At 35.8% G+C, this 72,089-nt stretch overlaps 1 protein-coding gene across 1 annotated transcript; it reads right to left on the reverse strand.

Moving 5' to 3' along the window:
• Window positions 1–2,391: 2,391 nt before the first annotated feature.
• Window positions 2,392–37,638, reverse strand: LOC149544489 (LDL receptor wingless signaling/trafficking chaperone). The gene is made up of 4 exons (XM_089795149.1): window positions 36,955–37,638; window positions 36,122–36,250; window positions 2,984–3,175; window positions 2,392–2,674 (listed from the first exon to the last, which is right to left on the reverse strand). Exons 1-3 carry the CDS (start codon window positions 37,249–37,251, stop codon window positions 2,999–3,001), a joined length of 603 nt encoding a protein of 200 aa, XP_089651275.1. The 5' UTR covers window positions 37,252–37,638; the 3' UTR covers window positions 2,392–2,674; window positions 2,984–2,998.
• Window positions 37,639–72,089: the final 34,451 nt, after the last annotated feature.

Genomic DNA, 72,089 nt, shown 5'->3' on the forward strand with positions numbered 1-72,089 from the left:
AATCAAGATGAGCCAAAATGTGTTTCAATAGTGCCGATCACATTAGGAAGCTGAAGACAACTACCACTCACCATGTCGTGGGCTATCACAATACACAAATCCTAGGGACACACACTACATAAGGAAATGGTTAATATTGGTGGAATTGAAAGACAAGGACTCACTTTTATCACTAGATCTAGAGTAAAAACAATAGATGGTCTTCGTATTTGACCTACTTCTAGTTTTGAAAGATACTCAAAAATGAAAAGCAATGCATATACAATTATATGCAAAAAAAGAGGACTGCCTATATTAGATAGCTCTTCAGATGAAGTGTTTGTATTTTGAGTGTGAGAAGAAATCAAAATGACACAATTGAATCAAACATATTACATCAAAAGCATACTCAAGCAAATACTCAAAATTACAAAAGACTATCGGCATAACCCCTTGCACCATCAAAGGTGCCTGTACTAGTTATATGTGTGGTCTAATCTCATGACGCAATGATCTAAAAAGTTGGCATTCTTTAAATGCTGATCTTGTTGGTATTTAGATATTTTTGCTTGAACACGGACATGTTGCCTTTACAATACATTTATATTGTAACCTATTTTTCCTTTTAATTATCATCAGTTAAAATAATAATGTATAATTGTAAAAATGATTATTTTATTGCTGTTGTTTCTTTGACCAAATATTTTGTTTGACTAGCTAGTTCCATTTATATATGACATGTTGATGGTTAATGAAATGCTACTCATTGTTCATTTGCTCTAAATCATTAAATTCAGCTTTCTGAACGATGATCACTATGTGTTTTAAGTCGTGAAAAAGTATATAAGCAATATATTGAAGTCCTACGTTCTATTGGGCATTGTGAACTTTTTGAACAAAATGTGAATAATAGATCAAAAAGTATATTTCAAGTGCAACAAAAAAGTTTAAATGGGAAGTGGAAATGTGGTGCAGAGTCATTCAAAAAGTGCACGTCAATTGGAAGTGGAAATGAACTTAAGTTTTACCCGCTCTTGAAGTGGGCTGTTTGAATCTGAAAGAGGTATGTTCATGACCTGTGTAAAGCTGTGAGTGATCTGTTAATGGCCTGTGGAATAATGTGTAAAAATAGTTTGTTTTGGTTCAATTTCTTCTAATCTGGTGGTGACATAGTTGAGATCTTGGTGGAGCATTTAGGTGGCCGGGTCACATTATCTCTAAACTCTACACTGACTCCTCACTCGATGGCCGGTGGTGCCCTCCCCTCCCTCAAGCTGTGTTTCACGAATTGGAATCTTTTTCTTGCATTTAAGGAATGGATGGATGGATGGAATCTTGTTCTTGTGAGGTGGATGGATGGACTCTTGTTCCTGCATTTCAGCACGCATGCTGTCCTTCCTTAGTGCCAGGGAAGGAGTGAATCTTGCTCTTGCATTCAAGAGAGAGAGCCCGTGTGCACAAGTAGCCTATTTTTGGCCTATGGTTGTAAAGGTTTGGCACCCTAATTTGCTGCTTTTATTAGTCAAACATAAATTAAAAAGGTGACTAACCTGAAACAAACAAAAAAATGTGAAGCTGTCCAATATAACCTTTACACAATGCCAACAAGAAATTATCATAAGTGCACTGGAGCATGCCTATAAATTGAATGTGCATTTTAAGTCATACTTCAAATACCAAGAATATCAATGTTGTGCATTCATGAACTTTTCTCCATTGGACGTATATTCTTTAACTAAAAATAAAATCAAGTAGCCTTTGCATGGGCAGACACCTCTCCAAAGGAGTGTGCAAGTTAAGAAACAACCATTAAAAATGGCAATGAACAGTGTGGCATGCATCTCTCAAAAAAATAGACAAGTTTCATGCCACAAAAAAAGCAATATGATTTTCCCAGAGTCATAAGAAACTTCTTCTTGTCTTCAAATCACAAGGGAAAGCTCTAAATATAACTTTCTTTACTCAAATAAAACTTAAAAACCATGTTACGACAGAGAACTTGTGTTTCACATTACATATCATTCTATATGGATTCAGATGAATTTGATGTTACGATACTAATAAATTTTAATATATAATGTAGCAATAATCTAAAATACTACTCCTTTGTAGATTAATAACATTTCATATTGCAGTTGGTTTCTTTTAGTTTGCAGCATTTTTACATACTGCAGCATGCCAAGAAATAGGGTCATAAGACATGGATGTTGGCTAAACAACATAAGAGTGTGATCTGTTGCTTTTTCTTGTCTTCAGTTCATTTTAGAATGCAAACATAAACATGATAAGAGTGTTGTTACGGAGATGATATCTGAGCATTGTATGTTGCAATTAAAGATGCAAAATGGTAAATAAGTTGGTACGATAATAAAGTATCACACATCCACTCTACACCTAAAGGAAATTGAAACATTGGTGTATAATCATCCATACCTTAAAATTTTCTCTTGTTTAGGAAATTGAAATATTAGTATAAATCATCCATACCTTTATATTTTCTCTAGTTTTTGGAGAACAGTTGGATGAACCAACTTCAGTACATCTCGGGAATGTCATGAAACATCCCATAAATTAAGAGTGCATAAAATCTAACAGACATTATTCAACAAACGACAAGCCTAAAGAAGCATCTTAAATCTTCACAGTTCATGAATGTTGTTTCAATCCTTGCATCAAACTCGATGATATATAGTTCCTGCTAGCATGGACATGTAGAGAGAAGTTACCAACCTAAATATGAACTTCAGAAGTTAACTAGCTAGTATTATGCTTATTGAGATAGAGTTTCAGTATCAAGACCATGTCAGCTTCAGAGTAAATATTTATAAAATTGTTTAGGAATAAACCTTCAGTTTCCAGAGTAGACATTTATAACAATCTTAATATGGTATTGGATTGCATAACAAGATAGAATTTATAGTATACTAGTGTGAATGCATGCACAAACACACATAGAGGTTCAAGAAGAAAAGAGGAGTCAATATTTATAAAAAGAAATACATACCAGATTATTAATTATTTAAAGTTCATCCTTGTGGTTAGACTGTTGTGCAAGGTCGACCTCAGCTGCTTCAACATTATTTGTGTGTAACCTTTCTATGACTTCTTCGAGTGGAGGATCTCCAGGCCTTCGATATGCATGCTGGCCTAACTTAAATTCGTAAGCTTCTGGTTGGCTCAAAACAAAATCTTTCAACTGTATGGAACAGATCACCAGAAAAGAAAAGTTACAGAAACCAACATCAAAGGTAAACATTCCTGCTTTTAGCATTGAAAAATAGCTTCTGAGTAATTGCTAGTGTGTTTCCACAATCCATACTAGTAATTTTTCCTTCTGGATTTAGATTGTGTGCATCTTTTGTGCCAACGTTTCAGGTCACCCTCTGTGAACAAATCATCAGGGCGACAGAGCAACAAGAAGAATTACTTAACCCATAAATTAAATAATCTGAGATATTATTACATGGTATGGATCCATATAACAAATCAATGAAGCTTCACTGTAAACACAGAAAAAAGAATTTGCACCAAGTCCCACATGGTTGCTAAAAATAATGATTTAAAGAGTTTGGACACAAACTGATTTCAATTTTTATCATCATAAATTGCACATTCCATAGCAAAACTATTTTCTTGACACTCCCAATACAACCAGTGAGATGTCAATAATCAAGAAAATCATCTTGGTTACAAGACTTCATGATTTTTGGTATGATATTAGAGTTATCATTTGACAAATGAAAGTGACAAATGAAAGTGATCAGCGGTGCTGCTTTGGGCTAGGATCTTCATGCCCTGACCCTGTTTCCTGTTCAGGCTTCTGTTCTATATTCATGAGTGGGCTATTTGCAGGGTGTTTGTAGTTGTTTGGGGTGTGGGTTTTCGCAGGTAGTGTGGGGTGTTTACCATGAGTTTTCTGGGCGACAGTAGCGTGTGGTGTTTGGCATGAGTTTTCTGGGTGACAACTGTTCGTTTTCTCAGGGCTTTCTGCCATTATTTTGGGGTTTTTGATCTGGTTTCTGATTTAGACGGGGGAAACTCAAGTTTCCAATTCCCTAGTGGTTGTTGACTCTCTGCCACCTCTTGGAGCTTCCGTATCCTTTTATGTGGAAGAGAGTTCTAAATTAAAAAAGGTGAATGGTTGTCTTCCCTTCAGCCATGATTGTCCAATCCTGATAATTTCTCCTTAATTGGTTATGGAAGATGTGGCTTATTGGAGTTGGCATGCATTTATTTGCAAATTTCTCGGGATCCATATCTCTTTGTCGGGACTAGAGGCATGGATTAGTCATACATTGCAGGTTGAAGGAGATGTGGAGATCATGCTAGCTGCAAATAGCTATTTTCTAGTTTTGTTTACCGAAATGGAAGACTGGAATCGGGTTTTTGTGGGAGGTCCATATTTTTACAATCATGTGGGTTTGTTTGTCAAGCTCTGGCATGCACGTTTTAATTCAGAGAAAGAATTTCCTTCCAAGGTTCCTGTGTGGGTTCCATTGCCACGGCTCTCTCTTGAGTTTTGGTGAGAAGATATTCTGAAACAGATTGCTACTTTGCTCGGGAAGCCCACTGCGATTTCTCAGCAAACCCATGAAGAAAAGGCAACTTCTTATGCTCACATCTATGTTGAGATTGATTTAAATAAACTAAATTTGTTTGGGTTCTTCATCATGGACCCAACAGCTTGATCATGAGTTCCTCCCTTTTCGTTGTTGGGTATGTCATGAGTATGGTCATCTTCAGCGCCAATGTTCTCAAGTTAACAGGAAAGTTGGTTCTTCTATTGATGGCTCTCCTCCTCCTCCTTCAGTTCCAAAGGTGGATAAAGGGACAAGGGAAAGGCCCCCCATGAAGGATAATGGCCCAGAGAAGGAGGATTTAATGCCTGCTAAGCCCCAAGCCAAGGGTAGAGGCAAAAAAACAAGGATAGGCAGCCTGATAACAAATTCAATTGTTTTGAGGTGTTGGACTCTTTGGCCTTGGAAGATGGGATTCCAATTGATGCTTCTTCTGCGGCAGCTACAGTAGGTATGGACATTGTGCAGGAGCAGGCATCACTAGTTTTGAGTCAGCTTATTGGGCCTCAGCGGGATGGTTCTTCTTCTATCCATGCGTCCATGTGTTGGGGATTCCTTGAGATCCCATTGACTTACAGTGTCGCATCCCTCTAGGTTACTCATATTTGATACTCTGATTTTGATCAATGCCTTAAGCGCTATCTATATTCTTTTAAACAATGGCTTTCTATGGATTGATGCCCTAGATGGATTTTGGTATATACTAACCATGTTTTTGTTTAATTTATACCCTAGATGGTTTCAGATATTAGCCAGTATTAGTGTACGTCAGGACGAGTTTTCGGGACGGAGAGAAAATGGGCCTCATTTTCGGGGCGGCACGGGGACGACCAGGGGATAGCGGCAATGGGAGGATGGGGAAGGGAGGGGTGTTTTATAGTATGCATATAGAACTTGAAATACTTGTTATGAAATGATGTTTCAGTAGAACATACAAAATTAAAATACTTAGAGCATAGAAAAATTGCAACATGAACTAGAACCATTGAACATTCAAAAATCAAAATTCAAGTACCCATCCCAACAGTAGCATGGTTACAAAATGGCAAAGGTGGGGTACTTGGGTACGCAATTACCTAGTGCAAGGACATCTCGAGGATAGGTACTTCAAGGTTTGGGAGGGGGGTGTAAGTCCCCGGGTTACATTGCCCTAGATGGTAACTACTTTTATTCTTATTTTAATGGTGCATTGGATTCAAATAGCATATGTATAATGTCATGATGAATATCAATCGTATTTGGAATAGATGTAATTGTTTATCTTACATTATGCATATTTAATGATATTCTAATCTTATGGTTTCAAACTCCCACTTTTGATTTGGATAAATCGATGCAAGATCTTTTTGGTCTCCCTAGAAGGGAGTAGAAGATATCATTGGAAAAGGGGAATGAGGTGTGGTTATGATCAGAGGAAGTGTTGTTTGATGTCTCTCAATCGTAAGATTAATAGTTGTATTGACTTGTACCTTGCTCAGCTAATCTATTTGTTACACTCTTAAGTGTTAACATTAGTGTTGTATTCTTTTAATTTCTTTGGTTATATCTTACCTTTGATATAAATGTATATTTATATTAATATATACACTTCAAATAATAATGACTCAACCCATTTATAGATTATAATCAACGTAATTATTCACTCTCATAGCTTTAACATTTTTATAACTATGAATTTCAATTCAAATCAAACGCCTATCATATTTAATGGTCGGGTCAATTGCAAAAGACTTGCATCTTTGAATTATTACTAGGATGTCACCTTTAAACCCCAACATGATGATTACTTGGAATTAATTAATAAACATACATTTTAAAGCTGATAAGGAAGCCACTTCAAATTATTGGATTTCAGGAACCTTAATAACGATGTGAATATGAAATGTTGAATATTTAGAAATATGAAGGGTCTTGTATTTGAAATTTGTAAAGACCTTCGTTTGTAATATGAAGAGTCTCATTTCAATCTATTTATGTGATTGCTCAGTGCATTGTAGGCAATCAAGTGAACGCTTTGTACTCGAACATTTTTATTATCAATAAAAGAGATATTTAGCTGATGTGGCTGAGTTTTTTCCCCTCAAGTGGAAGGGTTTTCCTAGGATAGATGTATTGAGTCTTTTGTGTTTTGTTTTTGCTCTTTTATTGGTGTTTATCTTTATTTCTAGGCAAAAACTTAACAATATTTTCCTTGACTCAATATAAATTCATTTGGTCTTTGCCATACCTCAAGCCCAAAGAAGTAGTGCAAGAGACCAAGTTATTTCATTTCAAATTCAAAAGCTATCTTCTTACATTTAATGATAAGATGATTATCATTAGTGAGAAACAAATCATCAACATAAAAGCATGAGATCAACACTTTGTCATCACTTGCCTTGAGATATAAATTTGGACCAATATCATTCTTTAGGAAGCCCAACCTCAAAAGATAATGATCAATTCTCTCATACCAAGCATAAGGAGCTTGTTTAAGTTCATACAAAGCCTTTTTTAGTCTACACGCATGTGACTCCTTATCATGAATCACAAATCCCTTTGGTTGCTCAATGTATACTTCCTCTTCAATTACTCCATTTAAGAATGTTGTCTTCACATACTTTTGATGAAGTCTCTAACACTTAACTATTGCAACTGCTATATGTTTCTAACAGAAGTGTAACGTACTTCAGGTGTAAAAGCCTCTTCATAGTCTATGCCTTCCTTTCAAGAAAACAATCTAGCTATAAATCTAGCTTTAACTTTTTCTACACTCCCATCAGCTCCATGTTCAATTTCGAACAGCTATTAGAAGAAAAAACAAATTTGCATTTGGTCCTAGGAAGAATGTCCCACACATAAATTTTAATAATGGATTGCTACTCCTCCAGTATGGCATCCTTCCACACTTGCTGATTTGAAGCCTCTTCAAAACTGGAAGGCTTAAATGCTATAATATGACTCATCAAGGTCATATATCTTGCAAACTCATAAGGCCTTTTACTCTCTCTGAAAGTGCCACATAGGGCTGTATATTTATCAGCATGTTGCATAGTATATTTGGCCCATGATGCTTTCTTCTTATTAGATGAAGCATTACTTGGACCAATAGAAGAACCTATAAGATCAATGCTATGGTAAATTGATGTTGTTGTAGTTGTATTAAACAAAGGAGATGAAAGCTCCTTCTATAGATTTGTAAAGACGATACTTCTAAAATAAACAATCATGAACTAAAGATGGAAATAGAAACTACTTAATAACTAAAGACTTAACTAAGATGACCATTAAAGGAACATTACAATATTCTAATACCCTCTCTTAATGGTCATTGTCTAACTAATGTCTTTTGATCACAAATTCTTCAAAACATTTTGTTGTTGCTGAGACCCTCTTTGGATCTGCAAGATGTAAATGACCAAGAAGCCGAAATTTGTCAAGAAAAAATAGAGAAGGGTGTCTCCTTCAGAATGTTTTGCAACAAGAGACAAGATTCTGCCACTGACTCTGCCACCAAGATAAGTCTACCACTAAGCCTCCCAAAATCAGCAAAACATCTGACTAGAAATCATCATAAAATCTCCAACCTGATGTTGGATAACAAAGCTGCTCTTCCTTAAAGACAAAGACAAACACTGAGAACAACTGGCACATTATTGAGGAAAAAAAGGCAAGCCCTCCAAACTTTGCAAGTGAGCATGATGCTCCAAAACAACTTGCAAAAGGCCATGATTTTTGAGGAGAAAAATCAATGAAAACCCAACACAAATTTTGAGGTGAAAAATTGGTTAAAACCTAGCATGATTTTTGAGGTGAAAAATCAATCAAAACCAAACAATACAGAGCTTCATTTTTTAGGAAAAATGGTAAAATCCACTAGATAATTTGTGAGGGAAAAATTATAAACCCACAAAGCAAACCCACGCAACTTCGCAAATTATAGAATCATAAATTTTTTAAGGGAAAAAATTATAAAAACTCATTAGAAAATTTTTAAGGGAAAAGTTTATGAAAACCCATTAGGAATTTAAAGGGAGAAATTTATGAAAACCCATCAAAATTTTTTGAAGGGAATAATTAAGAAAACCCATCAGAATTTTTTAAGGGTGGCAAATCATAAGGCTTTGCATGGTAAATCAGCACATACAAGTACATGCAACCCACCAAAAATAGACTTTTGTTGCAACCAAGAAATACTGGTATCAAAACCATTAACTAGGCTTGCGATTTCTAGCAAAAATCCTCCAAGATGAACCACAAAAGTTACATAAATGACCTCTTACGATTTTTATTTCTAAAAGTTGAAACAAAAATTTCTGGGAAAAATTCCAAATCAAAAGAGGTTCGAATTTTTCTTAAAAATTTGCCAAATTTTATAAAATCCCATCAACCTGATCTGATACCATGTTATGGTAAATCGATGTTCTAGCAGTTGTATTAAATAAAAGAGACGAAAGCTCCTTATATAAATTTACAAAGACGATGTTTCTAAAAGAAACAATCATGAACTAAAGATGGAAATAGAAACTACTTAATAACTAAAGACTTAACTAAGATGACCATTAAAGAAATATTAGAATATTCTAATAATCAACTAGGTCAATAGGATCAGCAAAGTCTTCTAATTCTCTATTCTCCCTTTGAATCTCAGAGAGGGAATCTAGATCAGCCATATCTATGTCTTGAGAAGGCTTAAAAATCTTCTCTATCAATTTCCATATTAGACTATTTGGATCTCTTGCAAGCTCCATCTTCTTCAAAGGTGACATCTCTGCTGATTTCAATTTTCTTTTCACTTAGAATGTAAATGTTGTATGTTTTTGCTAATTAACTATAGCCAACAAAGATGTCTTTCTTTCCTAAAGGTTCTAACTTAGTCATTTTCTCAAATTGGAACATGAAAGTAGATAGGGCACCAAAAAGTCTGAGATGACTAATATATGGTTTAGTACTTTTGAATGCTTCTTTTGGAGTCATGTTATCTAGGATTTGATGAAGGGCTATGGTTTTGAATATATATTATTGTCTTGCAAGCTTCTACCCATAAAAATGTTTGAAGACTTTGATCATGAATCATAGCCTTTTTTGCCTCAACAACATACATGTTCTTTCTTTCAGCAACACCATTTTGTTGAGGATTATAAGGGACACAAGACTCCTCAATCTCACTTTAATACAATTTTTCTGAAAAATACCCAAAACATATTCTCCCTCATTATTAGACCTTAGAACCTTTATCTTCTTGTTAGACAAATTTTTAACAAGAGCTTTAAATTCTCTAAATCTAGAGAACACTAATCAGATTTTTTTGATTTAAGAAAATAAATCCATGATTTACCAGAGAAGTCATCAATGAAGGTAACATAATACCAAAAACTGCTAAAGGAAGCAACATACATAAGACCATAAAAATCAGAATGAATCAGCTTTTGAATTTCCTTTTCTTTGCTTTCATTACTATGAAAAGTACTTCTAATGTTCTTACCTAGAGCACACCCTTTGCAAACAACCTCATGATCTTTCTCCATTGAAGACAATGTTCTCAATTTTGGTAACCAAATTTTTAATGTTATAGCTCACTTGAACTTATAGATTCATGAGCTAATGTGCGAATACGACGAGCTGGAAGCATGTAAAAATTGCCATGACTTACACCAATATCACGAGCTGACTGAATGTTGGCGTTCTTCCATCAAGAACTTTGCTTCAAAAGCAACATGATAACCCTCATCCCTTAACACTGTAATACAAATCAGATTCATCTTAGTACTAGGAACAAAAAGAACATCACTCAGATGAAAAGAAGCTTTGGAATCCAACTGAAAAATGTAGAACCAACACCCTTCACAAAATAGTATGCATCAGCGCCAATGATAACTAGAAAATGAATATCTTTTTCCTGCATACATAGGTGCTCACGATAACCAGGAATGTGAAGAAAGGCTCCACTATCAATTAGCTATGTATCACTGTTAGTAAAAACATTGCTGGCAAGTGCAAAAATAAATAAGAGCCCTTAAGAATTTTTACTTGACTCTCTTTGAGGAGAAGATTTTTCAACATTTGTAGCAGCCATTTGATGCTTAGGTCTAGAAGAAGAATCTCTAGCAAAATGGACAAATTTGTCACATCCGAAACGCCGAATCCTAGAAAGATCCTTCTTTTATTTCTTGGAATCAGGGGCTGACTCAAAATTCTTATCTCTGAACTTTTGGAAGTTACCTTTCTTCCCTTTCCCTTTAGAAGTATGAGCAACGTGTACATCATCATCTTCATGCAAATTTTTACATCCATTGCATCGAGCCTCTAGACTGCATTCTTCCTGGATGCAATCATCTCTCAATCTATCAAACTTAGCAAGTTTGTCTCTTCCACTGATTCCTTAAATGAAGGATTCCCAACAGTGGGGAAATACATTCATGGCTAACATGACCAAATCTTTATCTGCAAAGGATTCTCCATATAAATTGATTTGATACTTTGAATCTATAATATTCGTAAAGAAGGAAAAAACTGATTCTCCTCTAGCCATTTCAACATGCAAGAGTTGACGTCTCAGAGCTAGAGCTCTGCTCATGTTGTTGAATTCATACAGAGGTCCTTTAGAGTCTGAAACATATCTTTGTGGATAAAATCAACTTTGAAAAAATAGAAATGATCCTTAACAAAGTCAATCAGAATCTTCCTTGCAATAATCCTGTTCTTTATCCATTGAGCTTTCTTAGCTTCTTCAAAAGTTTCTGCTAGAACACGATTGACATAGTCAAGATCATTCTCTTCAAGAGCAATCAGAATTCTAAATTTCCATAAAGAGAAATTTGAAGAACCATCCAACCTGTTTTCAACTTTCAGTCCATTCACAATTGAAATGAGCTAAAACAAACAACCGAAAAGAACAGCAAGGAGAAATGTATAACTTTAAAATTCTGATTTTGGATCGTTTTCTTAGACCTACTTTCAAGGTCACCGGGAGACGGGGAGACTTCGAGGTCTCCAATATTGGTATTGGTACCAGTACGGCAATTTTTCAAATAGGAGATGGGGGTACTTGGAGACGGCAATTTTTTATTTTTTATTTTTTTAATAGTTTAAAGAGTCTAATACTAAAAGTAAATACAAAATTTGAAAATAGTAATACTGTAAGACTAAAAGACTAAAGTAAATAATAATAGTAATGTCACATTAAAAATTAAAATAGACTCATAGAGTCAAAGATTTCAAAACTCGCATGATCACAATATTGTATCTCATAGACATATTTGTTTTTCGAATATTGCATATGATCACCATCATATCAGATTGATAATCACTGAGATTATCATTACATATTCAAATTTTAAATTCAAAATAGTACAGTTTGATGTTGAATTGCCGATATACAAACAAAAATGAACACTTTGTACAATAAACAAAAAATAGAAATATATCTAGTATTAGTATGTCGATGGTACTATCACCTACTCCACAAGGTTGTGATCATCCATCTCAAGGTCTTCAGCTATCATGCTCTCCAAAAAATCATCACTCTCCAACTCAAATTCCTCTGATGGTAGTGCAACCGAGGGCAAATCATTAAGACCATTTGAAGTTATCAATTTATTAAATAAAATATTTTAAATGATTTAATCATTTAAATTGTCGGTGGTCTTAATTTTTGCATTAAAAACATTAAAATGAGGGCTAAAATATATAAAATTATTTAATATTATATTTTATCAGGAGACTTCGGGGAGACTTCACTTTTTGGACTAGGAGACGAGGAGACTTCAGGAGACTTCGTCATGAAGTCTCCAACCTTTTTTGAGGTCTCCGGAGACGCAAAAAGTCTTCAAGACGCGTCTCAGTCTCCGAGACGTGATTTTTGGGGGGGGGGAGACGGGTCTCCCCGTAACCATGCCTACTTTGATACCATGTTGAATTTCAAACCAGAATATCAAATTGCTCAAATGAAAAACAAAACATAGAATAACAAATTACCCTTAAGAGTTATCCTAGACAAAAGCCTCCTCTTGAGGGAAACAACCCAACCCACAAAAATGATACTTTATTTAAAATTTCAAAATCTTTACAAATTCATTGATCATTGTTGATGTCAATTAGCCTGTGTAATGTCCCCTTTTTCTGGGACATTATAATTCTTTGTGGCCAGCTCACTTCGCTTAGGCTTCAGAGGCGAAAAGGTTCTGTACGGGGTTCAGTTCAAGATTTGGCCTAGACATTTCCAATTCCAGACCCATTGAAGCAGTTTTGGCAGGTTGCTCAGATACTTACTATTTTTAGTAAGTAATCAGAGCTCAGTATTTTCAATACTTCAGTGTTGGGTTGGAAGTGTCTCGCCGAGAGCTTTCCAACGAGCTCTAGCACGAGCTTATCCGAGTTCGTTTGATCAATTATTTTAATGCTTAAAGATTTTATGGTTTACTGGTTAAGTGACTTGAAGGTTTATTTAATTTGTCACTTTATTTTAAAAAGGTACTATGTTCACTTAAGTGACTAAAGGACAAAAAGTTGTTTTATCCCACATTGCTTGAATGAGCGTGCATCTCATTGGGAAAAGTAATAAAGGTACAACAAGCTCCACTTGAGAGGATATATATGAAGATTATAATATTCAAGCAAATATTAATCTAGGAACTGGAAACAGTTGCTGGTTTCTTCTTCTAGGACGCAAACCCTTGGAGAAGTGTTTGAAGGTTGGACGGAAACCTAGCCTTCTTATAGGTTTTCATTTATATTTCCAATCTAGCTATTATTTTCTGTTTATAAGATTGGACTACTTGAGTTGTTGCACGTTATTGTATTGCTGATGTATAATACAGTAGCACATTTGAGTTATTTGAGTTAACTCCTGGTTTTTAATATGTATTTCTGATTACTGGAGAAATAAACAAAGTTTATCTGCATTTCTTTGAATGCAAATCTGTGCGTTACATCATTTAAGGTTCTAAAAATTGTGTCAAATATTGGTTGCTGTTCAGATTTTAAAATCTGCATGTATATATTTTGTTTTTAATAGAATATCCGGTAGAGGGATATTACAGTGGTATCAAAGCTGGTTTTCCTGCCAGCCTGTGAAATTATATCAGCAAATAAAGTACAGCATGGGCTTTTGTGAGAACGAAATTCCTCATGAATGACATTCTCTTCATTGTTGAAAGACAGAATACAGGGATTGATAGGCTGAGCACGAGGTCATTGCATTTAAGATTGTTATTTCCTGCATTTGTCAAATACTCAGTAGCCAAGAGACTTTGACTAGAGAAGTTTGGTATTGCAAGAAGTTAATTGTATATTCTGAGTTTTTTTTAGCTTCAGCTACTTGGAGGGATTTGATCACTCAGATTTAAGGGTTTAATATCATAGAAGTTTTCAATGCCGAAGCAAGTGGCCTTTTAGGCATACAGCAAGGGTTTGTGCAGATAAAAAATTCGTGGTGAAAATCGCAGGGGGAAATACATATTTTCAGCAGTGAATTTGGAGGAGATTTCTGAGAAATTTGAAGGGAAGTTTGATGTATTTTCGAAGGGTTTTAGTGATTGATTTTCGCAGGTATTTTTGAAGTAATTTTTGAGGTTTCGAAAGTAGCAGTCTGAGCCATTTTTCCAGTTCGAAAATCACTGTCTGAGCAGCGAATTTGGTTGATAACTAGGGCGTTGTTTCCCTAGAACACAGGCGCTCCCTTTTAATACATTTTTCGTCACATATTAAGGGCAAATTTTTTTTTTTAAAAACAGAGGAACCATACTGCATTGTTTCCAAGTTCAGATTGTCTGAAGTTCTTTCATTATCAGGAGTCGGGTTGGTTGGAGTTTAAATCACAGTTTTCAGTAGCCACGGGATTTCCATATCCTATCTTAACATGACATTAAGCCCTCAGAACCTCAGTGTTACAGGAAGTTACAGTCGGGCTGCAAAGGGAGTTAACTTTAATGTGAGTGAGGGTTTAGGATTTACCACTGGACGCACAGCAAGCAAGGTGAATTCTGTGTCGGTTTGAGCTCCCACCGTGGTTCAGAACAGGCAGTTTGACGTGAAAGGCACCAAAAACTCCAGCGTTGAAATATAGTCGGGACACACATTCACTCACCGGTGATTGGAAACTCTCGGCAGAGTTGTGTAAGCGTGGTGCAGGCAGACAGGTATTCCAAAGGATTTCGAAGGTTGTTTTAACGGGATTGATTTTGGATACCATCGTTGGAGCAGTATTGTGTTTAACGTGAAAGAGGCACCAACTGCTGGCCGCCAGGGCTACGGGCTCATATGCAGATTTAAAGCACCCAAATGTAACGTCTGGATATGTGAATGGTGATAGCATCCAGTAACCTCTTTGGTGAAGCGGCAGAAGATAATGTCCTTACTGTAGTCGGATTCACCCTTTACGGGAAGATTAAGAAGTCGAGCAGGGACCATCAGAGGTCGTGGGAAATCTGGGGTTTGCTCTTTGCAGATACGGCACAAACATCATCAGTCTCGGGAGAGTTACCAGCAGGAGGCATATATAGGATGTCTGTCGGCATCTGCAGGTGGAAGAGGTCTGTCACCTATCTGTGTAAATCCTTATGAACTGAGCAATTAAATTTTGTTGTTGTAAACATTGTACCTGAGTTAAAGCTACGTTATTTTCAAATTGGGAATAAGAAACCTTTTGGTGCTGGATAACAATTCCAAGTGTTTGAATTAAACTGCTGCTAGTGCCAGAACTAAATCAAATCAGTAATTCCCAGCTGTGGACAATTTGAGACAAATCTCAGGTCAGAATACTACAGTGGAATACTCCTCGTCCAGCTCCTCAGTATTTTCAGAACTTGTGAAGTTTAGGACAGTTCATTCATTATTGGTGCCGACTCCTAGCTCAGTTTATTACAGTGTTATCACGGGTTTGGAAGTTCTTACTGGGCTATTATCAGTTTGATTCAACCTGTGCAGAGCGAGAATATTTAGTCTCAGCCAAAAAAGAAAAGTATCAAACACTGAAATCACAGTGGCAGAGTGTATTAGTTTCACAGGCAAGGCAGTTTTCAAAATTCTGGGCATTGTATTTCTGATTCTGGGAGTAATTTATATCTCCATTGAGGAGGAGTTTACCTTAGCCCTACACCCCTATCAATTTTGCTGTTGGGTGTCATTTTGCTGCAAGAAAATGGATGCTTTTGTTGTCTGAATTGGATGCCACATTCCTGTGACTTGGGGAATAATTTATTCACAGGGGGTGATCGTGGATGCTGAGATGTACTGCAGAGACCTCTATTGCAAGTAGATTTACTTTCATTGGTCACCATTTGAAGCTGAACGTAGGATTGAATTTAAGTCTTTATGATATGGGAGAATTCTGATTCATGTTACTTATAACATTTCCAAGAATATAAATTTCTTAGTTGTTCCTGAGAACTTCCCATCTATATACCGTCAGCGATCTGTTTTAATAATTTGAGCAAAGAACAGCACAGTGGTATCACAGTCAGCATATCGGGTTTATCCAGTGGACAATGTTCCTGTTGCAGCAGTCCAGGGTCTTGCACAGTTTGATAAAATCAAAGAGTGGTTCCCTCCTATTAAAATTTACGTTTAATACCTCAACTTGCTGGTCTAAAACTTGTTGAGAGAGGTGTGCTAATTGGGTGTTATCCTAATATTTTCAGAGGCATTACCTTTCAAAGCAGCTGTGTTAGAATTTAAAACTCAGAACAGTCGGAGATCATTACAGCATTTGAATCAGTTAATTAATCATGTTTACCAGAAGCAATGGAACAAGAGTATGGAGAAGCTTCAACGAAGTTTAAAAAAGTTGGATGAAAATCAGAAAAGGATGGATGAATTGATTTCAGACCTTGCAAAACTAGAGAAAGTAGCAAGAGGAATGGTTTCCATTGTTAAGAGGACTCCATCACAGAACGAAGAGAAAGAAGAACAAGAGGTCCCTATAGTATCTAGAAGCTTACACGATGAATTCCCAGCAGTTAGTGACCATCATACAGCTGACCTTATGGAGAGCAAAAATCAGATCTTGGAAAACGAATCAGAAAATTCATTTGATGACAATGAATTCCAAGATCATGATGTGGATGGACATGCAGTCACCCTGGAAGTAGAAGTGCATGAAAGTACTGTTATATCGGCAATGTCTACCTCGCCAATTGAACCATCCTATAAGGTGCATGGCAACAGAACCCTAGATGTTGAGGTGTGCCTAGATGATAGCATACACGCTGCTTATCATATGGTGAGTGACTTTGATTCAGCTTCATATCACAGTGTGGAGGATAAATGGGAAGATTTGTGTGGAAATGTTTCGTCGCAAGGGGATCATCATTTAGCAAGCCAATTGAAGGTTAATGATTGGATGGTTGCCACAACTATTGAGCATTTTGATGTTGCTCGTCAAATGTTGGCCACCTATGGTTGGAGTACTCCTTTGGCAGATGAGTGGGGTGATAGTGTTTTTTCCCTTGCAGAGATACATGCACTTCGAGAAGCGATTGGAATGATGAAACAAAATTACCTACAACTACTTGCAGATAGAGATGTTCTTCTCGAATGGGATCGTGTATGTTATGTTGCATTGTAGGGAAATGAGGAGAAGATTGGTAAGCTCACTCATGAGTTAGATGTGACATTGGACTTGTTGCAGAGTGCCCAGTTGGCTCTTCAAGAGTCACAATTACAAATTGAGAAGCTTACAGAGGAGTTGAGTTTGGCACAGTCTCCACCAACTACAGATATAGTACAGTTACTTACAAAGGCAGTTGAGGATCTTATATCCAGGGGTTGTAGTAGGGATGTGATTACATCTATCACAGATATTTCAGCGGCGACGAGTATCTTGGTGGACAGTAGAGAACCACTAGTTGTATTGAGTTCTCCTGAGGTTAGTGCCGTGACAGTTGATACAAGACACTTTTCTGGCAGCTCTTGTCACAATGGTGGATTCTCCTGAGAGTGGGGTGGTAGTACACAACGCTACTTCGTCATCCACACAGGGCATTTGCAGAGTGTCATCCGGTTGGGAGTATAGCTCTCATGTTGATTTGTTTCCATCTCCTGGAAGCAAATCAGTCACTTCATTCCATGCAGCTGATTTTGGACGCCAGCTTGTTGATTTTCAGAGTCAGAGGGATCAGTTGTTTGATGCAAGTGTTTTTAATGATGAACCATTGACAGAGGTTGGAGCATTTTACTGCGAATACACAGTGAGGAGTGCTAATCATTTTTTTTTTGACGCATGCACGGAGGACTTGATGATGCATCAGTGTGGGTTGGTCCCAAAATTATATCATCTTTTGTGAGATGGGTATTCACCATCTTCAGAAGGTGGGATTAGCGGATGCAAGCATCCAACTCAGTTGTTTGTGCGGGATTACTTGCAGGGAAAGCTATCAGTTATACATCATGCTGATATGTATCCAACATGGTTTGCTACTTCTATGTCACACAGTTCTCTTATGGGTACATGGTTACAGGATGACTATGGTGCCAGTTGGCATGATGGTTTGGTTAGTTATCACATCCATGGGAGTTTAGCGGGAGTTGTAGATGGATGTTGTGTCATAGACGCTACCAAGTATTTTTACCTTTATATGGTGAATGGATGTGGGGTTCGATTGTTTTGGGATCCAGGTCATTCATGAGGAATTTCGTTCTCACAAAAGCCCATGTTGTACTTTATTTGCTGATATAATTTCACAGGCTAGCAGGAAAACCAGCTCTGATACCACTGTAATATCCCTCTACCGGATATTCTATTAAAAACAAAATATATATGTGCAGATTTTAAAACCCGAACAGCAACCAATATTTGACACAATTTTCAGAACCTTAAATGACTTGTAACGCACAGATTTGCATTCAAAGAAATGCAGATAAACTTTGTTTATTTCTCCAATAATCAGAAATACATATTAAAAACCAGGAGTTAACTCAAATAACTCAAATGTGCTACTGTATTCTACATCAGCAATACAATAACGTGCGACAACTCAAGTAGTCCAATCTTATAAACAGAAAATAACAGCCAAATTGGAAATATAAATGAAAACCTATAAGAAGGCTAGGTTTGCGTCCAACCTTCAAACACTTCTCCAAGGATTTGCGTCCTAGAAGAAGAAACCAACAACTGTTTCCAATTCCCAGATTAATATTTGCTTGAATATTATAATCTTCATATATATCCTCTCAAGTGGAGCTTGTTGTACCTTTATTACTTTTCCCAATGAGATGCACGTTCATTCAAGCAATGTGGGATAAAGCAACTTTTTGTCCTTTAGTCACTTAAGTGAACATAGTACCTTTTTAAAATAAAGTGACAAATTAAATAAACCTTTAAGTCACTTAGCCAGTAAACCATAAAATCTTCAGGCATTAAAATCACTGACCAAACGAACTCGGATAAGCTCGTTGGAAAGCTCTCGGCGAGACGCTTCCAACCCAACACTGAAGTACTAAAAATACTGAGCTCTGATTACTTACTAAAAATAATAAGTATCTGGACAACCTGCCAAAACTGCTCTAATGGGTCTGGAACTGGAAATGTCTAGGCCAAATCTCGAACTGAACCCCGTACAGAACCTTTTCGCCCCTGAAGCCTAAGCGAAGTGAGCTAGCCACAAAGAATTATAATGTCCCAGAAAAAGGGGACATTACAGCCTGCCAGTCAATAAGCTTGCAACTTAACTTATTATAAATGATTCACAAGAGATGACGCCTATAATGAATCACAAAATTATTGCTCAATGTTCATATGTTGATTGGAAGAAATAAGAATAACAGAATATAACTGTTAACGAAAAGAACAATACATCAAAATACCTGATACATGGAGAATAGATATTACATATGATGAAACACAACTCATACAAAATAGAGAAAAATACCAATAAAACGCAAAAACACTGTCGATGCAAAGAGCAAGGAAAAACTTGTGGTTCTTGAATTAACATCAACAACAAAAACAATTGAGATACCTTTGTTAGCATGAATGGTGGTGGTATTCCTTTGGGGGAATATCCTAAGCATTGCTGGAACATTTGGGAGATTGACATGTTGCATTCATGACTGTGTTTGTCATTGATGTCAACATTGTACTATTTCTGTAAAGACTGGCAGCATAGTAGAGAGAGAATGAGGTCGTACGAACTAAGTATTGATGATGAGGTCAAGCAAAGTAGAGGATATGTTCGACAGTATGTTCTGATGACATGGACAAGTGTGCAAGGAGAAAGTAGAAGACATGTGAAAGTTATTTATGATTTAAAGAAGAAATTGTGCAAACAAAGAGCCTAAGAAGCGGTTTCTGGTGTTTAGATTGTATTTCCTAACTGGGATGGAATTGTGATGAGTGATGTTAGACAATGACAACATACACCCTGATGATGACGTCGGCGCGTGCGCGAGGTCTGAGGTTGCATGTGTGAAAAGTTGTTAAGACTGTGAGTCAATAGTGTTTTGTAATTGTGAAAAGATGTAATGAATTGTATTATCTTAATGAGGTCATACTGTAATTCATTGGGCAAGCCTCAAGGTCGATTCAATGAATTATTTTGAGGACATGATATGAAGGAAAGTCACATTTCTTGTGATGAAGTGTGTAATGAATGAAAGTGTATGAGTTGTAAGCGAACTTGTATTGGATATGCGGAGTTGGTAAATGCGGGTGAGCGATCAAAGGGATCAGTGTGATGTGAATTTGTAGATCTGGTATTGAGATTTGAAAGGTATTTGGCACGGTATTGGCACAATAAGAGGACAGAGCAAAAGTTCGAGTTGTAGAGATCAGTTGCATTTCTATTATTTTGAAAGGAATAATACAGAGGCCAATTGGATAGTGACTTCGATGGTCTTGCCCCTAAAGTTGTTTGGACAGTGGGTCCATCTGCCTTCTACAACTCCTAATAGGGTTTGAATCTCCTCATTGGAATTCAAAGTCTCCTAATAGGGATTGATATGTACTGAATGTACTTCATCGGCTTCTAACAGAGTCCATCCTCTTACAAGGAACTTATATATTAGTACGTTTTGTGGGTACCATCCCCATCAGGGTTTTCCCTCTCATCAAGGGTTTCCCTACTCAACATATTTGGTGTTATTGTGTATGTGTATCTTCTTATGGTTGCATATTATATTGATCACATGTTTAAGGTTTAAGAAGGTTGATAAAGTTATATTGATCTGATAACTGATTCAGCGCCCCCCCCCCTCAGTTATGTTAGTGGACTTTACTTTCTAACAACCTTCATAAATATCAAAAGACAGAATTAAAGAGGCATACGTAGAAAAAAAGAAAGAAGGTGAACTGACACCTCTACAAAAGTAACCAACCACTTCAATACGAAACCGATAGACATTGATAAGAGTAACATAAAGAAGACGTGAACAGTCTCCAACACTACTTATGACACATGTAGTGCTATGTCATCACATAAAGATGCCAGACATGAACTCCACGGACATAGAGGAACAACAAGAAAATCAATGCTCAATGTGAACATACAAGGAACAAAAGCTAGAAGAATGTCACTAATGTAGGAGCATCTTGGGTGTAAGAGCAATCTTGCATCACCCAAAAATATTTTCTTTTTGTTTGATGAATAAGAGTTGTCTCAGTGCAAAGTTGTTGTTTGTGGAGGCTTGCTACTTAGTAAGCAGTTATACGAGCTCGGAACATCCTAATTTCGGAGGTGGAGGTTCATCTTGGATATGTCAATTAGCTAGTTGAGTTTCAATGCCATATCATGTGTACTTGTGAAGTTGGTGAAAAATTTTGGTACAAGTTCAAACTCAGTTTTGAAGGCCTTTGAGGCTCCAAAATGAAGTCGACTAGAGCTTGCACAAGTCAACCATTGTAGATTAGAAGCTGACGATTCTAGAATGGGGTCATAAAATGGTTCTCCACTTAATACCACAAACACATAACAAAATAGAGAAACAACAACTTGCGAGAACAAAATATGGGCTCATTATCTCTACAAATGCATAATTACGAAATTTTGGAATACAATATGCAAACCCACATCCTTACAATATTTTGCAAGACAGAGCTACGAATTATCACCCAAGGTTGTCTTAGACGACCGACAGCCTTCCTTATATAGGCAATTTTACACCGCTCGAGAAGTTTTCAAACATCAAACCCTGATCTTTGGGGCTAACCAACCCTAATATTACATATAGAGTCGGCTCAAAATAATTATGACATTTATTTTGGAATTTTCGAGTGGCCCAATTTTGGAAGACCATAACATGCGAACCATTGAGCCGATTGAATGGAAAAATCTGAAAAGCATATTGAACTACGTAGATTTTAGATTTGCAGTTTTATATTTGTATGGAGAATAGTGATAACTAGTTTAATGTGTTTGTTCTTAGCTAGGTTTTTGATTTAGAATCTTTCATTGTCTGCAATTCGTGCTAGTATAGGAGACTATTGTTCGAGATGTGTGCAAGAAACTAATAATATTTTCGGAGGTACGTGGTCCAAGTTGTTTGTATGCTCATGATTTCCATTTGGCTGAAAATTTTTGTGTTAAAATTCTGTTTGTCTATTCAAATTTTCGCTTTATGTTGTGCAAATCATTTGTATGCTGAAGATTTTCGTCTAACTTAAAAGGCTTATGTTACAAACTTTGCCTCTCTCTTCAAATTTTTACTCTATGGTAGTAATTTTATGTTTAAAATTTGATTCTCTTTATATTTTTGCTCTATGTTGCTTAATAGTTGCTTGTATGCTCAAGATTTTCATCTAGCTTTAATCTCTTCAATTTTTCGCTATAAGTCGACCAAATTGTTTGCATGCTAGAGAATTTAGTCTATCTTTAAAGGCTTATCTTTAATTTTTTCTTTCATGTTGTCCAAAATCATTTGTATGCTGAAGATTTACAAATCTGATTTCAAATTTTTTTGGGTGAAATTTGTCTCTTCAAAATTTTGCTCTGTATTGCTAGCTTCAAAATTCTATGTTTAAACTTTCTTTCTCTTCAAATTTTTGTTCCAAATGGTCTAAATTATGGTTTGTATGCTGAAGATTTTCATCAGACATCAGAATTTTATGGTTAAGCTTTGTTTCTCTCCTCAAACTTTTCGCTCTATGTTGTTCAAATTTTTGGTATGCTCTCTACTCAATGTTTTTGCGGTATGCTGTTCAAATCATTTATATGCTAAAGATTTTCATCTGGCTTCAAAATTTTAGATTTTAGCTTGATTCTCTTCAAATTTTCGCTCTTTCTTGAAGATGAATAATGAGAAGGGAATCATCCATTGTTTTAAACCAGATACTGGACGATTCTTTATTCTAAAGCCATCTTACTTTAAAATACCGTAGTTTCTCGTTCTCCGTGATCCTAATTTTCCATTGTCCTGGTAGATAAAGACAATTCTCTGCCGCGAATCATCTTCTTTGCATTGATATTGCTTAAAGTGAAGAGGCGGACGTGGATTGTACAAAATTACAAATACACTTTTATTTCATGCTTTGTTCAAAATTCTTATAATTTATTTGTAGTACAATTTGTCCATAGTTATCATGTTACAATACTCACAACCACTGAATCCCCCTGGTCATCACAACCAAACCCTTCCCAAATAGTAAAATGACTACCTACACAAGGTCTTAAAATCAAAAGACATACAAACAATACTCCCATAAATCCCAAAACACAATTCTTCTCCATAACATTACAGAACAATGTGTTTGATAGATCAAATGGTTAAGATGTGGCTTGTATTTATTACTAGATTTGTTGTTTTCTCGTCTAAGTAAAAAACTGGATGAGTTGTTGCTTAAAAACAAGAAATGGGCCGTTTTGCCTTTTTCAAGGTCTGCAACCAATTTTTTTCACACCGTCCTTAGAAACTATCTGCCTTTTCGATGTTAGCCAAGTATTTTTCTTTAGTACCCTATATCGGTAGATATTATTGCATGTAACCTATTCTAAGTAAAGCGAATATTTTTCTTTCGCAAAGTTATTCTGGAAAATTTGAATCAATAATGGTTAAAAGTACCTTTTTTTTATTAATTGAAATAAGAGGGCAAATATAGAAGAAACTGAGCTAGAATCATCTTTTGCGCATTTTTGGTCAATAATTTGTGCAATGGGTTTTATATTTTTCTGTTTTTTTTTCAGCTTGCTTGCGTAGAAGCATGGTACTACAATCCCTCGAAAGGAGATGGTTGACTGTGTTAAGTTTTGTGGATCTCTGATAGATAAAACTATTACAATAGATATGAGAACAATAGATGCTCTTACTTGTACCAGTGCAGAGTTGTCCTTCAAATAATGGTGATCTTTGAATTGCTTATATGTTGAATCTCCTTCTTTGTATGTTGCTGATTAATACGGAATGTATACTATATAGGTTAATGATCCTGCAGATTAGATGACAGAGGAGAAGTACTGAAAGTATTAATAATGATTGTGATGCAGATCGATGGGTCTGAGATGTCGTGGATAGATGTCTTTCCCATCGATCTGCAATACACATATATAAGTTGTGTGACGGTTGGCCACGTAGGGTCATGCCTCTATGGGGCATAACTAATGATAAGTTTAACACTAAAAAAACACTGCTTAACACAAGCAGTCAGCAATGCCTTTATATTACTGCCATTGACAATATTATATGGCAGTTTGTTAATACCTAATCTATCGTCAATAGTATCAATCGCATGTTCATGAAATCATTAACAACTCATATGTGTGTGTGTGTGTGTGTGTGTGTGTGTGTGTGTGTGTGTGTGAGAGAGAGAGAGAGAGAGAGAGAACTACAGTAATGATTATCAGATAAGTATGATAAAAGATTTGCATATGATAGATTACTTCTATAAACGCTATACATCAACACTCCCTCTTAGCAAGGGAGAAGTAATATACCTTAGATTTCAAAATAGAATATCTTATTACTTTATCTGATATTAACACTCTAAAACAGTGACTAATCAAATAATAAAAAATCACCAAGCTATGAACACTATCATAACGTACATCATAATCTCTAATTGTCTGAAACAATATCTAGAGTAATCATAATGAATATGTTATCTATGATCTCTAATTGCCTGAAGCAATATCTAGAGATGTCCATAGTAATAACATAAAAATTTGTTACTCATGATCTCTAATTGCCCGACGCAATATCTAGAGATGTCCATGATAACAAATGAGTTTGTTATTTATGATCTCTAATTGCCCAAAGCAATATCTAGAGATGTCCATGATAACAGGCCTATCATTTGCAAGATCGTCACCTTGCAAATAATTACCTTCTGAATAAATATGTCCATGAAAGATCGTCACCTTCCATTACATATCTGATGCGACTAAACAACAATAGAAGCATAAACTCACATAAATTAAAAAAATTTAATTCAATATTCAATATTACAAATTAATCATACCAAGTTTTTCTCTGAAGTATTTCAACTTCACTTTAGCAAGAGGTTTGGTAAAGATATCAGTTGTTTGCTCATTTGTACAGATGTACTCCAGTTGATTGATTCTTCGATTCACCATATCTTGAATGCAGTGGTAAGGAATTTCAATATGTTTGGAGTGATTGTGGAAATCCAAATTGTTTGAAAGCTTGATGCAACTTTGATTATCACAATGAATCACAATAGGCTTCAAAGGTCTTTTGAACAAATCTGCTAACAACTTTCGTAGGCATATCGCTTCTCTAGCACCCAAAGAGGATGCAATGTATTCTGCTTCAGTAGAACTTAATGCAATTGAAGTTTTTTTTCTATTGGACCAAGAAACCATACCAGATCCTAGACTGAAGCAATATCCATAAGTACTCTTACATTTAGTAGGACTGCTTGCAAAATTAGAATTTGAATATCCATGAAGTTCAATGTTGACTCTATCATATTTGGTTCCCATTCCAATAGTACCCTTTGAATGTCTCAAAATATATTTAGCTGCATGTAGATGTATCTTCTTTGGTGCACACATAAACTAACTAAAGATGTTAGTAGCATAACATATGTCAAGACAACTATTCACCAAATACATTAAAGATCCAATAATCTATCTATGGTAAGTGGAATATGTAGGTTTTGATTTGATCATATCATCCTTCAAGTTGTGTAGATTTACTTCCATAGGAGTAGCAGCTGGTTTACATTCCATCATTCCAAATTTTGTTAAAATGTCAACTGTATATTTCCTTTGATTCAGAAGAATGTAGTTATTCTGTTGCCAGACCTCTAATCCAAGAATGTAGTGAAGTAGACCTAAGTCTTTCATTTCAAACTTTGTTGTGAGTTCTTGTTTGCATTTATTTATGAGATGTTCCTCACCTATTATCAACAAATCATCAACATATAACACAAGTATAATCATCTCATCACCATCTATTTTGAAGTATAAGTTGGGATCAACTTCATTTTTGGAATATCCTAACTTCATTAGATAATTGTCTATCCTTTCATACCATGCTCTGGAAGCCTGTTTGAGACCATAAAGTGCTTTCTTTAATTTACAAATATGAGTTTTGCTATCATGAGTGTTGAATCCTTCTGGTTACTCGATATAGACTTCTTTAATTGTGTCATTTAGGCACGCTGTTTTGACATCCATTTGATGAACCTTCCATCCCTTGGATGCTGCAATAGCTAAGATGGTTCTAACTAAAGTATATCTAGCAACTGGAGCAAATGTTTCTTCATAATCAATGCCTTCTTTCTGTGAGAAACCCCGTGCTACAAACTTGGCTTTGTACTTTTCAATGCTGCCATCAGATGCATGTTTAATTTTAAACAACCATTTGGAAGAAACGACTAATTTGTTCTTAGGTCTTGTTACAACATCCCATACATCACTTTTTCATATAGAGTTATATTCTTCAATCATTGCTTCTTTTCAAGACTGATTTGAAAGTGTTTATTTAACACTATAAGGTTTCATTTTTATAAGTTCAGTTAACAATGCAACATAACACGATTGATTTTTTGTTCTTTGGCTCTCTCGAATTAGTTCATCAGGTTCAACCTGATTTTCTTCTATCATTTTTCTAGCCCAAAGTGGCCTCTTTTTATAGTTGACATTTTCAAAATCCTCATGATTAGACATAGTGGAAGAGGATGGTTCAATATCGTTCTCCCTCTCAATTTCTGCTTGTTGATTTTCATCTACTTCGAGAATAGATTCAGTAATGGATTCATTATTGTTTCTAGCAATATTAACAGCAATATCTTCCTCAAATTTTACATCTCTGCTAATTTCAATTGTTCTTTGACTTGGAATGAAGACATTGTATCCTTTTGTTGTTTCACTATATCCAATAAGTATCCCCTTCTTTCTGGAAGGTTCTAGTTTTGATTTTTTCTCTTTAGGAATGTGGATATAAACTGGACATCCAAATATTCTTAGATGGCTTAAATCAAGTTTAATGCCTGTGAATACTTCTGGAGTGGTGTTCTTTAATATTGAGTGTGGACATCTATTTTGAATGTAAACTGTAGTGTTAGATGCTTCAGCCCAAAAAGAAGTATGAAGGTTTTGATTGTGCATCATTGCTCTGGTAGATTCAACAATTGATCTATTTTTACATTCAGTAACTCCATTCTGTTGAGGATTATGAGGTACAAAAAACTCCCTCTTAATCCCAACAGCAATGCAGAAATTCTCAAAAATATCAGATATGTATTCACCTCCATTGTATGACCTTACAGTTTTTATTTTCTATCCTGACTGATTTTCAACTAAGGCTTTGAACTCTTTGAATTTTGATAAAACTTCAGTTGATTCTCTCTGTTTCAGAAAATAGATCCAAGTTCTTCTGGAGTAATCATCAATAAAAATTACATAGAAGTAGCACCCATTAAGAGAAGGTACAAGCATATGACCGCAAAGATCAGTGTGGATTAGTTCAAGAATGGATTTAGATTTGTGAACACTATTAGGAAATGATTGTTTAGTATTTTTTCCTAAAGCACATCCTTTGCAAATACTTAAGTGATCAATTTTGAGATTCGGTAAACCTTTTACAATTTTTCCGATGGATGGCAATGCACGATAGTGAAGGTGACCTAGCCTCCTATGCCAAATTTTGATGGAATTTGAAGTTTCATGACTAAGAGCTAGGTTTTGATAATTACAAAGTTTAAAAAGACTTCCATCTCTAAATCCGATGGAAATGGCTTTCTTGAAATTAGAGTTTTTGGGCCAAGATAGAACTTTGTCCTTTTGGAATGTGATTTTGAATCCTTGATCAGCAAGATCAGAAATAGAGACTAGGTTTCTCTTTATTCCTGGTACATATAAAACATTTTTGAGTTGTAGGGCAATTCCTGAATTTAGGTAAATTGAACAAGAACCAATTCTTTTGATAGGATGAGTAGAGTTATCTCCAATGGTAACTTCTTCTGAGGATTGTTCAAAGAAAGTTTCAAATTTGTCTTTGAACCCGGTGATGTGCCTGGATGCTCCACTGTCTATGATCCAAGTGTTGTTGTTTGAGTTTAATTCACTTGAAAGGGTTAAGTAAAAAGCATAGTTTTCTCTATCTTCTTTCTCTACACCCTCTTCTTTGATTTCTGCTAAAGATGCTTGAATTTTCTTCTTTTCAGGGCAGAAGTTATGAGAGTGACCAATTCTATCACATTTAAAACATCTAACTTTGGACCAATCACATTACTTATATGATTTGTTAGATTTTTTTGTTGTATTTGAATTTTCTTTTCTTGTTAGATTTCACATGAAGCGCTTGAATTTCTCCCACTTGATTTATACTTAGTCCTCTTGAGACTAATCTAGATTCTTCTTGTGTGCATTCATTCTTTAATAAATCGAATTTAGGGGGTCTTAGTCGAGAGCTTAAACCTCAAATAAATGTTTCCCATGATAAATGCAGACCTCTTAGTGCTATCATGCTGAGTTCTTTGCCATCAATTCAATTTTCCATTGTTGCAAATTGATCTTTTAGTTCAGAAATCCTTAGAAAGTATAAAGTTATAGATTCTCCATTTTTCATCTTTATATATAGTAAATCTTGCTTTAGGGTTAATAATCTACTAGTATTGTTGATTTCAAATGTATCTTGAATAGTGGAGAACATCTCAAATGCTGTCTTGAGACTAGATATAGATGGAAGAATATGATCTTTTACAGAATCTATTATGATTTTCATTGTTTTATTATTATGTCTTTTCCATGTTACTTTCTCTGGTTCATTTTCAGGCATGGATATGTTTGATTCAATATATTCCTCTAATTCCATTTCCTTTAATATTATCATTACTCTAATTTTCCATGATGAGAAATTAGATGCACCCTCAAGACTATCTTCTAGTCTCACATGATTCACCATTTTAATAATATAATTTAGCCTTTTAAAAAATCTGAGATTTTAGATTTTATTCTAAGTAATAGTTTTTCTTACCAGAATGACTCTGATTTGATAGATAAAACTATTACAATAAAGATGAGAACAATAGATGCTCTTACTTGTACCACAGTAGTGCAGAGTCGTCCTTCAAATAATGGTGATCTTTGAATTGCTTATATGCTGAGTCTCCTTCTCTGTATGTTGCTGATTAATATGGAATGTATACTGTATAGGTTAATGATCCTGCAGATTAGATAACAGAGGAGAAGTACTGAAAGTATTAACAATGATTGTGATGCAGATTGCTGGGTTTGAGATGCAGTAGATAGATGTCTTTCCCATCGATCTGCAATACACATATGCAAGTTGTGCAATGGTTATGACCCGCAGAGTCATGACTGTACGTAGGGTCATGCCTCTACAGGGCATAACTAATGATAAGTTTAACACTACACAAAACACTGCTTAACACAAGCAGTCGGCAATGCCTTTATATTACTGCCATTGACAATATTACAAGGCAGTCTGTTGATACCTAATTTGCCGTCAATAGTATCAATTGCATGTTCATGAAATCATTAACAACTCGCGCGCGCGCGCGCGTGTGTGTGTGTGTGTGTGACAGAGAGAGAGAGAGAGAGAGAGAGAGAGAGAGAACCACAGTAATGATTATCAGATAAGTATGATACAGATTTGCATATGACAGATTACTTCTCCAGATGCTATACATCAACAGACTGCCATGACATCCGTATGATTCCAACCATCATGTTCCTCCCCACCACAACAGTGCTTGTTTTTGTGCAGAGCTGGGGGTCCTTTTATGGGAGCTCAATGCCGATTACTACAAAATGATCCACAACTCGAAAAGATCAAGAAAGATCGTGGATACTGTTGAAAATAGACTAGAAAACATATAAGGAAACCATAAGCATATACCCTGGGAAAAACCCTCTTAACAGAGGGAAACAACCCAGCCTTCAAAGTAGATCTTTATTGAATAAGAGCGATTGTTACACAGTTCAAACTTGATGTCTGAATACAAAAAAAAATAACTCTTCTCACACGCATCAGAGCTATATACAAAATATAAATGAATAGCTTATAGTCTTAAAGAATAAGCTATGATTAAATAATAGAAATCGACTAATCTGCCAAAAGGAGAATATCGTACATAAAGGACTCGGTTCACATGAGTTCAGAGGTCTTTTGTGAAACTGAATCAAGAAAACGATCCACATTCCAGGAAGAACAAAGCGTATATGTATATACGACTTGGCGTGACAAAAATGAAGAAGACCAGAAGTCATCAGTTCAATTCTTGCTAAGGAAAAGACTCGCCAGTTATTCATTGACGATGAATAGGAGACGTCGAATATGAATCCGCAAGCTGTAAAGATTGATGATTCATTTCAATAACCGCAGGTGAATAGGAGATGTCGAATATGAATCCGCAAGCTGTAACCGCAGGTGAATAAGATTGATGATTCATTTCAATAACTGCCAAGATGATGATAAAGATAGACGTGCCGGTCTCGTGTAATATATCCTGCAAAATAAAAAATCTCCATACGAATATTGCACTCGTATTTAATATTGAGTAATTATTAATCTACTGAATTTCATATAAGCTAGAAAATTCAACACTCCCTCTTAGCTTATGTGAAATTTGTAAGTGAAATAAATAGCATAAGGATTCAAATTGATTAAAATCATGATATGTCTCCAAAAAAAATTTATTTATTATTGGATTTGATCAATCATGACAAATTTGTAAGACTCACAGCTAATCCTTCATTCATGGACTCACTCAACATGAATAGATATGGAATCTCTCAACATTCCACGCAACTCTTATCACGGATTTACTCAACATGATAATATCATGGACTCTCTCTACATGATATTCACTATCGCATAGTGAAAGAGCTGTAATAGCTGATCTTACAATATTTATCAGATCACACACCAAAAAAATAATAATAGATAAGTCTAAATAGACTAGACTTAGTTCCATTTAAGTCTTAAGATTTACCATTCCTAATTTTTCTCTGAAAAAACAAAATTTCACTTTAGATAGAGGCTTGGTAAAAATATCAGCAGTCTGATCTTCAGTGCTGATATACTTCAGCTCCACAGCCTTCCGAAGAACCATGTCTCTTAAGTAATGATACTTAATCTCTATATGCTTTGACTTGTCATGAAAAACTGGATTTATAGAAATTTTTATGCAGCTCTGATACCATGTTGAAAATAGACTAGAAAACATATAAGGAAACCATAAGCATATACCCTGGGAAAAACCCTCTTAACAGAGGGAAACAACCCAGCCTTCAAAGTAGATCTTTATTGAATAAGAGCGATTGTTACACAGTTCAAACTTGATGTCTGAATACAAAAAAAAATAACTCTTCTCACACGCATCAGAGCTATATACAAAATATATATGAATAGCTTATAGTCTTAAAGAATAAGCTATGATTAAATAATAGAAATCGACTAATCTGCCAGAAGGAGAATATCGTACATAAAGGACTCGGTTCACATGAGTTCAGAGGTCTTTTGTGAAACTAAATCAAGAAAACGATCCACATTCCAGGAAGAACAAAGCGTATATGTATATACGACTTGGCGTGACAAAAATGAAGAAGACCAGAAGTCATCAGTTCAATTCTTGCTAAGGAAAAGACTTGTCAGTTATTCATTGACGATGAATAGGAGACGCCGAATATGAATCCGCAAGCTGTAAAGATTGATGATTCATTTCAATAACCGCAGGTGAATAGGAGACGCCGAATATGAATCCGCAAGCTGTAACCGCAGGTGAATAAGATTGATGATTCATTTCAATAACTGCCAAGATGATGATAAAGATAGACGTGCCGGTCTCGTGTAATATATCCTGCAAAATAAAAAATCTCCATACGAATATTGCACTCGTATTTAATATTGAGTAATTATTAATCTATTGAATTTCATATAAGCTAGAAAATTCAACACTCCCTCTTAGCTTATGTGAAATTTGTAAGTTAAATAAATAGCATAAGGATTCAAATTGATTAAAATCATGAAATGTCTCCAAAAAAAATTTATTTATTATTGGATTTGATCAATCATGACAAATTTGTAAGACTCACAGCTAATCCTTCATTCATGGACTCACTCAACATGAATAGATATGGAATCTCTCAACATTCCACACAACTCTTATCACGGATTTACTCAACATGATAATATCATGGACTCTCTCTACTTGGTATTACACCTGAAAAATTGATATTAAATGAGTATTGATACACCAAGTTGAAAACATTTGCAGGATATAGTCATAGTTGCACCAGGAATGATGATTTTTTTATTGTTTAGGTAATTTTTCTGTTAACAAAGATCACTTTTAAAGTTTGGGACTGATATGTTATCTAAGCAATGCGATTATTTATGGCTCTGCCTTGCTGGACTCAGCACCAACAGCCTGCAGATGACATGGAAGCTAGGTGGATTTAGAACTCTTTTTCTAGTTTTATGTTCATATATTGAAACATAGAGATCATTAAAAGGAACATATATGTGAATGGTGCAATAGGGCATGTGTTACCAAGGCACTCAACAGCTCAATTGCTGCACAGTGATGCTCTATCATGCCATGAACTTACTCTGGCGAACTTTCCCCGGCATAAGACTGCTAGATTGTCTGAACAATCTGGTTAATCTCTCCCCTGGGGAGTGGCCTATCGGCTAATTAATTTCAATTTGTTTATTTTATTCACTAAGACAAGTCGACCTGGGTAAGAAGACATGCCCCTTGGACTTAATTGTCATATAAAAGGAGATCAATAATTTCATTTCACACAAAACAAAACAAATCAACCATTTGGAGAGCAGACTTGATCGAATAATTGGTGATTTTTGGTTGCAGCAGATCGATTGAGAAGAAGAATTGAGATGTGGAACTTAAACATCAAACCCACGATAAGTCAATTAAATCTGGGATTGGCAATTCATAAACTCAAGAAAATTAGTGCAAGAAAAGGCTGCAAACTTTAAATCTGGGCTACTAACACTTCAAATTTAAGAAAATGACAAATCAGAACATTGGAAAATTGTGAATCACCATTCTGGGCATGAAATCAGGTCTGTAGGAGGCGAGTTGCATCAGACTTAGGCTTGATTGTGAAAAGGCATTGGAAATTAATCAAGTTTAGAGGCTCAGATCAGAACTTTGTGAAAAAAGAAAACAAGTATAGAAGGATTAGCTTTTTGCATACCTGAAGTGTGAACTCAGAAATTCCTAGGCAGGCAACAAGGTATTTCAATTTTGGCAATGTTTTCATAATACATTTAAAGCTGTAAATGCACGGTTGGCAAGTTCTTTCTAATTGAAAATCAAAGGATAATAAAAGTCCTTTTTAACTGAAAATCAAAGGGCAATGAGATTATGTGAACTTTTAACTTTGAATTAATCAGACTTTTAGAAAATGGAATTCATTGATATATGCTGAATTTTGGAAGTTTGTTTTGAATTTCATGGGAAACATAGCTACTAACAATTTCCTTGATATGAAAATGCAATACAAAATACAATGCCTGATTGATGGTATTGTGTAGCAGGCTAAGATATGGCTGGAGCAAAGGAAAGTGAAAATCCAGAATCAAGAACTAAGGGAGCCAAAAGAGGGAGAGAGTTATAGGGCTAAAGCAAAAGGAGCTAAAGACGGGGCAAGTGCCAACGCATAAAAACTTGCACAATTGAAGCATGAAACGCAAGAAATGACTCAAGAGATGAGTTTTGTATCAACATGGGAAAAGATTGGTGATACAAACCTTCGCCCATTTGATAAGAACTTGGTAAGGGGGGCAATGTTTGGGCTTGATCTATCCAAGGAGGTGAAAAGAATGATCAAGAACAGTATAGTACATGCAGCTGTTTTCCCACCATCACTTCAGTGGATGGAGTAGCTGCTAGAGATTGCCAAACACGGCAATCCATTGACAAGGAAAGTATTTGCATAAAAAGGTAGTGTCGTAGTCTTACTCAATAGGAAGATATGAGAAATGCTTTCAGCATTTATGAGGACAAGGTTGATGCTTTTACAACGAAGGGGCAGACCATGAAGGATTCTGATAGTAAGTCAAACCACTATATCCACCTTGTCAATAAGGAATGGTTAGCTGGACCAAAGAGGAAACGTTCACAATTACCCAAGATAACTAAAACAGATTTTAGAGAAGATATTGAAGATTTCATCCTAATGTTGAATAGAGTGATGGTAATGTGAAAGTGACATTTGATTGAGAAAGTTTAATCAGCCATAATATTGATGAACAATTGAGGACTACAGAAGTGACAGAAGCATCTTATGTGACTTCCTATTTGGTATATATGATGGCATGGACTTGCAAATAGCCCGGATTGAGATCTTGAGTAATGTTGGAAAAGAAGGAAGGAGACTTCATGGTATGACTGCTCCTGCAATTGCATCTTCACAACAACGATAATTTTAAGATTGCAAATGATGTGTTTGACATGCATAATGTAAGGATACAAGAAGATCCACTAAAAAGGTTATCATTGAAGCTAAGGATCTAGCAAGACATGCGATTTGTGGTACATTCAGTTTCCTAAGTTTATCTATATTTGAATTTTGGGGAGTACTGTATGTCCAAAGAAACTTCCAAAGTTCCCACCAAACAAATTCATGTTAATGGAGGTGCAAAGGAAATTAATCGCATATAACAGGATTTGAAACATAAGCATAGGCCACGAATCATATTTCCATTTAACCTAGGAAGTGAAATTTGTCCATCCCTTCAAGCAGCAGAGACAGCAGAGAGAGAATTTGAGTATTACTCACTGGGATTGTATCATGGTAGAGCACACTTACTATCCCCACCGTCAAATCAAGCCTATGAAGTCCAGTACAAGCACCTGACGCATGTGCCAGATCATTGGACAAGCGCAAGAGATTATTTTGAGATTAAGAGAAGAATACTTTCCTGAATGTCAGTAGAAATAATTAGAGAAAACAAATGGATGCAAATTCCTGACCAAATAGAAGATGATGAACAATGCATTCAACCAGATTACTGGGTAGCTAGTAAAGATCACATTCCTACTATCAACTGATGGATAGTAATGAAGTCTTGATGCAGTGACAGTGATAGTTAGGACATTCAATCAGGCATGGTTGAACATGAGGAAGAGTCATCCAACCAACCACAAGATATAAGCATTCAATTGGGAAGTCAAAACAACAAGAAAGGTAGTGACAAAGCCTTACAGACTATGGAAAAGAAAAGAAAATATTTTATGGGTCAAGAGCTGCCTCCAAAAAAGAGAAAGTCTCAAGCAGTTGGTGCATCTTCAAGGCAAGTGAATGAGGCATCCATCCCAGAAAAGGAAGTGCCAGTTCAAGTCGCAAATGAGTTGGAGGCTAGTAAAAGTTCTAGTTATGTCCATTTGGATCCAAAAGAACACAAAGTGGATTCTCCCCCTCAAAGAAATGAAGAGTATCAAGATGAGCAAAATGTAGTGATTGACATAGAGGCACTTTCAGACGAAGGTGAAGTTCCCAGCAAAAGACAGGTGGCAGTTGCGTAACTAGTTGAGAATGTGGAAGAAAATGAGAAAATGAATGATAATGAGAAAGACAGATGTAGTGAAAGGGTTCTACCAGGTCACGAAGGATAATGTAGGAGTACAAATTTTACAAGCTGTTGCTCCAATGGTGGATAAGGCTAGGGGAGACATGCTACCACAAGATTACGATGTTGAAGAGTATGAGTTAGGACAAACCGCCAAGAAACAGGAGGTGGAGGAGGCATATGGATCCATTCAGGCCCTTGAAGATAGAGTAATTAAAGAAGTTGCAAAGAAAAGAAAATACAAAGAAGAGAACAAGCAGCGGAAAGAATATATTAGACAGTTGATTAATCTACTCCAATGGGCTGATCTGGCATTCATTCCTCCAGTCACTTGCTCAAGTGGATCAATGGATCAGGGCTACATTAATTTTAAAATCCCTTGATCTTTTACACTGTAGTTTAATCTTCAAGCAATTACAATCAGGTCTTAGTGAGTCAGTGACCATGCATGCACATTATGGAGTAGGGTGTGCCAGGGGATTATCAAAGAGGAAGCACAATGTCAACTAAGCAATCAACAATAAAAATATCAATCAACAACAACATATGTGAAAGGAAGGGCTCAACATCCACAGAAAAAATATTGGAAGCATAACATGTTGCATTGAAATTTTTGAGCCTAGTGTTACCTCTGCAGTGTCTTGCCCCTGCTCCATTGTAAACATAACAGTGTTGACATCAACGGCCATGAACTTTGCTTCAATGGATCCTGTCCGCAGCAGTTGAGTCCACTTCTTGGCTATCCCAGGTACTTCTTCCTGCATCAACCCTAAAAGATGACTTAGAAATCGCCAGATAAATACTATTAACACTAAACAGCCCAGTAGAGAGCACTGATGATTTTTCTTTATCTCTTCCCAACCTTAGGCATCACATAATTTCCCGATTCTTAACCAACGCCATGAATCAATTAGTTTCCCACACCGACGACCCAGATACCCTTACCAAACCATGTTTCCAGATTATTAACAAAAAAGAAAATCGTTTCCTGTTTTTATCAGCCCTAAAAGTTAATAATCTTGACATTCCTCCAAAGAACCTTATCAAATAATTTGTCTAAAAAATAAAATCGAAATCCCTAAACAATGGCTCTCTATAACAGGTTTCATTTACCGGAGCAGGCACTGTGTTTATATATATTCATCTACAATTTAACTAATCGAGAACATAAAATGTGCATTGCTGCAAATCCTACTAGATCAAATATTCTTTCCAATTCTCAGCAGCCCTCATAAATTAAAAAATTCCACATTCTGTTTATTTATGACACCTTATACATCAAAATCAATGTTCATAAAATTGATAACTACAAAGAGCCCAATTGCCAATCTCCAAGCTACTAGCTATCAAAAATGGGCTTCAATTACAGGACTCGAAGAACCTATTGTGTAAACATACAAATCAAGAATTCAATCCTTGAACTAGAAGCTTAGAACATTCTTTGCGTTTATAATATGCATACCCTCGTGCGAGGCACATCAAGGCGAAGCTTGACAAAACCAATTGAGGGGCCGGAATGTCTCTTCAACATCTCAGCCTGGATCTGAGAAGGATCCATGCCGGTGATGTCTGGCGGTGGATCAAAGGGTTGGATTTTTGGCTTGGGTTTTCCCCAGTCTTTCCAATCTTCATCTTCTTCGTCATCTACCACATCGTCCAGCTCGTCTGGAACTGAAACCTTCTTGGCCTCTATGATATTGGTCTTCTGCAGGATCAGACATAGTAATGATAAGATGAAGACGATGTATATAAACTTCATCGTTCTTTCTCTGACAGATCAGCGATTCGTTTTCCACGCACTCGGTATTTAAGGTCCATTCAGCTCTGGGCATGGCGTAAAACAATAACCGCTGACTACAGGATAGCTTCGAATTCGGTGCAATGCAGAAATTATTTTCATTTTTATTTCCATTTTAAAGAGGAGCCGACTTTCTGATTTCTTTTAGCTTCATCTTTTATGTTTTGCCAGTGGACTTTGCTTAAACGAATTTTTTATACTTTTTGTTGTTGTGCCCCCATTCTTGCCTACGCCAAAGATCTCACTCATCTCAATTCAGACAATAATAAATTTGTTCCCTTGACACTTACTCTCCGTGCCCGTTGGAGAACAAGGATCGCAATGTTCATCATGCTTCATTTTGAATCTACCGTTCTTCATTTTTTGTGGGGAAATATTAAATGTACAAAGAACGTTAAGGAGAGTCGTCAAAGAATAAATAATTGATCTTTGTTCAAATAAATGATAGATACAAATGGCTAAAGGTCTATTGGTAAAGGAGTTAAAATTAAATAAATAAAATTCAGTGAATAAATCTTTACTATTAGATTAAAATGTTAAAGTAAATATTAAAAAAAAGGGTCGGGGGATACAAGATTATTCTTTAAAAGTCATATAGTCGCATGTTGAAAGGCTACAAAACTATTTATAAAAAACAAGCCACTTTAGTCGACAGCCAAAGTTGTATGAGTTGAGGGATGTGGATCATATCTATCATATTTACCCCATCCATTATCCACAGGTGGGTCGGGTAGAGACCACCCATCTTTAGCAGCAACATCTTTTTGTGTTTCTTATCCTCTTCAATCCTGGGAGGTGAAATGGCATAGGCTGGGCGAGGAAATGACCATTCAGATGAGGTGGTCTTAGGCCACGAAGAGCCACCACTAGAGGTGGGCCAACCAATAGGAAGAGTAGCAACAATAGGGGACCAACTAGAGTCGTGTCGTGGTGGAGAAACTGAGAGGTGACACTGACCACCATTCTTGTCGCCAGGAGAGCAACAGGGAGCTTGTGACTGAGGAGTCTGTGAATGATGAGTGAAGGAGTTGCAATCAAGGCAACGACCATGGGGTGAAGTGCATCATTCAACAACTTTTGAAGTATTGTGCTTCTGTGTTGTTGGTGGTATAGTAGTAGTGCATGTGGAAGTTACACTCTGAATTTCTCTTTTCCATTTCCCGGCTACTATCAAATTATCTTGTAATTCTACAAATAGGGTATGGATAGCTTGGAGATTTTCCACATGCGCTCTTCTCATATGAAAACTAATATATGGAGGCATAGAACTAATGAAGAACATCTTTTGATTATCCGCAGTTGGCCTACTTGCAACAAGAATTTTGTTAAGTAATTTGTTGAATTTTGCAACAAAATCCCTCATGGGAATACTTAGTTCCTTCTTAATCTGAGTGAGTTGAGATAGTAATGTATGCTCATTTTTTGTGCTTTTGAAGTGGGCTTCAAATCAATTTTGCATATCATCCCAAGTTGTGATGCATCCAACAAGAAGATGTTGGAACTAATTAGCCGCATTCTCAACTAGTGTTTCAAAAAAGATTCTCACGGCTACATCTTCGTGTTGAGGAGACACAACACTACAAGCTGCAAAGAAAGCAACAATATGTTCATCTACGGAAACCTTCCCATCACCATAAAACTTGGGGAAATTCTTCTAGAAGGCTCTTGGTAGGTCATTATTAGTGGCTAGGCACAAAGGACCAATAATATTACCCTAAGGTATTGTCATCGATGCAGGTAGAATAACCGGGATTAGTTGGAAAGTGACAATAGTTGGAACTACAACTTTGTGTAAGGTGAGAACATTACACAATGGTGGAGTCTGTGTTCAAAAAATAGATGGGAAAGAGGACTTACTACATCTCTGGGAAGCAAGACAGGGTGGTGGAAACAAAGCCCCACGGATACCTTCTAGCACTGAATCTCTTGAGCTAGCTCTTCCTCTTCTTAGGGGGTCTTCTAATATGGGAAAATCAGCTTTCCTAAGCTCTTCGAACACTAGATCAATTTGACCATGATCACGAACACTCTTAGTATACTTGGGATCTAGAATAAATTGGCTTGTTTACAAATAGGTGCTTTTAGGCTTGCCTCAGCCTTCTTTTTTGAAGTGCACCTTCCCAGTTCTCAACGTTGGCTTCTTCTCGTTTCAATACAAAATTGACTCTTATGTACTCGTTTGTGAAGTTTTTGCTCCTTTAGGTGAGTGTATTCAACTAGTTGATTATGTCTTCTTGTTCATCTTGGAAACCAAGGTTGGGTTATATTACTCGGACTTGGCCTTCACGAGGAAGCATCATTTTTCTTCATGGGTCAATAGACACAACTCAAACAAATGTATGAGTGCCAACTTTAGAGTTGTTTTAGTGAAGCCACAAACAAACTTAATGAGAATGCTTATGTAATGAATAACATACACTGGAGATGGTTGTCTCTTTTGTGTTGTAAATTAGAGATCTTTTTACATTTAGATCCTTAGTAGAGTCACCAAAAACTATTGGTGAACAGTTTGTCTTCCTTGGATTTTGGTTTATACCCTGACTCTTAATGTGTCCAATGTGGTGAAAGAAAAAGTTGTTAACAACAAAATGGGTCAATATAGGTGTTGTATCAAGGACCTCTGAATTGAAAGATACAACTCCCTTCTATGCAAAAATTTGCAATGAATATTATTTTTGATAGATCAACAAGTTTGGGGGTATGCTCTTGACCAGAGAGCAGAAGAGGTATAACTAGATTTTCCAACACTTCAAGCAATCAAGACGAATTTTAGATGACGACTCACATCTTCCAGAGCCATGAATGTATATGAGTCACTTTTAAGCTCTTCTAACACCTACAATGTAGTCTATTCAATATATTGAATGTAATATATAAAAATGCAAGTCTATCTACTGATGCATACTACATAAGGGGAGAGAGTGTGATTAACTAAACAATGCCTAGATTGCCCAAGTCACCAAGATTTCACAACAACCGTTTAGTTCCTACTCAACACATTATATTAACCAAATCCCAAACTTCTCACATAGTCATGGAAATGCACATGAAACTAGCTTGCATAGAATAGAGGAGATGAGGAAATACTATGAATGATGGTAATAACTCATATAACCACTACAGGAAAGCAACAAAACCTAGTTTATCTTCAATCCCACAACTTCCATTAACAACACATTTCATTCCAAAGACCATGCAAGAGCTAAAACTAAACTAACATGAACAACAAAATCAACATGGAGACGCAGAGTCTCACACGGTAATCCCAGCTACATGGGTTTTCCCACATAGAGATTTTTCCGACCTTATTCACTGCTCAAAAAGTTACATTTATAGGCCCTTTAGAACTGGCCAATTACATTTCATGATTACCACACAGAGAATCTTTGAATAGATCTTTTCTAAAAATAGGATTGACTGGTCAGTCATCCGTTATAAAGCCTTGACCTATGAGGAGAATGCCATATATGGCTACAATATAACAGAGTGAGAGAGGGTGACACTTGTCACATCTTATAGGGATAAAGTGACACTTTTGACAAAGCATCAATTTTTCTTTGGAGTTACGGATTTTGCTCTATAGGCGTTCATTGCCTCGGTTATATTTTTCACCTCCAAGACACTTTAAATGAGGACATTGTTAGCTCTGATCACCCAATAGTCATGCATTTATGTTAGTTCTTCAACTCTAGAGATCCTTGATTGGAGCTTCTCCTTTGCATGCTTCAAAACACAATCCACTATTGTGTGTTCCAGAATCTTTGCCACTTGGAAGTTTTCTAGATCAGTAGCTTCTTCAATGGATGCTAGAAACCTAGTCTTCATTTGTTCAATATCTACCAGTTGGCCATTGTTGGTGACATATGACTCAATATGCAAAACCTTTAAGTATTCATATATCTTATCCATTACTTTCTTTAGTAAAACATAAACGCATTTTAGTTCATCCTCAGACTTCACTAAACTCTCAATTTTGAATTCCAACGATTGCTTCCAATGAAGCAATGGTTCTTGGCCTGACTTAAGTATTCCATTGGTCACAACAACATTTGTCTTCATGTCAGTCACCTCTCGTAATAGGGCCAATTGCTCTATTAGGCTTTCAGATTCCTTCTTCGTTGAGGCCTGATAATTTGACACTTCTTCTCTCAATCTATTTGTGTCTAGCAACACATTTCCAAGGTTCTCAATGATAGGGGAACCTTGGGCCTTTAATTCATCTATCCAAGCATGACCAACTTGACCAAATTGCCTCTCTTGTTCTAGCTTGAGCAATGAGTTCTTGTTCTCCTCTACACTTGGATCAAATGTGCTTGTAGAGGTGTTTCCAAGTGCAACTCTAATGTAATCCATTAATTCTCTATTTGAGGCTTTCAATACCTCTTTCTTCGACCTTAACTCCTCCAAATTGTCTTCAATCTTTACATTTGTTGATTTCCAAATGTTGACCATAGAATCATGCACTAGAATGCCCATGTCAACCGTTCTGGTCTGCAAATCGTTAGGAGTTAACTCATGAAATTTTCCCTCCTCCCGAGGTTTTGCAATCTTTGATAGCATATGACTAGTACAAGAATTTGTTGCCAATGTTGCTAGGGTCTTCTACTTCTTCACCTTCTTTGATACTAGTTGAGATTGAGTTGCTTTTACAAAGAGGTTTTTAGATGGAGCATTTTCCTCACATCTCCTCTGCTTTCTATCAATAGTCTCTTCCGACCAAGACTCAGTTGAAAGGACATTGAGTTCTAATTGCATGGTTGTTCGATCAAAGAGCTTCCTTGCAACTTGGGGTGTCACCTTGCTCTGACTAGCAAGTGGAAAGGTAGTTTCTTTAGTAATAGAGAGGGCTAGAGTATCACCTTACTTAGATGCTTCCTACTCTTGACCATCTGAAGGGTTATTGTCACCATCAAGGTTGATGAATGGCATTGGGGAGGTGTCCTTGACTATTGTTTTCTCCTTCTTCTTTTCTGTATCTTTCTCTTACTCTTTATCTCCAAATTTTCAAGTATCTAGCAGAGATCCTCCTCCACAAGTTGGAGAGACTTCTACATTCTTCTTAGGAGGTTGGTCTCCCCCTCCATCAAGAGATTGCGTTGGTCTAGCTTATGTTGATGTTGCAGTAGTAGGGAAAGTAGTAGCTAATGATTGAGTTGTCCTGGATGCTCCTCCACTAGCAAAACTTGCGGCTCTAGTTCTCTTTCTTCTTGCTCTAGTTCACTCTACCCATTCATCTATCCTTTTGATGGTACCACTCATGAGGACCTCCATCATATCAATAACATGACCATCAGGTGGAATTGATACTATAGGAGTGTCCTTGATTTGCTCATAAGTTGAGGGCCTCATATAAGAGCCATCATCTATGAGATTACTGACATCAATAGTGTCATTATATAACTTTATCTCATCAAATGTCAACCTAGACCAATACCTCTATCTAGTTTGGTACTCATTATGACATTTGATCCAATAATCTTCAATATCTGGAACATGCCTATAAGTATAACCAAGCTTTAGATGATCTTTGACAAAGCTAATAGGATCATATTGGGGTCTTATAACTTTGTAATCGATCAACTTAATTATGTTCTCAAAAGCTTTAACCAAATTCTAGGTATCAGACCTTGAGGCACAAGAATAAGGTCCTAACACAGTTGGAAATGGAATCCCAACTATCTCCTTCACATTAGAACATAAGGTGTTCACTTCCAATATTTGTCTACATAATTCAACAAGGACTACCTTATCTTTGGGATATTTGGGGAGTCTCTTTCGGAAGCCATCAAATGTACCAATCCTTAGGTAGGAGAAAGATAGAAATTGAATGAAGTAGGATCCAAACCGTCTGATCACTGATATAGCTTCTAGTGAAAATCTTCATTCAGGGCACCATTGCAATTATTGGCATAGCCTCATTGTGAATGCATCATTGACCCTTACATATTCTTCAAATCTCTTCTATAATTGTAGGTGAAGATATAATTCATATACCTTGGTATTCTCACCAAAGTCTTGAATACAGGGCAGATCTATTAGGATTAAACCACGGACAAAAATAACAATTACATGCAAATATAACCAGTATCATAAAATAATAGATCACATAGAAAAGAACACAAGACACCAAGATTTAATGTGGTTCACCCAATCCTTGGGTTATGTCCACCAAACATTAAGTCCAATATTATTATGATCTAGTAAATACAACTTGATTACAATCTGTAATCCCTTACAACTCAATACCATCACAAGAACCAATTTCACATCATAACTATGAAACAATCCCTAACCCTAAGCTCTTTTATACAAGTATTTTTACCACTTTAGGGTTATAATTAATAATTACATGTCGTCCCAAACTCTTGATAAAATAGGGCCCAAAAAATTTATGAAGTATGTACAGTACTTTCCTGATCAGTCACCACAATCTAACAATCTTCCACTTCGGGACTAATCAAGCTCCACACTAAACAACAATCTCCTACTTGGAGACTGATCCTGTAGCTATTCTACTACTCCATAAGGCTCCCACTGGATCAAACCACCCTGGACTCTGTTGTTCTTTTATTCGTGTTCAGTTTAGAAGACCAACCAAAGCTAAAGAGGAGTTTAGCTTCTCCCTTGTTACTACCTTTGTCAACATATATGCAGGATTGTCATTTGTATGTATCTTCTCTAGATTTAACTATCCATCGTCCAAAAAATGATTGAATGAAATGGTACCACAACTATATGTGTTTGGTCTTTAAGTGTAGAGCTAAATTCTTTGCAAGATGAATGGCACTTTGACTATCTGTGAACAAATAATTATCCTTCTGAGGATGTCCCAATTCTTCTAAGAAGAACTAAAGCCATATCATCTTCTTGGCTGCCTCTATAGTAGCAACATACTCTGCCTCTATAGTGGATAAAGCATTAATCTTCTGTAACCTAGAAACCCAGCTCACAGCTGCCCCACCAATAGTACATACATAACCTGTAGTACTATGCCTGATATCAATATCTCCTACCAAATCTGAGTCAACATAGCCCTGTAAATCAGTAGTAGAGATACCAAAGTGTAGACACTTATTGGATGTTCCTCTCAAATATCTGAGAATCCATTTGACTGCATTCCAATGCTCAATTTCTAGATGACTCATATACTTGCTAACGACTCCCACTTCATGTGCAATATCTGGTCGTGTGCATATCATAGCATACATCAAGCTTCCTATAGCTGAAGCATAGGGTACCTTGGACATCTTATCTTCCTCTTCTTGTGTTTTGGGACATATCTCCTTAGTCAACTTCAAATGACCATGTAAAGGTGTGCTGACAGCTTTAACATTCTCCATAAAGAAATGTTGCAATATCTTCTCCACATATTCAATCTGAGATAGCGTCAATGTTTTGTTCTTCCTATCTCTACAAATCTTCATACCAAGGATTTGTTTTGCTGCCCCCAAACCCTTCACAACAAATGCATGTGCTAACTGGCATTTCAACCCCTTAATATGATCCATGTTAGACCCACCTACAAGCATATCATCAACATATAAACATAAAATAATGTAGCTATCATCATCCAACCTCTTAAAATAAATACAATGATCTAAATGACACCTGCTATAGCCATGCTCATGCATAAACCTATCAAATTTCAGATACCATTGTCGAGGTGCTTGCTTCAAGCCATATAAACTTTTCTTCAATTTGCATGCTAAGTTCTCCTTACCTTTGATCTCAAATCCCTGTGGCTAAGCCATATATATCTCTTAATCCAAATCACCATGAAGGAAGATTGTTTTAACATCAAGCTACTCTAAATGCAAATCTTCAGTAGCCACAATACTTAAAACATTATGGATATAAGTCATCTTAACAACATGAGAAAATATCTCATCAAAATCAATGCCCTTTTTTTGTGCAAATCCTTTGACAACTAACCTGGCTTTAAATCTTTTCTTGCCTCCTTCCTCTTCTTTCAACCTATAAACCCACTTATTCTGTAAAGTCTTTTTACTTGCAGGCAATTTGCATAAATCTCATGTCTTATTCTTTAGCAAAGAGTCCATTTCATCTTTCATTGCAGACTCCCACTTAATCTTAGTATCCACCTGCATAGCTTCATCATAACATTCAGGTTCACCAACATCAGTTAATAAAATAGAATACAAATACCTTGTTTGAAGTGGAGGGCTTTTCATACATTTTGCTAGGATTTTCATCAACTCTTTTGTTGTCTTTGCTTTTGTAATATTAAATGCCACCGATGGTGCCAAGCATAATCAAATGCTTCCAAGTTCCTTTCTGTCTAAAAGATCACATTCATCATTTGACATAGATCCTTGATTCTTGGCTTTTCCTTCCAATGGCTTCCATAAATCCTTCTGATAAAGATAGTCTTCCATTTGCATCTTCCATAAGGCCTTGTTTGGTTGGGGAAGATGAATTTCTCTCATAACCAAGTTTTCAAAAATTCGGTTATGCATTTTAGGAAGATAGTTGGACCGTTTGGTTGACATAGAAGATGAATATACAAATCCATATTATGCGTTTGGTTGCCAATTTAGAAATTGGAATTGGAATGGAATATGACTGGGAATATCTTTTTCTTGCGTTTGGTTCTTCATTTTCGAATTGGAATTGGAATTTGATGTAAATTTTTTAAATCTTATTTTATTAGTGAAACACAAGTATTATAATGAGTAAAGTATTAATATTTAATTTAATATTTATGATTACTAATTTATTTATAATTAGACTACATTATTATTATTTTTAATTCTTGAATATTCACAGTTTTATTTTGTTAGTCAAGAATAAATAAAATGATTATTATTTTTAATTTTTATTTTATTTATTAGCAAAGAAAAGTAAAAAATAATCATACTTGCTATCATTTGTACAAAGTTATTTTTTGTCCCATAGTTGGAAATTGTGATCATATATATCATATATTTTTGAAAAATTATATAAGACAAATTTATCGTCAAATTGAATTTATTGTCGAATTCATCCGAACTTCATAATTGTTGAACTCAAACTCGAACCTTGTGACTTAGCCGCTAAATATGAGAACACCAGAAAATCTATGCTCTATACCATTATGCCCCACATTCAACAAGAAACCCTCTTATGCTATTCATTCTTCCCATTACTGTCAGTATTGTTAGATGGTCAATCCTGCATATATAAACTAGCAATCTCAGCTTGGTGTGCAATGGGTATGCCAAATTTATTTTGGAGATAAATTATATAACAAAATTGTATTTATGTATACATTTGTGTTGCATGTGATCAACTATGCATCCACCTAAAAGGATCCAAAAATGTCTTAAACCAAACCTCAAAATAACTTGAAGATAATTAGGCTCCTCACTCCATTAGAAATAGCTTCATGTTTAAGATCTCCATCTTTCTATATCCTTATGTCTCTCTCGCTTCCTCTATCCCTCTCCCCCCCCTTCCTTTGTATATGTGTGTGTTTGTGTCCTACCTCTATCCCTCTCTCAACCTAGCCCACTCTTCTCTCCCCCTTTTATGTATATATCTCTCAAGGACATCTTTCTACAAATGCAGGAACACACAAGCTCCTCTCTCTCGCTCTCTCTCTCTCTCTCTCTCTCTCTCTCTCTCTCTCTCTCTCTCTCCCTCTCTCCCTCTCTCCTCCCTTCCTATCCCACACTCTCTGCCCCTCTATGTATCTCTCCCTTTCAATAAATTTATTAAATTAGTTAATTATTCAACAAAATATGCAACTAAAATTTTACGTGAAATATTATATAGGAAAAAATATACTATTTTATATTCACACACATTAAACATTTGATGATAACTTTAACAAGAAAAATGATGCTTTGTCAATAATTGTTCTTAAAAAATGTGGAATTTTGGCTACATAGATTTTACATGCAATTAAAAAAAATAAAAAAATTGTCTATATAAATGTCTACCCAAATCTTCAGCCATATCTGTCCACTCAAATCACACTTTAGCATGTCTAATGTTCAATCCACTTTGGTGCATGTGCAAATAGAGTTTACATCATTTCCCATTGAAAAAAGTTCCAACCCAGATAAAAACCAATTGACCAAGTTATTTTTGTACAACCATTACATCTATAACAATAATTACAGATAAAAAAGCCATAGTTTTATTTCTTAAATACTTAAATATCAAAATCTCATTGACTATTTTTTTAATGTTATTTTATTGTTAAAGGGAACTCTATAAAATAGTTGTAGCTTTCAAAATTTAATTGAATTATATTTATACTTTATTTTACTATTTTAATTGTTAACTTATCCACTTATCTCTCTCTCTCTCTCTCTCTCTCTCTCTCTCTCTCTCTCTCTCTCTCTCTCTCTTTGTGTGTGTGTGTGTGTGTGTGTGTGTGTGTGTGTGTGTGTGTGTGTGTGTGTGTGTGTGTGTGTATATATATATATATATATATAACACTTTCTATCAAGATACTTTCTTCCTAGAAAAATGTAGCAACAATCTATTGATAGTTAAAGCTATTGGTGATGCATGCATTTCAATTTGAGGGTCATATTTGGCATTTCAAATCACATCATTAACAATAAGGAGTTTGACACTAGGAATCGCAAGGGAAGAGTCTCATCACGTGGTTCTATCCTTACATTACCCAAGTTTAGGCACTTAGGGCACAAACCACCAAGAAGGAACAATTGATGTGGATCCAAGCCACCTCCTCATGTTGACGAAGATGCTTAGTTATGCATTACACTGAAAGCATCTTCTCTCACTCCCTTTATGAGCCTAAATTAACATGCAAGACAAGGGTGAGGCACATTTTATCTTTATTAGTCTTATCCATAATTTATTCATTAATTTTTCAATTGATTAATCACTTTCTATAGGTTGTTGCACCAACCCCATGGAAACACTCTCTCCGTTAGTGTCCATAGACTTTTGTCTCAGATGTTAAAATACAAATGAAATCCATGACCACATTTACCCACATCTGTACAAGTGACCTCAAGAAACTTTGAGAATAAATAGACACTTAGGTTCTTTCAAAGATCATGTACTAATAAATTTTTATTATTATGCAAATTGACATACAATAATATGAAAAGAAAAATAAACTTCCCTCTATGATAATATAAATCATATTTTAACATCATGAAATTTTGATAATGAATTTCACATAATTACTACAATATGAAAACTTGTTAACTAGATCACATTATACAACCATTAGAAAAGTTTACCCATCATTTAAACAAGATTAATAAATTTGAAAATAATTAATAAATAATCCTTTTCAATAATGGTCATCTAAGCCCTTCCAGACATTCTAAATCGTTGATCACCATAATCAACACTCACACTTCATATAGGAAATGCTTTCAGCATAACTATGTATAGATCAAACAAATACCAACATTCAAATAACAATGTCATCAAAATATGTTCAAATTATGAATATGATCCAAATATGTTTAAATTAGGTATGTGATCAATAATTCAATGTTACATATGTAGCATAAGATAGAAGATAGAAAAACAATATCCATGAACTGATGAGAAAGAACAATATCCATGATCTGAATGGTGGTGTGAAAACACATCGTTAAATATAAAAAACACTAGGAAATCCACGATGTATGCCCTTATGCCCCACATTCAGCGAGCAACCCTCTCATGCTGCTCAATCTTCCCATTACTGTCTGTATTGTTAGATGGTCAATCCTGCATATATGAACTAAACATGCTTGAAAAATTAAAACCTGATTATTTTTTAATGGAATACAACAAGGAGTGGCATTAGAAATATTGACCGTTTACAAAAATGCACAGTAAACAATCATCAGATAGCTCATTTTTTATCAACATGTGTGGTATTACAATATCAACAAATTAGGAGCAATAAAAAAATACAAAAGAAAGACACTTTGTCAATACCGTTGACAATCTTGTCAGGAAGCACATACATAGGAAACCAAATTGTGGAAAAATGCAAGAAATTTAAAAAAAAAATCCAAGAAAATTAGGAATATACATATAACATGGGATAAAATCATGAACTGTACAATAATCTACCAAAAATCCTCAATACTTTTGATAATCTTGTCAGCGAGAACATACATAGTAAATCAAATAGGGACAAAAAGACAAGAAATAAAAACATATGCAAGCAAATTAGGACTATAGATATAACATAGGACAGAATCATGAACTGTACAATCATCTAGCAAATCACATTTCTATCAACATATGCTCTCAAGTTCTACAATTGAGCATTCATCATTTTCCACTCCTCGTTTATTCCATGTATGTATGGTTCAAATATAACTCTAATTAACAATGCAATGAACAACTATACCAAACATTTACGAGATCATAAACTACGTATAGATCAAGTATGTATACATCAAGTATGCTTAGCAAAATAGCAAAAATGTGCTCAGTAATAAGTTCCAGTATAGTGTTGTGAGAGATTAATGCAATACCATTAAACAAAGCCAACTAACCATCTAGAATTACTTCACATGCCAATTGTGTGAATGCCAATGAAATGAACAACTAAACTATGTATTGACCAATGTCGATCATGCCAATGAAATGGATGACTAAACTATGCATAGATCAAGTATGTATACATACACACATACATGTGTGTACATACATACGCACATACATACATATGCACATACATACATACATACATTCTTAGCAAAATAGTAAAAATGTGCTCAGTAATGAGTTCCAATATAGTGTTGTGAGAGATCAATGTAATGCATAGATCAAGTATGTATACATATGTACATACATGTGTGTACATACATATGCACATAGATACATACATACATACATAGATACATACATACATACATACATACGTACATACATACGCACATACATACATACATACATACATACATACATACTATTTGTTTCAAATTTGTTTAGCAAAATAGTCAATATGTGCTCACTAATGAATTCTAGTATAGTGCTGTGAGAGATCAATACTAGTGAAATGAACAACTAAACTTTGTAACAATTTCTTACTAGTAATGAGTTCTAGTATAGTGTTGTGAGAGATGAATGCAATACCATTAAATAGAGCCAAGTCATAAACTATGTATGGATCAACTATGTATAGATCAATGGCAATCTTGACTTTTATCTATACATAATCAATATGTGCTCAATAATGAATTCTAGTATGTGCTCATGTGATTACCTATATATATCATAGTTCCAATCATAATAGCCATATCATGGTTTTATTTCTATCTACTATTTGCTTAGCAAAACAGTCAATATATGCTGTAACTATTTGTTTCGAATCTATTTAGCAAAATAGTCAATATGTGCTCACTAATGAGTTCCAGTATAGTGTTGTGAAAGATCAATGCAATACTATTAATCAAAATGAATCATGCCAATGAAATGAACAACTAAACTATGGATATATCAAGTATGTATTGATCCATGCAAAATCATTCAACATACTTATGAGGTCATATACTATGTAGAGATCAATGCAATACCATTAAATGTAGCCAACTCATAAACTATGTATGGATGTCCGTCTTATATTTATGTAGTATATGGAAGATCAATGGCAATCATGGCTTTTACCTATACATAGTTGACCTATACATAATTTATCATGGTTCAAATCTGTTTAGCAAAATAGTCCAATATAGAGATCAATGCAATACCATTAAACACAACCAACTCATAAACCATGTATGGATGTCCATCCTATATTTATGTAGTATACATGGAAGATCAATGGAAATCATGGCTTTTATCTATACATAGTTGACCTATACATAGTTTATCATGGTTCAAATCTATTTAGCAAAATAGTCCAATATAGAGATCAATGCAATACCATTAAACGCAACCAACTCATAAACTATGTATGGATGTCCATCCTATATTTATGTAGTATACATGGAAGATCAATGTCAATCATGGATTTTATCTATACATAGTTGACCTATACATAGTTTATCATGGTTCAAATCTATTTAGCAAAATAGTCCAATATATGCTATAACAATTTGTTTAGAATCTATTTAACAAAATAGCCAATATATGCTCACTAATGAGTTCCAGTATAGTGTTGTGAGAGATCAATGTAATACCATTAATCAAAGTGAATCATGCCAATGAAATGGACAACTACACTATGGATATATCAAGTACATATAGATCTATGCAAAACCATTCAACATACTTATAAGGTCATAAACTATGTAGAGATTAATGCAATACCATTAAACGCAGCCAACTCATAAACCATGTATCGATGTCTGTCCTATATTTATGTAGTATACATGGAAAATCAATGGCAATCATGGCTTTTATCTATACATAGTTTATCCTGGTTCTATTTCTATATGCTATCTGCTTAGCAAAACGGTCAATATATGTTGTAACTATTTGTTTCAAATCTATTTACCAAAATAGTCCAATATATGCTGTAACAATTTGTTTAGAATCTATATAGCAAAATAGCCAATATGTGCTCATTAATGAGTTCTAGTATTGTGCTATGAGAGATCAATGCAATACCATTAATCAAAGTGAATCATGCTAGTGAAATGAACAACAAAACTATGTAGTGATCAATTCCAATCATGCTAATTAAATGAACAACTAAACTATGTGTTGATCAATGCCAAACATTAAACAGAGGCAACTCATAAACTGATCCATGCAAAACAATTAAACAGAGGCAACTCATAAATGAGAATTACTTCAGATGCCAGTTAAATAGTCAAAATGTGCTTAATAATGAGTTCCAATATAGTGATGTGAGATCAATATAGTTTCAGTTTAGTGCTATTAGAAATTAATGCAAAACCATTGAACAGAGTAATCATGTAGCATATGTCATTGCAATCCAGTCCACTCTCTCCACCTCATCCATCATCAAGAACCCTTTGGCTCTTTCACGTTGAAGCACAAAGGTATCATGTGCTTTCACAAAAACTACTCGACATAGTTCAGGGATAGCTTTGAGAGCAATATATGCGGCACTCAAAACATTAGCCTCTTCAGATTTATCCACTTTTACAATCTAAGGCTTACCAAGGCCATCTTTCAGTTCCTTCATAGTTTTGCATATCAAATCCAATGATGTAGAAAAAGATGTCTTCTTCCTCTTTCCCCTCCTTGATGATGATGGTGGAGGTGTCCCTCTAGCACTTGCACTTGACTAATTGGAATGATATAACTCTTCATCAAAATCTGGTTGGCTGTCAAGAGGTGTACCACAATTGGTATCATCCTCATCAAGCTTGTTAAATGCATCATTCATAGGTTGCCCTTCTTCAGCATCAAGGGGCATTGTAGTTGTGAACCCTTCAGCAATGTCATTGCCAAAAATTATAGCCAAGTCATTGAAATATTGGAAAGGTGACCTCTTATACATTTTTGCATTTTTGAATTCTCTCCTCTACATGTAAGCATTAATAGATGGATTAGGTTGTAAGTTTTTCATTATTAAAATAAGAAGGGAAAATTTCTTCAATGAAAAGAGTACAAAGATCATCCTACCATCAAAAGCTCATCCCACACTGAATCCTCAACATCCACAGTTTGAGTTTCTTCATTCCAAGCTAACCCACTTGTATTTTTCAAGTCCTTCATTACTCTATATCCTACTTTCCATGTTTTCAACTTATTCTTAAAATGATCTCGTGATAGATTCAAGTTCATCCCTACATTGAATGTCCTCTCTATCACAGTCCACACCTCTTTTTTAAAACCACCTTCACCTTTTCGTCCGAGATGAACTTGTTCGAGGAGCAAGTCTAGAAACTTGCATTCTAGCAGTTTTGTCCATATTTTTTTCTTTGAAGAAGAAGATTTGTTGCTTGTAGTGAGGGATCCATCTATATCACTCAAAGTAATGGGAGAACACATCTGGTTCACATGATCAGATCTATCCATGCTCATCATGAGCTCGGTATATGCCATTGTGTACTCCTTCCTGTATTTTATTTAAATTTGAAGGTGATAAACTTTAAATATCAATTTGTAATACATCATAATGGAACAAGGGTAACATATTGAATAGGTAAACATATTATGATTTAAAGTAATCATACGACTAAAATTAAAAGTTATTGTTCTTTAAATTTAAATGGAATGCAACAAGGAGTAACATCAGAAAAATAGGATTTTTGGCGAATTCACTGTTCTCTTGTTACCAGTAGGCTTATGATCTTCATCATTTGGTACTCCTTGCTATATTTCATTTAAAATTGAAGAGGATAAACTTAAAATATCATTTTTTAATACATCCTAATGCAATGAGGCTAACATTTGATAAACTTGAAAGCATTTAACTAAAGATGATAAACATTATTCAACTACAACATGTGATAGTTTGAGTGGTTTTGAGGCAGAAAATAGGAGGAATAGTACATTTTAAGCAATAATTGATGATAACACATCAGCATAAAAAAAACTACTAGCAAGACAAAATGGTGATATCAATGGCAGGTAAATAGTCGTGAGCCCCATTATGAAGCATGTTACTGTACTTTCTCAATGCAAAGATGTATAATAATTGTGCTTTCTTAAATTTAAAACAATGTAGTCTACATTTCAAGTTGGATTGTGTATTGTAGATATGATCAACAGTTTTTGTACATAAAGTAGGTGTGAAATTGAAAGTTAATGCTCTTTTTATTTAATTAGAATGTAGCAAGGACTAATATCAGAATAGCGAAATCACATATGATCATTGTATATGCATACATCAATTTAATCATATAAAGCACATTGCCTTCTAATAAATAATTTATTCTCAGGATCTATAATATTCCCACATCCTACTTGCTATATCTTCTCGAAATTGGGCCCACACATTTCTATCCTCCTGAGACAACCCATATGTCTCAAGCAGTGGTACCTCTATCCCATCATGATCATCTTCCTCTTCAATAGCTACTTCCAATGAAAGGCCATCCTCTATTGTAATGAAATTTTGAAGTATGCAACATGTTAAAACAATATAGGATTGTATCATGATATCATAAGATGTTGCATGTCTTAAGATTGGAAAACGCTGCTTCAGAATACCAAATGTACATTCTATTGCATTTCTAAGAGAGGAGTGTTGATGGTTGAACAACTCATGTGCAGAGTTTATTGGGTTCTCTCTTGACCACTCTTTCAAGTGGTAGCATGTACACCGATAAGGAGTGAGAAATCCAAGTGCATTTGGATATCCAACATCCACTAGATAATATTTTCCTACATAAAGAAAGTATATTGTCAATACTTGAACCATTTAGCATAACCTTGAGTATATTAAAATGTGATTTGGCTTACCAGGGGGAACTACAAGTGGATCTGATCTAGAAAGAGCTGAGGCTAGACCATGGCTATCTACATTAGAGCCTTCCCAACCAACAACACAATACTAAAACTTACAATCAAAGGAGCAGACACCCATAAAATTTTGCAATAGGTTCCCTTTTCTATCATTATATTTACCCTGTATGTTGACATCGACTTGTACTGGAATATGGGTTTCGTCGATGGCTCCAATGCAATCCTATGGGATATGATACACTGATCAAATGTATACTCAAGTAATAATAAGATAAGGACAAGATTCTAGACAATAAACTTGTAACAATGTGTGATTTACCTTGAAGAACGGTTCTAAATGATCCTTCCCACTAATTTCAGGAGGAGTCCCTGGACTAGGTGATATGAAGTAATTTCTGTAAAGGGCTAAGATAGCCATCAAAACCTTGTGGAAGTATCCACTGATTGTCTCTCTTGAGTGCCCAAAGTTATGAGCAAACTTATGGTTCCTTAGATTGTGCCCAAGGGTGTGGAGGAACATCACTAGTTGTTCCTCTAACTTCAAGTGGATCGTATCTCTCAAGCTTCCTTTCAACCTAAGAATATGAGCTAGAGAAAAGAAGACTGCCCTACTCATCCAAATCTAATCATGACAATCCACCTCATTCGAATGAATAATGTCTCCACAAAAGGAATTGCCTTTTCTTATTCATTTACCCATTTGACTGCCTTCTTGGGCTACTAGTACTTTGGCTATGCCAACAAAAGCAAAAAGAATTGTCAGAATGCAAGTGTATGTGGTCTTCCTAACTATGCTTCCTTGAACCTCTATACTCTCCATAGGATCCATTAGTGACCTGAAATGTGGACAATTTAAACACTATCAGTTATGAGATATCAAATATCACCTATCAAGATACAACATGATTATTTGCTAGCCTCATTGCATTAAGAAGTCAATTATTTATTCAAATATAGCAAGAAATACCAACTACTAAGGATCATAAGCCCATAATGAACAAATTCCAATAATGTGTCATTCTACTCCATGTAATCTATCTATACCAATGAAAGCATAATACTGATTCCATTTGTCTATATGTATACACACATGTATGTGTATATGTATGCACACACACATGTATGTATGCATGTACGTACACACACATGTATGCATGTATGTACGTACACATGTATGTATGTATGTACGTACACACACATGTATGTATGTATGTATGCACGTACACACACATGTATGTATGTATGTACATACACACACATGTATGTATGTACGTACACACACACATGAATGTATGTATGTATGCATGCACATACACACATGTATAAATGTACAAATACATATGTATGTATGTACATATACACATGTACAAACTATAACCTTAATTTGGGTTTTTATGAATGTGTTTTAATAAATCGTCGAGTCTACTAAAACTGAGGCTCGTCTTTTAGAAGATGAAAAGGAGCATTGTTGGCAGTGAGAATAGAGTTTCTTTTTGAATTGATCTATACATAGTTTATGACCTCATAAACTATGTATAGTTGATGTATACATAGTTTAGTTGCTCATTTCATTGGCACGATTTGCATTGATCTCATTACTGAGCACATATTTACTATTTTCCTAAGCAGATTCGAAACAAACTGTTACAACATATATTGGACTATTTTTCTAAACAGATTTGAACCATGATAAACTATGTATAGGTCAACTATGTATAGATAAAATCCATGATTGTCATTGATCTTCCATGTATACTACATAAATATAGGACGAACATCCATACATAGTTAATGAGTTGGCTGCATTTAATGGTATTGCAATGATCTCTACACAGTTTATGACCACATAAGTATGTTGAATGATTTTGCATGGATCAATACATACTTGATATATCTATAGTTTAGTTGTTCATTTCATTGGCATGATTCACTTTGATTAATAGTGTTGCATTGATCTTTCACAACACTATATTGGAACTCATTAGTGAGCACATATTGACTATTTTGCTAAATAGATTCTAAACAAACTATTACAACATATATTGACTATTTTGCTAAACAGATTCGAAACAAATAGTTACAGCATATATTGACCATTTTGCTAAGCAGATAGTAGATAGAAATAGAACCATTATATGGCTATTATGATTGGCACTATGATATATACAGGTAATCACATGAGCACATACTGGAATTCATTATTGAGCACATATTGATTATGTATAGATAAAAGTCATGATTTCCATTGATCTATACATAGTTGATCAATACATAGTTTATGACTTGGCTCTATTTAATGGTATTGCATTCATCTCTCATTGCACTATACTAGAACTCATTACTGGCAAGAAACTGTTACAAAGTTTAGCTGTTCATTTCACTGGTATTGATATCTCACAACACTATATTGGAATTTATTAGTGAGCACATATTGACTATTTTGCTAAACAGATTTGAAACAAACAACCAGAAACTGTTAAAAAGTTTAGTTGTTCATTTCACTGGTATTGATCTCTCATAGCACTATACTGGAATTTATTAGTGAGCACATATTTACTATTTTGCTAAATAGATTTGAAACAAATAGTTACCACATATATTGACTAAATTGCTAAGCAGATAGCAGATAGAAATAGAACCATGATAAACTATGTATAGATAAAAGCTATTGATATGTTTGTAAATTTCATTGCTATGGGTACAAAAAATCAAAATTTTAACTATGATATATATAGGTAATCAGAGTTAATGGCGTGAGCACATACTGAAACTCATTCTTGAGCATATATTAACTATTTTTCTAAGAAGACTTGCAACAAACTATTACCGTTTGAATGAACACAAAAAACCCAAAAAAAAAATACAATATGAAAAGGTGGGTGGGAGAAGAGAACCGTTCAAAGCCGCTATTGCCGTTTAAAGCGGAGAAATGAGCTATGTTCAAAGCCACCGCCGTCCAAAGTAGAGAAACCCCAACAAATGCCTTGGCCACAGCTTAGCAAATGCCACGACCACAACAAACACCACAAGCTCTCGTCTTCACACAACTCAACTACAAAATAGCACAAACCCTTGTCTTCCCACAACAACACAGCAAAACAGTGGTGAATGCACTTTTTCTCTTCCAAAAACCTAAGGCAGATTCTACAGACCCGATGATTTATTCAAACCCATTCATAAAAACCCAAATTTGGGTTTTCATTTCAACTTCCACCTATTTCTTGGAAGATGTCTCTTCCATTTTTGGAGCAAAATTGGCAAAAGAAAGTAGAAATTGGGTTCTGCATTTGATGATCCAAACACCCCTTTTTTCCTCCATAACCAGGTTTTGGCCCTTGAAACCCTATTCTATGCCACTTCTTCCCATAACCAAATAGGACCTAACTAGAAGTTCTACCCATTAAACCTATCAACCCTCAACTTACCCTTGTCTGCCATTGCTCCCACTTGACCATGAGACTCCCACTCAACCATGAGACTTTCTTGCAGAGGATAACTAAAAACCAACCTCACTTTGATACCACTTGTTAGGATTAAACCACAGACAGAAATAACAATTACATGCAAATATAACCAATATTAGAAAATAATAGATCACATAGAAAAGAACACAAGACACCAAGATTTAATGTGGTTCACCCAATCCTTGGGCTATGTCCACCAAATAGAAAATCCAATATTATTACGATCTAGTAAATACAACCTAATTACAATCTATAATCCCTTACAACTCAATACCACCACAAGAACCAATTTTGCATCACAACTATGAAACAATCCCTAACCCTAAGCTCTTTTATACAAGTATTTTTACCGCTTTAGGGTTATAATTAATAATTACATGTCGGCCCAAAATCCCAATAAAATAGGGCCAAAAAAATTTATGGAGTATGTACAGTACTTTCCTAATCAGTCACGACAATCTAACAAGACCAAGGCATAGATGATGTGTGGCTAAGACATATATTAAATATAATGACATAAAGAACTACTTAAATGCCCTCACTGAATTTAGCCAAGAGGCAAGCTCTTCACATATAATTTGAGCCTATTCAATTTGTAATCCTTCAACATCGATGGCCTAAACTAAGTAGAAGTGGTGCTTAACAAAATCCAAGTTCTCTTCCTTACCATTTAATCTTAGCAACATAGCCAAGATACCATTTTTTTTGCATATCTTCTCTCCTCAGAGTCTTTTTCTCATTAAACATTGATGTAGATGATGCAAAATCAATGTCACAATACTCTTCCTTCATTGGAATCCCGAAGGTAGATTGCATCAATGCCTTATTCTCAAAAAGAATAATAGATTGCTTGGCAACAATATTTTCTTTGTCTCTAGATTATATCTGTCAATGCAGTACTTCACCAACTTTGGTGCTTGCACAACCATGGGGAAATCGATAACTTCAACCAATCCATTTTCCTTCAATCTCTGTGTGATTAGATGGATGGGCTGGGTGTTTAGTCTTCTATGTAGATCACCTAGTTCAAATAACTTGAAAGAAGTATTACAAAAGTTCTTTAACTCAATCTCTAATCCAATGAGATGATCATACCCAATACTTTTGATTGTCATTCGCTTGAATTTTCACACAGAGAACAAAATTACTTAAATAAAATAGCTGGTATGAAATGAGGAACTCCATTTGCTACAAATTTGATCATATAGATTCAAAAATTTGAATGTTGGCACCACATGAATGAAATAACTCATAACCAATAGTTATAACTATTAGATTTGCAATAAATCAAGTAGATTAACGACTCTTTAAATCATTTACTTCTACCCTAATGATAACCCATAAATCAGATGAACATAAAGCTTACTTTAATCTCCTATAATAGTGAGATCATTTCCTTTCCAAATCCTTTTAGCTTAAGCTTATTGAAAGCTACCCTTTTAACTTTGAAATCTTGCACAAGGGCTTACACTATAGTTATTTAATTGTAAGGAAGGAGGCATTATCTTTTTTTTTCATAAGCTTTCCCTTACCTTTTATTCCTTTAATTTGGGAGTGCATCGTTAGGACTACTTCTTCAGTGCCTTGAATACTTTATCGCTTCCCATTCTACATAAGGATTTTCTTTTTATTTTATCACTTAACTTGGAGAAGATGCAAAATTTACTTTCTACCTCAAGCAATTGGATGATCATTTCCTTGTATCATGTTCACACTCAACAAATTGCTCCATCAGAAGTATCTTTCTGGCATTTTCACATTCGGGTTCAACTTTCTTCATCTTGTGCTCACAAATTTCTGGATTTGATTGTGTATAGTTTTTTTACATCAACGTTTCAGATCATACTACATGATCCATCATTAGGATGCTAGAGAGAAAAGAGAACATGAAAAGGTGCCATTGAGACATTTTTTTTGAAGAAATAAGAAACTAGAAATATCTCCCATTGGTTTCAATTCTCCTATTTATTTCCCAGCTTTTCTTCAGAAACATTCTTGAAAACCTTTGCTTCCAAGGAGGAAGCATACAAATAGAAGGAACTTTGCTTCTTTGCACATAATTGAATTTTGACTTTGAATCTTTACTCTGAGAGTTCCATAGCTTTAGATATTTGTTCTTCTGATCTTCTCATCATGAATCAATTTCAAATACATCTGGAGATATCAAAATTGCTTTATTCCTCACGATCTTATCTAATGAAACACATCAGCAACATAAATCCAATAGCAAGAGCCAAAATACGAAAGAAACACCTTGCTAGAGATAGTCCAATTAACAAAGGAATGGATCAAGAAACCTTTTAGGATGGATCTAGTTCCTCAAGCTATTCCCCTACAAGCCACTACATGGCCAATCAAAGGAAATGGTACATTAGTCATAGTGCCAACCTTCCTTGCTCAATCCTTAGTAAGGTTGGAAATGGTACACCAACACGAGAGGGAGGTTGAGTACTTCAGGGCTGATTAGGGCACCAATAAGAGGAAAATAGTATATTCCAAGGCTATAAAGTAGACAAGTCAAGCCCAAGCACTTCAACAAGAACATGTACAACTTAAACAAGTAGAGCCTGAAGCTTAAGAACCTGCACAAGAGCCATAAGTGCCTCCACATCCATAACAGGTAGAGAAAGAGTATGCAGAGGAAGAACAACTAGATAAATAAAGGGTACTACTAGTGGTAACTCAAGAGGAAGAAGCCTCCCCCTCAACTCCCAAAAGGGTGAGAACTGAATCAACTATAGCAGGGACATAGAGAAGGAGATTAAAGAAGAAAATCACTCTGTCATGACAAGTTCCTTAGACCATCCTAGAGGCAAAAGAAGAAGAAGGGGAGAAAATTGAATTTGTCCCCTAAAGCCAAAGAACTTGCTTGGCTAGAATAATAGAGGAAGAAAGGAGAAGAAGCTCCATCATGACACCCCTATATTCTCTAAGGGAGCTTATCTAGGTCTCAACCTTAGAAGATGAACAACAACAATGGATAGATGATATGGAGGGTCAAGAAATTGATGTCTTCAACCTCTCCAATTTTGACTTTATTCTAGTGGGGAATGAGATGGTGGGAGAGAAAATGAAAGATACTCCCATTAGTGAACCTTACGAGAGGACTATAATCAATTACCTCCTCTACCTTAAGGAACTCTGGGTATTCCACCACTACCATCCAAGGATTTGACATTTTTGGATAAGGGATCATTGACCCCACTTCCTTAGGCTACACAAAAAGAAGAACAAGCGACAAAAGAAGGAGAGCCCCAACAATTGCATACTGATGAAGGGCAAATACTTGAACATTCTCAATCAACTCCTCAAGATACTGAGGTTAGGACCTTAGCCCAACTAGATATAGAGACTCCAACTATAGATCTTTCTCAATGATAAAAGAGTCAAGAGAGTGTTGGAATTACAAGAGGAAAGGTAAAATTCTCGAGGTGGGGGGGGCGGGGGGGTGTGAATCAATAGTTTAAACTTGGACCCATAAAACTTTCACCATACATTCATCACACACATTCAATAAGTAAACTGAAATAACATGTAAAGCATACTAAATCATATAACCATGTTTGCATTCACACACATAACACCATTTATGATTACCCAAAAACCCTCCAAGTGAGAAGGTAAAAATGGGGTGGGGATGACACCCACAAATCTTCACTACTACAGTAATAAAGTGTATCCAATGAAGGTTACAATGTTTTAACCATGAAACATGATCTACCCTGTGACAAGTCTGCCTTGTTAAAGGCTTATAAAGACTGTTAGGTCTCACCTTGTTAGAGGATTTCAACACCCTGTTAGAAGTGTGCCTTGTTAGAGGACTTGAACTTACAACTAAGTAAGCACCCCGTTAAAGGATTTCATACAACTTGTTAGGACTACTCTATTAAAAGATTTGACTGAAATCACTTGTTAAAATGTCTCAACATAGATCCTGCGGTTGGCACTTGCTTGCCTAATAACAGATTAGCTCTAGAAAATATCTTTTTGATCCTTCATCATTAGATATCTCAATGTTGTATCCTTTTCTCTATCCTCTATTCTTCTCTAACTGATTCTGCAATTCACTCTTTCTTCATAACTTCTAAGTCACCTTGAATGCTCTACATGAAAACTATCTTGTTTGTTGCTTCAATTCCTTAAACATTCCATTCCATTCTCTACTCTCTCTCTAAAGAGTTTAGGGATTCATCCTCCTTAAGAAGAATTAGGTGGCTTAGGGTTAGGTATGAATCTATGGCTAAGATTCATCCTTTTTGCTGCTTTATCCTTCCCCTTCTGATTGGCTGCATGTAATTGCATAGGGAATCCAAATAGAGATTCATCCTTATCTTCAAAATATCAAAATATAATCTTAAGCTAGCTAAAAAATGGTTTACATAGTTGTTTGTGCCATTACAAACAAATATGTCAAAACTATGTCACTAGGTATATGAAGTCTCTGATGCTCAGCATGCACTGATCTTTATACTATGACTTGACACTTGTATTGCTCGGCATCCACTATTTACTTGGCTCCTAAATTACTCGGTATGGTCTATCTGCTTGGCACTCATTGCAAATTGGCATGGTCTAATATTTACATGTTGTGCTTGGCATGTATTACTAGTTCTACATGAATTGAGTAAATGGCTTAAGTGTGTTAACACTCACTTGTCAAAACCAATCTAAGATCAACAATCTCCCCCTTTGACATGAGCATCAAAAACACTTGAATATATATTATCATTCTTTAATCTCTCAAGCATGACATATCCATGACTTGGCTTATATACAAAATTTCAAAATTTTAAAATGTTGCACTAACTTGTATACCTCAAAATTTGATAACTCCCCTTGAGTTAATATGTCTATATTGTATCCAAAAAAAAATTTCTCCCTTTGAGTAAATGTGTCTTTGCTGATACACTTTGACTTCAATACGTTGTGTTATTGATACTCTTTCATTTGATATGCTCTCCCTTAGCTGATATCTATCCCTTTTTGTTGCTTTCTCCCCCAAAAATGTATATATCCCCCTTTGTTCTTATTCTCCTCTGTTTTATTCTCCCTTCTACTATGCTCCCCCTTTCTTATTTCTCTCCCATAGTATTTTTCTCTCCCCCTTTTGACACTTATGTCGAATGGGGTGTACACGTATGGTGTGTTTGTCCAAAAAGGATTTATCGACATCCATTATTATCTTGAGGATTGCATCCCAATTATCACATACAACATCCAATGACTTAATTTGGATTGCAAGCTTGATAGCAAGGTGTACTAGACCATCTAAAGTAGAAAGATTGGGGTCTTTCTTTAGTAGAGTTTCAACATATCCTAACTCCTTATGCAGTATCTCCATGTGTGGGGTGAGGGTAGCTTTTATGCTTGTCAGTTTAGCTCTAATGTTAGCCTCATCTACTATTAAGACAGCTAACTAACTCTGTGTCTAAAGCAATGTCCTAAAATGCTTCTCAGTCTGAGCTAGATTTGTAGGTAGTCTTGCACCTAATGTAGATATTTGACTTTCCAAACTCAGAATGTGACTTTTGGTCTCTTAGGTGAAGAGTGTAGGATTGCATAATTTTGTGTACAATGAGAATATATTCTCAAGTACCTTCTTCACATCTTCAACATTGGTTGACAATGCAACTTGTTATAGTACTATCTCACTAGATATTTTCTCAATTACCTTGATTTGAAACTTCTTTTCTAACCATTCTAATAGTTTTGCATTTGTATCAAGGTCTTCATTACTGGCCTTCTCCACTATATCTGTCAGTTTTTCTATTAGTGGCTTGGCCTCTTCATGAGTTGGCAAACTAAATGCATCTAGAAAGATGTCCTTAATATCTTGAAGTACTTGCTTCTGCCTATGTTCTCCCCTAAGCATTTCTTGATGCTTTTTCCTTTCTAAGGCTTGCTGTAAAATGCCTATTTGTTCCAATGTCATAGTATCATAATCATACTTTGGAATAACAATTTCTTCATCAAGGCTTATATCTCCATAATGTATTACCTTTTCATCCTTTGATGAGCTTGGGCTTGGCACTAAGATGTGTAATGGAGTAGTATCTATTCTTGGCTTCTAAAGAGTTTGTGTAGAAGGAGCGGTAGATGCTGGTAAAGCTACCAGTGCTTAGATGGCCATTTGTTCCTTCACCTTTGGTTCTGTCTCTTTAGGCTTGCCCTAGTCTATCACTATGAATTAGCTTGTACCTTGTTCTTGTGTTGTAGGTATAGATGAATCTATTTGTCATGTTTCCTTCTATTGTCCTGTAGTGGTGTTTTTCTCTTCTGTTGTTTTCTTCTTAATTATATTAACCTTGACAATTGTATCAACCTTGGTAGATGTATATACTATCATTTGGACCAAAGGTTGTACATTAGTAATTGAAGGAATGATGGAAGGTGGTTCTTGTGGATTCACCTTTTCCCTTGTGATATCAATTATTGCCTTTTGTAGTTATTCTACACTAACCAAAACTGTATTGCCACACAGTTTGGCTTGCAATGTAGATTGATCTAAGATCTTCTTTAAATCTTCTATAGTAAGAGGATTAATGTTTTGAGCTGATGGATTAGAATCATCTTTGATAGTTATAGTTTCAGTAGTTTTGGTTGTGTCATGGGGAGGATTGACACTTGGCAATTGTGTGTCATGCACACTTTGTTCTTCTTACTGCTGCTTAGTTGTTGCCATGTCATCTTCTTGCTTTTATCTCTCCTCCAACTATGTTATCTTTGTCATCATCTTCCTTATCATCATATTTGTCATTATCTTTATCATCATCTTTACCCTTTGAAGGGTCAACTTCTCATTTCTTGACAGTGGTTAACCCATAAATGAGTTTCCATATTTGTATTGACTTCTTAACAACATCTTCAATATTATTTTGGAGAATACCAAAGGCACTATATTTAGATGTGAATCCAATTGCATATTTCTTGACTACTTTAGCAATTTTTCCCTTAGTCAACTCTAGCATTACTTGGGGTAGTGTTGTCTCCTTGATTTGTCTTTCCAAATTTAGACAATAATGCTATTTTTGCTCAACAATGTCATATAGAATTTTTGGTACTGAGTTGGAAAATTCTTGTGGTGTGGTCTTAAAGTTTGACATCATGGCATATAATGCCTCTTCCACTTGACTTCTCTATTCTTTACCCAATTTATCAAAATCAACATGACTAAAACCTGATAAATTTGCATTGTTTTTAATATTTTCACATAGATTATCAAGATTTGAGAGAGGATTAGGACTCACCACCTTGAATTGGTTGTTGTCATATGATTTTCTCTTCTCTTCATCTAAATTTGGTTGAGCCACATACTTCCTTCTCCATCTATTTTTCTCCTATCCTCCTTGCTCTATTTTCTTTTTCTTTTCCTTAGCCTTTTGTGTTTTAGCATGTGTGCTGACTCTAGTTGTAGGTGCATTGGGCTTTGGTTGACTTGGTTTAACAAGTTTCTTTATCCTTTCCACTGGCTGTGTCTTAACCTTTCTTTTCCTTTTCTTGGCAAGAGTAGGTGCTTCCTCAACTTCTTCTCCCTTGGTACCTTAAGTCTCCTCCTCTTCTTTGTCTTCCCCCATGCCCTTTGTTAATGCTAGAAGTTCTTGAGCTTGAGTTTTTTCTTCCTCTTCCTCTTCTTCTTCCTCTTCCTTCTCAACACCCTCTTCAAATTTTTCTTTCAATTTCTTTACTATCTTTTCCTTTTTCTTCATGGCAGAGGTAGTTTTCAAATCCATGGTAATTTTGGATTTTACCATCTCATAGTTTCCAAGAACTTTTGCAATCTTATCTACTTCTTCTATAAGTAGAGTTGTTATTGCTATTGAGGCTTCATCTACATTTACCTCATACCCTAAGGGTCTCAACCATCTTACCCTTGGTGTGGTAGCTTGCAAAAATGTGTAGTCAGCATCAACAAGAAAACATACATCATTATAACGTTTCTCAACTAAAGAAAGTGGTATTTTGAGTCTTTGCTTCATTGAATTTTTGAAATCTTCAAAGTAACTAGTCATTAGGGATTCAAAGTTTTCTCCTAGTTGCTCAATGTATTCACCTATCTGCACTACAACTGATTTGTTAGTCTTCCATCCTACTATTCCAAATGAGGGAAATGTGTTCTATACATAAAAGAATATACAAACTAGTATAGGACCAAACTCGCATTGTGCACTCTTGGTTTTTCTTATTGCTACAAGGTTCTCCATAAGTTGTTACAATTGAAGTTCTACTAGATCATATGTATGATCTTTCTTAACAATCTTATAACCAACATCCATAGCTATGTAGGGTACACTATTCAAACTACTGGATTGATAGAATTTATGTGAGATTACCCTTACAAAAAAATTGATAAGAGGATCTATTATTGTATCTATACTCATACCTCTCTTATTCTAGACTGCTCCAATATTCTTTTCAATCATTTCCTTGGAGTCACTTCTAAGTGTCTTAGGTTGATCTAGGGTTGGGTAGCCAGTAACCCTATGAATTATTCTCTTAGTTATTTTGATTGGTCTTCCTTCTAGCCACAAGGAACCATCATGAATTCAACTTAGCATAATTCATATCCACTCTATTTTAAATACATTAGGAAAATCTAGGGCTTGTGTTAAATCCTCTTTCTCAACAATTTTGAATTCTTCTTTCAAAACACTATTTTCACACAACCTATTGTATGCACCTTTCATTTCCATGTCACCAATGCTTCCTAGCTTGCAATTATAGCATTTCCTCACATCTTGCACCATTATCACATTTGGTGAGATCATAGACAATGTGCTAGAAGGGTCTTGTTTATAAGTGATGTCAATAATGGCTTTAAATACAAGTTGCTTAACTTCAATACTAACTAGTGTTGGAGTTTAGGAAAGCCAACTCCGAAGACGCCAAGATCACCTGCATGCGAACCTGTCAAAGAGAAGCCATAGAAGGGGAGGAGCATGGAGCACGGGAAAAAACCCTAAACGGACATGAGAGCCATCATAATGCAAACACAAGAAGAAATGTATTTACAATAAGAAATGATATGATGATCGGTATTACAATGAGAGAGAGCCCGAATATAAAGAGCTCCAGGAAGCTTGTAGAACAAGCTGGAAGGAGGTAGAGGACAAAAATGACAACTCAGCACATATCCACAAAAAATGGAATATGCTAAAAAAGGAGAAAACTCCCGAGTTGTCAACAACTAACCACTACATGCATTAAATATAAAATATTAAATAAATGCATGACCTAAGTAAACTTAAGCAATAGAATAAATAATTAAATATTAATTATTTACTCTAACACCCCCCCTTAAGTGCAACTTAGGGAAATGTCTTAAGCTCACAAAGCTAAGATGAATGCATAATGGGTCCCGGCAACGAGGCCATTTTAGGTACCCAAGTACAATGCAAGAAGAATGCAACCTCTGTAAGCGAGGAAAGAGAGAAAACCACATGGGAAAAACCCTCCCCCAAAAAGAGGTAAGAACCCAGTGAAGAGCTGAAGAAGTTTCCACTAGGGAAAATGTCCCCTAAAACAGGAACAAGGAATGATCATGAAGAAGCAGCATCACTGAAGCATGAAGAAGTCGCAACTCTGTCAAACTGCTGATCTGAAGAAACCTCCATGGAAGAAGAAGGCACGAGCCGAGCATGTCTATATGGTAGATGATCCATCTCACCGAAATGCATAGGTAGCCAGCCACTGCAATCGCCTTGTATATAGGATCAACCACTAAATACATAGTTCACACTATCGAACCATCGAACCACGGATGCATTAGAACACAACATAATCCCCCCTTAATGCAGACGGGGTGTGATGACAGATAACTGAGAAGGTGAGCCAAAATCTTCTGCAAAAGAACCAAGAACGAGGAGAGAGGAAAAGAGATACAAACACCGATAAAGACACGGTCTAACTGACTCTGCATGGGGCTAATGTCGTGGAAGGGACACTCACTTGACAAAGGGAGAATTCCTAAAACAACAAACAAATAATCCCCCCCATGGTGCTTTATGAAATAGTGCAAGTACACCTGGCTCAAAACAACGTTCATGACTCCCGAAATACAAAAGTGACAGTTTATCTCAGTGCGTAAATGAAAAGTGCTTCAAAAGGATAGCTACAATGATCAAAACTGAAAAAGAGCTGAACCAAAAGAAAGTACAGCCGAAAAGAAAGCAAACCATGCCAGGAAAACGATCCTCGGGCCTAAAACACTCAAAATATCCACCATAGAGCAAAAATGCCAAAACTATGATAGAAAGAGAAGAGGCCAAAAGTGAGGAAAAAAGATGACAGTTCTGAAAAGATGAGAAAACCAGCTTTCCAAAAATATAAAGTTTTCCAAAAATAGACATGGGACGCAAAAGATATGCATGTCGGAGTCAAAAACAGGACTTCAGACTTCAACATAAAAAACAGGCAATAAAAAAACATCAAAACCTAAAAATACCTGCACCAAAATCTCCGTCTCGGAACCAGCTTTCCGGCGCTTCTTTCGGATTGGAAAAATACCTCCGTATGCAATAGTTATGGCCAAAAAACCAAAGGTAGGTCCAAAAGCAATCGGGAGAGGTGCATGCAAGGGCTGATGCAACGCTGACGTAAGCAAGTCACGCGATTAAATTTGACGGCTTGGAGGCCGTCGCCGGAAAAAAGAAGTGCCACGTGGCAGTGCTGACGTGGAAGGGGTGACGTGGCGGGTCCACGTGGCAAGGTGCCACGTGGCGCCCATGCCACGTGTCACCCCTGCAGTGGCCTACTCGGCTGACGGGCTGCAGAGTTGGCGCTGACTGGAGGCGGAGCTGTCGGGCGGCGGAACCGGGATCGCCACTGGTGGAGGTGGCAGCAGAGCGGAGCGCGGGCTGAGAGCTGGAGAGGCGCCGCCGGCGGAGGGCGGCGGTCAGGAGGCGGGCGGGCCGCGGTGGTTCGCGGGCGGCGCTGCCTGCTGCCGCCGCTGCGGGCGGCGCGCGGGTGGCGCGGCGGTGGCCCCACGGTGGCGCGGCGGCGGCGGCCGAAATATATATATATTTTTAAAACATTTTACGCCCTGCGTCCATACGATCCGTACGGCAGCGACCCTGGAAGCCTCAAAAAATCGCCAAAATTGCCCTGTCTCCAAAAACGAAAAGCTTTATATGAATCCTGACTGCAAACGGCCTTCCAGATCTAATGGTGATGTCCGTTTGGGCTGAAAGTGCTCCAAAAATTGCTGATCCGCTGATTTGAAGAAAAAATGCACAAACAAACTAGGGTTTGTGACTTCAAATCATGGCTTCAAAATTTCTTCAACGAAGCTGCAGCAGGAAGGCTCTGATACCATGTTGCTGTAGTGTAAATCAGACGCCTTTAACAGAAAAAAAATGGCTCCAAAATTCAAAAAACGACCCCAGCAACCAAAATTTGATATGCAAATGCTGGATCAGCTTCTCAAGTCCATCAATGGCATGCTGGAACCTGCAAAACTGATTGAAAACTCCAAATATGCAAGTTGGTTGTCAGATTTGAGATTGAAACCCCAGAGAAAAATTGTTTTTGTCAAAACTTTTCTGATTCTCAAGATCATCCAAAGATGCAAGAGAAGAGCATACTTCGTTTTTCAAAAAACTACAATAAAGTTTATTTCCCCCCCCGAATCTCTCAAATAAGGAAACTAAAATCTACTCTTGCACATAGAAAAGCTCTGATACCATGTTAGAGTTTAGGAAAGCCAACTCCGAAGACGCCAAGATCACCTGCATGCGAACCTGTCAAAGAGAAGCCATAGAAGGGGAGGAGCATAGAGCACGGGAAAAAACCCTAAACGGACATGAGAGCCATCATAATGCAAACACAAGAAGAAATGTATTTACAATAAGAAATGATATGATGATCGGTATTACAATGAGAGAGAGCCCGAATATAAAGAGCTCCAGGAAGCTTGTAGAACAAGCTGGAAGGAGGTAGAGGACAAAAATGACAACTCAACACATATCCACAAAAAATGGAATATGCTAAAAAAGGAGAAAACTCCCGAGTTGTCAACAACTAACCACTACATGCATTAAATATAAAATATTAAATAAATGCATGACCTAAGTAAACTTAAGCAATAGAATAAATAATTAAATATTAATTATTTACTCTAACAACTAGTTGAATGTTTAAAACTTCCTTTCCTTCAATTTTTTTTGAACTAGATGCCATTTTTGTCAAGCTAGGGTTTATGAAAATTTAAATTGCGTAGCTTGGCTCTTGATAAATACCTTAGAAAATTTGACAAACTGGCAATGAATTGCTGCACAAATCTTTTGCAATCACTTCTGACAAATTTCTAGGTTCTAGCACTTCTCGCTCTTTCTCAATTTTGAAATGATGAAAAAATGAGCCCAAATCGATCATATACCCTTTGAAAACCTTGCATTTAAAGCTAAGTGCTTACACAACTATAAGCTTGGCAATAACCAATTTCAGGTTCACTCATCATCCATTGATATTTCCATTATTCGACAACTACTACGAGTTCAACATCAACTACCTAGTCTTGATAGCTTGATATCAACTAACATTCCACTCGACACATATAGGAAACTTTTCATACTCGGCAACAACATGAAAGACTTAAATATTTGTCTTGAATTTCTAATAACATCTTGCATCTTTATTAATGCTAATGTAGTATTTTCAGTACTATCTCCTCCTAGAACTGATGCATGATATAACATTTAAATATTAATCCCACATACCTCTTGTTTGCCTAGTTTGATTACTTTTGATCACTTGACCCATTGGGTGAAGTGATCCCTTCTCCATTTGATGTGCTGCAAACATCTTTATTTTTCCATGTCTTGTTCATTTCATCTCTGATGTGTTCAACATCTACCTTGCCTTTACCTTTATCAAATTCACAACTTGGTGCCTTTGACTTAGTTGGACAATATTTACTGATGTGACCAATCTTCAAACAACTAAAACATGTAGTTTGACTTAACCATCTTTTGTAATTTCCACTAAAGTGTGTCCTAATACAATTCTTAGGAACACATCCATATTCTTGACAATAATCACAACTATATCTTGTATTATAATCCCAATTATAAGAGTTGCCATTGTTTCTTACATTTGTTGTCTTGTTTGATGACCACATGGATTTGGATCTACATTCAAAAGCTCTATGTCCATAATTCTGACAATTGTAGCAATATCCTTCAAATCTTTGTGTATGCATGGTCCTGGTTCTACATTCATGTGCTAGATGACCTTGCTTGTTGCACTTATGACAATGAGTCATGTTCTTACGCTTGACATTTTGATTTGTAGTCTTGCTCCTACACACATTAGAAATATGTCCTTTCTTATCACAATTATGAGAAGTAAGTTTGGAGTTCTTATCTTTGGTGTTCCTTTCTTCTGCATCTTTGAATGATTCTCCTTCTTCAATGCTTGTGTAGCCTAGTCTTGATGTATCATTGTTGGATCTAGGGGATCTCAATAATTGCTCAAAGTATTTGATGACTTCATTTGGATTGTTGAAACTTTTAGCAAATTCCTTTTCTCTCTTTAGGTCACTCTACAATTGTTCATTCTACAACTTCAATGTAGTTATCTCAATATCCTTGACATTCAATTTATAGTTAGAATTCATCATCTGACTTAGAGTATCCAATTGCATGTTGGAAGTCTTGGTTAGCTCTATTGACTTCTCTTCCAATCTGTTGGCCAAAATTATTTTGTCTCCTTTAATCATGGCTTTGTCTTCCATAGCTTTCTTCTTTTGTTCAGCCACCTCACATAGCAGTATAGCTTGTGATTCTTGTTCTATCTTGAGATTTTTGATTTCCTTAGATTGGACTCTATTATTTTCCATTACATCTACAACTGTTGCATCAAATTCATTAGAGTCACCATCTGCAAATAGCTTAGTAGTGTCTATCTCTTTGTATAGTGTGTCATTCTCTGCAATAGCAATCTCTTTCTTTCTCTTCAAGGATTTCTTTAGTTCCTCTCTTGCTTTATTCAAATGATGTAGTATAAGATGTATTTCAA

The sequence above is a fragment of the Cupressus sempervirens genome, chromosome 8 (genome assembly GCF_028749045.1).
Source record: "Cupressus sempervirens isolate cs-2001-9-10 chromosome 8, ASM2874904v1, whole genome shotgun sequence".
NCBI lineage: Eukaryota > Viridiplantae > Streptophyta > Pinopsida > Cupressales > Cupressaceae > Cupressus > Cupressus sempervirens.

What these genes read in the sequence shown, in the direction of transcription:
- LOC149544489 (XM_089795149.1), bottom strand. Translation starts at nt 37,251, where the DNA reads ATGAAGTTTATATACATCGTCTTCATCTTATCATTACTATGTCTGATC. An exon ending in TTGATGTGCCTCGCACGAGG is followed by an intron (nt 36,251 to 36,954) that starts GTATGCATATTA and finishes GGGTTGATGCAG; the next exon opens with GAAGAAGTACCTGGGATAGC. An exon ending in AGGGGCAAGACACTGCAGAG is followed by an intron (nt 3,176 to 36,121) that starts GTAACACTAGGC and finishes TGTTCCATACAG; the next exon opens with TTGAAAGATTTTGTTTTGAG.